This window comes from Periplaneta americana, chromosome 5 (genome assembly GCF_040183065.1).
Source record: "Periplaneta americana isolate PAMFEO1 chromosome 5, P.americana_PAMFEO1_priV1, whole genome shotgun sequence".
Classification (NCBI taxonomy): domain Eukaryota; kingdom Metazoa; phylum Arthropoda; class Insecta; order Blattodea; family Blattidae; genus Periplaneta; species Periplaneta americana.
In genome coordinates, this window is record NC_091121.1 from 56,868,832 (window position 1) to 56,940,920 (window position 72,089).

At 36.3% G+C, this 72,089-nt stretch overlaps 3 protein-coding genes across 6 annotated transcripts in view; 2 read left to right on the forward strand and 1 right to left on the reverse strand.

Annotated features, from left to right (window-relative positions):
• The first annotated feature begins 2,642 nt into the window (after positions 1 to 2,642).
• LOC138699652 (uncharacterized) lies at positions 2,643 to 17,042 on the forward strand. 4 transcript variants are annotated; one of them, XM_069825691.1, is made up of 5 exons: positions 2,643 to 4,063; positions 6,950 to 7,095; positions 10,713 to 10,787; positions 13,496 to 13,591; positions 16,761 to 17,042. In XM_069825691.1, the coding sequence occupies exons 2-5, from the start codon at positions 6,951 to 6,953 to the stop codon at positions 16,862 to 16,864; spliced, it is 420 nt and encodes a 139-aa protein (XP_069681792.1). In that variant the 5' UTR covers positions 2,643 to 4,063; position 6,950; the 3' UTR covers positions 16,865 to 17,042. The 4 variants fall into 4 exon arrangements, with proteins under 4 accessions (XP_069681792.1, XP_069681793.1, XP_069681794.1 ...); XM_069825692.1 differs by having other exon boundaries at positions 2,895 to 4,063; positions 13,499 to 13,591; XM_069825693.1 differs by lacking the exon at positions 10,713 to 10,787 and having other exon boundaries at positions 2,946 to 4,063.
• Positions 17,043 to 32,659: 15,617 nt separating this feature from the next.
• On the forward strand, positions 32,660 to 56,975 carry LOC138699653 (uncharacterized). Its single transcript, XM_069825695.1, has 6 exons — positions 32,660 to 32,793; positions 41,546 to 41,656; positions 43,973 to 44,062; positions 46,966 to 47,058; positions 49,783 to 49,933; positions 52,949 to 56,975. Exons 1-5 carry the CDS (start codon positions 32,706 to 32,708, stop codon positions 49,893 to 49,895), a joined length of 495 nt encoding a protein of 164 aa, XP_069681796.1. The 5' UTR covers positions 32,660 to 32,705; the 3' UTR covers positions 49,896 to 49,933; positions 52,949 to 56,975.
• Positions 56,976 to 71,147: 14,172 nt separating this feature from the next.
• LOC138699654 (uncharacterized) overlaps positions 71,148 to 72,089 on the reverse strand; it is a 13,885-nt gene continuing 12,943 nt past the window's right edge. The window contains exon 2 of the mRNA XM_069825696.1: positions 71,148 to 72,089. This exon is cut by the window's right edge and continues 1,125 nt beyond it. Within this exon, the coding sequence (XP_069681797.1) occupies positions 71,361 to 72,089 (729 nt within the window). The 3' untranslated portion in view covers positions 71,148 to 71,360.

The window sequence follows — 72,089 nt, forward strand, 5'->3', positions numbered from 1 at the left end:
CAGACGTTTTTTCTTTTCTGTTTTCCTTTGTGGCATCTAAAATACTAACAAACAGAAATGACGTAGTTAGAATGTTTACAAACAACTGTTCGAAATTGTACTTTTAGCGTTCAGAATTGTACCTGAATAATGTTCGAAATTGTACTTCAGCTATCCTTGAGAAATGACTAAATAGTTTTCTAAACTGTTCATAGATAACACTGATGTGCCGGTGACATGTGTAACGAAGACCACAGAACAGGTTATAACACGATACAAACCAAAATTTATCATTGTAATACAATACCACAACGGGAAACTACGAGCCATTTTATAACAGAGCATATTCTGTAGCCAAAGTGCTTACATTTATTTGAAAAATGATTTATTTGTTATATATAGTAACACTTTACAACACAGCTTTTTAGGAGACAAACTTATAGAAGACTGATTATCGACGCTATGTAACTCAAGCAGAGTTACGAACATATTAAACTCGCAAATGTTAAAAAAATCTTAGTGCGTTCAGAATTGTACTATGTTCGAAAATGTACCCCCTTACCCTCTTATGCATAGAATATCTAAAAAAATTGTGAAAACCTATGAAAAAATTTAACTGCTTCCAATGGTAGAAGTTGGAGCACATAAAAAAAACATAAAATATGATGACCTACTGACATGCATTGAATTCTTACACACTAAAAATGTCACTATTCATGATTCTAAGCTATTTTATCAATTTTATTCTGCAATGTACAAAGATATGCCAATCAAGCGAATTTGAACAAAGATTTAACTTTAGATAAACAATGGTGCAAATTCTTCAATTGCAATAATTCTGCGAGCACTGAAACTTTCTCTGAACTTTTAAAAATGGCAATTCTATTTATTTATCCCAAGTCACAATGGAAGTGCTGAGAGAGTATTTTCCCTAATATCTGCTCAATGGACAAAAGAACGAAATCGCATGCTAAGGGAGACAGTCAGAGGTATCATCATGGTGAAATATAATTTCAAGGACATGTCCTGTGAACAGTTCCACCGTTATTTGTTACAAGATATAAGTTTGTCTCTTCAGGCTCTTGTGCACAAAGTGGGTTCCACTGATAAGTAGGGTACAGATGAAATACTGATCCAGCAACTAGTGAGAAAACTAAGGTGAGCCATTGTTTTTATCTTTCAGTTTGTTCATACCAATTTTTAAAAAGTCCTTCTGTGTTCAGCAATGTCCCCTTATTTTAGATTCTATGTCCTCCTATAGAATTTCTTCTCATGGTAACCCTATCAGAGGAGTGGAATAAATTGTTACATTGGGAACGACCTTGGGACTGGAAGTGAATCGAACGATATTCAAAAACTGGTGGACGATATTCAAGCTGATGGCTCTGCATTGAGAGCAACAGCAAGAGGAAAAGGAGGAAATTTCGACTGAGAAGGAAGAGGAGAAAAGAGCGGACGAATTCCTCGCTTCAAATAAGATTAAAGAGGTGTACAAAAAGTGGAAAGGAGTATAAAATTTTGTTCAAATTTACCACCCTGATAAAGTTGCAGTAGTATGTGCGATAAATCTGTTTAACGACAACGCACTGTCACAGTTCCGCAAAATCCTCAAAACGAGGCAAAAGCAGGTGTCATTGGATAGGTTCTTAGTCAAAGCAAAAGATTCCAGTCAGTGATTCCGTTAGTGATAGTGAAAACATTTTCTTTAATTGTTCAAGAAGTTTACTAAGCAGTGAAACAGGTGAAAGACATTCAAAAACAAAATAAAGTAAAGTAATTTTTGTTGCATTATTGTATTGAATTTTACCTAAATTATACTATATTTTATATGAATAAAAGGTTGTGAAACGAATTAATCTGAGTTCGCATTGTTTTTTTATGGAGAAAGTCACTTTGATATGAGAGTGTTTTGGATTAAGAGCACGTTTTCGAACGAATTATGCTCGTAATCCAAAGGTTTTACTGCAGGCCATATATAAAATGAATATCAAATAACAGAACTGATTTTACCTAAGACTCTTGTGTATTCTTCGACAGTACAATTTATTTCCATAAATAGAATACATTGATTTTATTTCTAACCATACGATCATAATGTTGGATCAAATACCATTAATTTTTTTCTACAGCCTAAATGGTTTTTCATTATTCAGATCGAAACTGAAATATGCATCAGTAAGTTCGATTCCAAATTGTTTTATTTTATTGCTAGTAAGTTTGAAATGAATACAATGAAAGATAAACTAGCCCAGTTCTGAATGAGTATGACTCGTGCTCAGGAGGGGATTCCAGTACAGTCAAAAATAAAATTAAAATTGAGAGTGAGTACACATTAAATAGTGTTTAATGTATTTAAACCCAAACTATAAATCCAATACAATTTTTTTAGTTTTCTTTTTTAATTTGGAGAGGATTCGTGGTTAAAATAATATTGGAATAAAATTTGTTTAATAATCTGGGACCTTGACTCATGGTATGATAAAAAGCTGCAGAGAATTCATATTTTTAGTCCTATATTTGTGTATATACCTTTCAAAGTTATTAAAATTTCTATGAAAATATTTTAATAAAATAAAATAATACATTTGTTTAATATTGAAAACTTTGAAGTGTTTAAACAACAATTCAGTTGGGTAATCTTTCTGCTTTTTTAAACAAATTTTTAATACTTTTTTCTGTAGTAAAATTAACAGATAAAGGTTGGATTTATAAGTTCCACCCCAACCTATGATACTATACATAAATATGGATTGAAATAATGCTAAATAAATTACACGTAAACAGTTAATTGACAAAATATTTCTTAGAACAACAAAGTAACATAATGTTGTACGTAATTTATTACAAATATAATTTATATAATTATTCCATTTTAAATGATTATCAATAATTATACCTAAGTATTTAACCTCATTAACTTCATTAATAATTGAACAATTGCAATTTATATCGGAACAATCAGAATTATGCATTTTAATTTGTAGTATAGATGAAATTGGTTTATTACCTTTATTATTTAAAGAAAATGGGATAGCTATTGTTTTATCTTTATTAATTACAAGTGAATTTAAATCGAACCTTTTTTTATTAATTTTAAGCTGCAATTTACATTGTAATAAGCATCAGTCCAAGTTTTTCCACTAAAAAGTAAAACAGCATCATCAGCATACGAATATAAATCACCTTCATATTCTTTAAGGTCTATCATTAAAAGGTCATTAATATATATTAAAAATAAAATCGGTCCAAGGACTGTTCCTTGGGGGAAGTATAAAACGCATAAGTTATGTGTCCGTACAGATTCCTCTGTAATGACACAATAACTAGGATGCTGTCTTTCTTTTCAATGCCTTTAAAGGAAATAAATTCTGTGAATCGTTTATTAACTTTACTGTATTATAGTTCACTTCTTTCTATGAAAGGCATGAGAAGTCGCATTCCTTTCTGCATCAAAATGTTTAAATCTCTTTTCCTGACGTCAGATGTATTAAAACTGCCAACTTACAATTTACATAGTATAAATTGTAATTCCTTTGTCAACAACGCCTTAAAAATAGGAATAGAATAAGTTCCTTAAGTAGGCTAATCGGTGACTTGTTCACCGTATTTTATTATAGCAACATATTACTGGCAACATGCTGTTGGTTACAACGTTACAATATTACGTAATGATGTTGATTCTTCTCGTGTTATTATTTGAAGTGAAATTTCCCACTTTCTGTTTTTCCCCATTCCATAAATTCCTGCCTGTGCAGCAGACCTTCCCAGAATCTCTCACTTCAGAGAAGTTCGTTAGATAAATTATGCTAAAGCTTTTCCTTGCGCCCAAACAATGTCTTTGTTGTGAATCAGACTCATATTTTTCTGGGACAATGAAGATGTCGGATGACTTACACGGGATTAAGGCAAGAGGAACGCAATATCAACATTCTGGATTTCAAGTACTGGGAATTTGGCACCAATCCCGTTATCTCTTGCTTGCACTGATAACAACTCCAGTACTTCAGCTCGAGCCAAGACAGAGCGAGGTACAGAATAACCTCAGGAGTTCAGCAGCGGACTCCGAGACGCAAAAGAATTGAAGGTGAGTGTGATAATAATATAGTGATGCTTGTTAGAAGTAAATTTATTATTATTATTATTATTATTATTATTATTATTATTATTATTATTATTATTATTATTACTATGAAGGCAATTTCAACTCTACGCCTATCTTAAAATGATTTCATACACAGTAGCTAACAAGCAAACGTTCTGATGGCGGCAGATAAAAAAGTTAATTTTTTTTTCTTCCACCATGTTAATAATGTCAAAAGGAGTGCTTATACAAATTTTGGCCACTCGACCGCAATTACGAGGGCCGTCAAAAAATAAGTTCGCGAGAGGCGCTAACAGAAAAAAAAACACAATTTCATTGGACAAATTTATTGGAACGGACACAGCAAATGTTGAGCTATTTTCAACATATTTTCCATCGGAATTGAGACATTTCTCATATCATGGGATCGACAGAGATAGGTGCACACGCAGTCAAACGCTGGTTCCGATCTGAGGCGGCTGACTTCTATGACACAAAAATTGATCCTATGGTATGACAAATGTCTCATTTCCAGTGGGGGATATGTTGACAAATAGCGCAACAATTGCTGTATCTGTTTCAATAAATATTTCTATGCAATTGTGCTTTTTTCTATAAACGGCCCCAGGGAAAATCACTTTCTGGACGGCCTCGTAGTTGCGGTCGAGCGGCCAAAATTTGTAAAAGCACTTCTTTTGACATTATTAACATGGTGGAAGAAACAATTTTAACTTTTTTATCTGCCCCCATCAGAACGTTTGCTTGTAAGTCCTTCATAGCAAACCCAACCACAAAACATGAGCATTTTGCATTAGAAATTTTAAAACAACTATTAACAACTGATAACAAGATAACAGACTACTGCCATCTAGCGTAATATTTGTAATGTTGAGATGGTACAATAATACATTTGAAGACAGTTATATTTTCGTAAGTCAATATTTTGTTGTATTGGTGTACTTCGTTACTTCTAATCTTTATATTTATATTTATTGTAATCGTGTAATAGTCAATTAAATCCCACTCGAGTTTTGATTTTCTGTAGATAAATCAAAATATCTAGTGAGATTACTGTTGAATAAAACTTAGCAATGATGCGCAATAAAGTTATAATATAATATTTCACTGAGCTCCATACACTAAAATAGAAAACCCTAACATACATTAAGGCCTGGTCTAGCTAGAAAAGGCATTGACTGTGCCGTATTTCGCATTGTTGTGAAAAGTTGTGTAGACTGTGATATGTTCGTTATCGGTTGTAATAACTGTAAATGACTAAAATACAATAATTTGAATAATAATATGGGACAAAGAGACGTTTGTAGTATTATAGAATGTAAGAAAAAGAGGTCAGAGTTATCTTTCTTCCGAAAGATCCAGGAAGATGGGTTTATAATACCAGTACATTATGCAACGAGCCTATAATGGTAGTAATTAAGACGCGAGTATGTTTATGAAACTCGCTTGCGCTCGTTTTATAATTTTCATACGAGCATCTTAATTACCATAATAGGCAAGTTTCATACGACTTTTTATGCTCGAACATATTTATAACTTGCAATTATTCATAAGTATTCATGTTATTCCTATCTGACTGGGGAGCGTAACTGATCTTGTGCAATATCTCGTAAATTGTGAGATGTGCGCATTCGCGAAAGTATTGATTTTTTCCGAGAAACAAATGTCATTGACCTTCATATAATCTAGAGAGTAAAATAAACATTAATCTTGATATAACCTGGAAATTGATTTAGACATTGAAAAACGAGATGACAAATTGAATTTATTTGAATATTATTTACAATTAACGCTAATTATTATAGTAACAGAACATAACCTTCTGCGACAGTATTGGATTTCCAGCCTCCGTGACGTTTCGCTAGTTGTTTTTCGATTGCATATCCGAGAATAATCGATACTTGCGCTTTCATATTGCTACAATGGTGTTTTCTGATTGGTGGAACACCTGAACTTTAATGAATAGGTGTAGTTTAATGAGGTCCATTAAAGGGCTGCTACCAGGTGTATAATTACTACATTTCGGCATGGTCGAGCATAAAATATATTATTATATACTTTATGAAAATAATATATAAACCTTATGTATTTCATATTTCAATAGTGGAAGGTGTTAATTTTTTCAAAAGCACACGATATCGAAAGTACAATACATTTCATCGTCCGCTAGGGAAAGGGTCTGTGATGAGGCGATAGTAGCGATCCTGGTGGCTAGCAACTATCTATGGATGCATATTTATTAAGTATTGAGCTTCGTGACTGTATATACTAGACTGTGGTAATACATTCGGTTTGTAAATTGATGTTGTATGGTTTACATCACTTTATTAATTCTGGTCAGTGTATAGATTATGTGAAGCAGGAAGAGACAGTGAGACTTACTCAAACTTAAGGCCCATTTACAATGAAAATTAAACATAACCGTAACATAAACACAGAAGTTTGCGCCCAGGCTACCAAATGGGATCATTCACAATGATTCACATAAGCATTGACATAAACATTACCGTAAGACGTTAGCATGAAAGTTTGCAAACTCCAAACTTTCATGCTTATGCTTACGTGATTTGCAAACAGAACACATTCGTGGAGCGCTGAAGTATACGACCTGTATACGACAGAATATGAGGAAATGTCGTCGTTGTTATGTTTCCGTGGTTACCAAGTATGTTTGCGGTTATGTTTATGTTCCCATCGTGAATGATGGTATGAATTCTTGATTTTACCGTAAGGTTTATATTCTTAAGTTAACGCTTACGTTATGTTTAATTTTCATTGTGAATGAGCCTTTACACGTCACTACAACAAAATTTAGACAGAGAACAAGAACATCATCTTCTGGCCTGATATATCGAAGGTTTCGTGTTGCAGCATGTCTGTCCTGGAGGACCACAGCAGGACGGTGAGTCAGATGATGCCTGCGGTTTCCGCGAGCGCGATCGTCCCTGTCGTCATCGCGGGCACCGTGGCCCTGTTCATCCTGCTGCTCACTATCAGGACCTGCTGCATCACCAAGGGTCAGTTGCTCTTATCTTCCTTCTCTTCACCTATCCTTAATATACGTATTATCCTCTTCCTCGTACAACACTCTTCCAACTTGTCTTTATTCTTCTTTTCCTCCTCGTTACGTTATCGCTCAACCATTTTTTATTTCATCCAATTTTCTTTTTCTTCGCTACTTCTTCACCCCCCTTTCCCTTTTCCGGTCTTTAAACTTCAGTATTACAGAGCTACCTTATCTGTTTTCGGATGTATCACACGCTCACTTTCTCCACATTCAGAAGTCTTTGTCCGATTTTCTTGTCTCAGTTGATAAAATAAGTTTCCCTATACAGGGTGTTTCCGGGCTGGTGTTACAAACTTTCAGGGATGATGGAGAAGGGCACATGTATCAATTTGAGATAAGGAACCCTGGTCCGGAAATGTCTGAGACGAAAGTTATAAGCAAAAATAGTTGTGTGGAAATGGAATTGTAATTTCGCACCACGTGCCCTCCTTCCCATAATCTTTGGAACAGTCGTGGAAAGACGGTATGGGCCATATGTCTCCTACGTGGGTACTTGCCCGATACAATCTGTGAGCTTGTCTACTGTTCCCATTGGCTCATCCATATTCGAAAATCAGGTCTGCATATTCCCGCTCTCGTGTACTCCTCCATTTCACTAGGACTGATCGACTGGACACTGCAACTTGTATACATACACTGCTGTCTACAGACGTGCATATCAGGACCGACCATGTCCATTACACATTACGCTATCTGCATTGCTTTAGTGTAGTTTCCTGTCCCCACCCCTCAGACAGCGCACTGAATGGAATACTGTAAGTAGACAACGTAAACAACGTCAGATGAATACAGTATGTGTAAGATGTACAGATAAATACACATCAATAAGGTGTACAGAGGAATAAAATTACAGAACTGTTTTTGCTTGTAACTTTCGACTGTCCTTTCCGGACCAGGGTTCCTTATCTCAAATTGATACATGTGCCCTTCCCCATCATCCCTGAAAATTTGTAACACTAGCCCGGAAACATCCTGTATAGTCAGGAGAAATTTCAATCTGAATTACTTCCCTCAGTGAACGAACTCTTAACTCCCTAATTCAAGTCCTGCGTATGATACACATCGCAATTTAACCCTCAAATTACCATTTGCATGTGAAGTTATAATACTTTTCATAAAAGAAGTCATCACTGTTCTATACAAATATTTAAGATTTAGAACAAAATTATATAATACACAGAGTGGAAGTGAAATAATCCTACAGATTTTCAGAGCATGTAACAAAGAACTATAATAGCCTATCATATTGGTGGAAAGTTCGGTTTTTTTTCTTTCCAAATGTTTAACACCCTCTTATTCAGTAACTATTGCGAGTAAGATCGTGATTTGTGTCAAATCGATAGAAAATGTCATTAAGAATCATTTATCCCTCTGGCGTATTTCAATAGCGTGGACGATTTTCGTGTAACTTTAATTTAAAACCCACTAATTTGAAGCCACTTACCGATGCGACGAGCTTGCAACATTGTAGCCAGAAACAGAGATGAGGGGTAGTTCACTAAGGCAGACAGATCTGAGTTCGTTGACCTCTTACGTCTGTATTACGAGAAAAAAAATTGGTCGCAGAGTTCTAATTAAGATCTCGAAATGCATGTCGCTTATTATTAAAAGGCACAGAAATTAGTTCGTTTTAAAGCAGTCTAGACGTAGATTCGAAAAATGTGCAATAGGAAGGAAAGAAGGTAAACATAAGATATCTGAGTTCTAAAGTCTGCTGCCAACATGAGCACAAATGTATGCTATAGGAGAGACTCCAATTTTTGATTCAGGATTATATTAACCTTTAATAAGAGGGATCGGTAGGTATGGTGTGTACTGCTGCAAATAAATACGGGATCGCTGATAGAAGATTTGTAATTACAGTTGCTCCTCAAAATGATAATTAAATCATTAACAGAAAAAAAAAATTAATATAAAAATTATACATTGAAAATGATAAGTAATTTATTTTATTTTTTTTGTTTTGTTTTATATTAAAATTAATTAATTGTTTTATCCGTAGAATAGTCTGTTTTATGGTGTGACCAAAACTACTTCCGACTTGATAGCTTACAGAAAAGAGGGAGCAATGTTGTAATGTTATCCATCTTACGTGCAAGCAAGAGTGATGCTGATAGAGTGCAGCAACGAACAGCTGACATGAACGTATTCATTGCTAACTAATTTGTTGAATACTATGCATTAAAATTAGTGTACATTATTATTTTATTAGCCTATCATTATTATTATTATTATTATTATTATTATTATTATTATTATTATTGTTGTTGTTGTTGTAGTAGTAGTAGTAGTAGTAGTAGTAGTAGTAGTAGTAGTAGTAGTAGTAGTAGTACCGGTGTTCTTCAATGTGATGTAATATTGCTAGAAAAGCGTTGAAAGAACTGCAAACTGTAAAAACAAGTTTAAATTTACTTTTATGAATGCCAGTATTCGTCCATGTAATATTGTTAGAAAAGCATCTTCCTGGAAAGCATTTATATTTGTTACACTTTTCTCTACTTTTCCCTTTTCCCCGGAGTTTCAAGTATTGAGGACTCTGCGTCATCTTCATCTAGACAGCATTTTTCTTTTCTAATATCAATATTAGTGCTCTTATTAATTTTAACACAAGCAGCAGTTCCCATTACGACGTGCGCCAAAGATAAAAGAAGCCCGCCATCAAATTTTCTCCCTCTCAAAATCCACACCATGTCTCGCGCTTGACTCTTTACTGTGCTCCAACCACGAGAAAGTCTCCGCCGGATGAGACGAAGGGGGGTAATGCTATGAATGAATGTTGATGTCATAAGGACACACACGTGGGTACTCTTATCTCTATTGGCTAGCTCTCACAGCACAAACCATAACATTGATACAGACATATTGATACTACCCTAGTTACAAAATTAGATCACAATTAATCTCTGGTCTTTTAATCTCTTAATGCAGGAGAGCACATGGTTTTTAAACTGGCGTTATAACGGTAATATTATTTATCTACTTCCTTCCAATAGATCAGGCAATAGTAAGCACATTCCTTTCACGGTTGATCTCCTGGTTGGAGAACAGTAACTCTGTACAACATTCTTTGTTCTCCGCCTGCCTTTTCTTCCTTCCTACATTGCACAAATCACCTGTTTAGAAACCCTCGCAGAACTAGAAAACACACACCACCAATGAGAAGGAAGATAATACGTGTAATATAATTTAAACATAATAATTATCGATACACTAAAACAATTATAAAACTAAACAATATATTTAATTCACACAAAGCACGAGCTAACCAGCCAACTCAAGTCATCCTGGCATTGCATTCACGTGCAACTTGTAAACATAGACACGGCAACACCGTCCCGTTACCATGGTTACGCGTCTCTCATGATTGGTTGATTTGAATGGTTGCCATGGTAACATGCTAATGGAAGTAATTTTGGACACATCATAATACTACTGCATCAGAGCCATGCCATGTTGGACAGTCATAGCACTACATCCCAAGTTTTAAATAATTTAATGACGTTTGTTTCACGATACGGTTCAGATAACCAGCAAAATCTTTTAAATAAAATTAAATGTAATTTGCAGAGATAAGACGTGTGCGGCGACTTCATGGAGACTATTCCGTAAGACTCCTGCAGAACTGCCCGACAAGTTCTTCAGGTGAGTTCTGCAACTATAAATTAGTTCGGAGCTTTCATCTGCTCCTTGATTTTTATCCACTATTATTTTTGTCATTTCGAATCAATAACTTAAAGAGTCTTCAGCCAGTGCTAACAACATGCGGCACAATTAAAAGACAAGGAATCGACGAGTGCTCTCGATTGAACTATTACTTTACTCTGTTTCTAGTGCAGTGATATCAATTCAGGCTCGTAATGGTTTGTGTACACAGCAAGAACGTTAAGCGGCACGCGTGCTAATTTTTTTCTTCCTCAAGCAAGAATGCAAGAAAGACAGGAGCAGTGCATATAATATTCCTCCCAACCAATGGTAGAGTGTGATTTGAAAACCAGTGACTTTGTAGCTTTGATACGTTTGTGGCTAGTTCCGGTTGTGATTATAGGCTAGAAAATCATAGCTCCGAGAAATCGCCATCTCCGCACAATATGGTGACTGATGTAGACAGTACTTCAAAGAGTCTTTACTACACACGTGATATTCTTTTTATCTCTACAAATCTTGTTGAGTATGCTATAATTTTCGTTTTGTTTACGTTCAGTATTAAAGAATTAAGAGTAGAATCAGTGTTCAGCACATCGTAACAAAGTACCCAGTAATAATAGGGATTTTACACTAGATAGAAGAGATGTTTACTGATCTTGAACTATACCATGTTGCAGTACTATCTTTTAGGTTATAAAAAATCAGAGTCCTGAATTTCAAAGAAAATATAGAATATTACAATTATTATTCTCATGTTCACATGTCCAAACACAATAATCAGGCTCTCAACTAAAATACATTTTTCCAAATAATAATAACAATAATAATAATAATAATAATAATAATATAAACAATAATAATAATAATAATAATAATAATAATAATAGTAACAATAATAATAATAATAATAATAATAATAATAATATCAACAACAACAATAATAATAATAATAATAATAATAGTAATAATAATAATAATAATAACAATAATTATGATTATATCATTACGTTTGATCTGTGAAAGTCCAGGGTTAGTGTACAATCTTGTAAAGTACAGTGTAATTCTAGGGAATTACACAGATCTAGAAAGTATTATGTATAGCTATAGGTGAGGTTGAAAAATCTTGATGCATTTGTATTGAAATGATCGTGACAAGAAGCTTGGATCTCGGCTGCGAATAGCTCTTAGAATTCACATATAAATAAATAAGTAAATAAATAAATAAATATGTAAGTAAGTAAATAAGTACATAAATAAATAAGTAAATTAATAAATATAAATAAATAAATAAATAAGGAAGTAAGTAAATGTAAATGAATAAAAATAAGTAAGCAAATAAATAAGTACATAAATGAATAAATAAATAAGTAAATAAATAAATGAGTAAATAAATAAATGTATCTGTATAAATAAATAAATAATAAGTAATAAATAAGTAAATAAGTAAATAAATAAATAAGCAAGTAAATAAATATATATATATATATATATGACACAGTTCCAGTTATCAATTTCCTCACAGAAAATGTTTACGTAACCGCGTAACCTGCAAATGAGTTCCTATTTTTAAATCTCAATATACTATCGATTTTATAATATACCATACTACTTCCCTTTATATTACGAAGAAAGTGGTAAATTATTATTATTATTATTATTATTATTATTATTATTATTATTATTATTATTATTATTACCTACTGTAAGTTTAACTGTACAGTACTCGGTATGCTCAGTCGTTCTCGGATATAAATTTTGTAGTTAACTTAGCCTATAGATAGTGATTTACGATTCTACATAGGCACTCACAGTGCTTATTCTTATCACCATTTTGAATGAAGAAAAATACTTAGAAGTAACTATAGGCCTACAGTTTTATTAAATCACAACAACACGCTTAAAATGCAGAAGATCGAGAGTCCTTTCCATATAGTCGCACATTTTTGTGTATTTAAGTCTGAACAAAGAATTAATTGCCTATATTTCATTTCACATAGCGATTTTGAATTTATTCCATTCCATGGAGTGGAAATTAATATTCAGTGCTCTATAAATAACATGCTTATTCCTCGTAAATTTTCTCTCCCAGTCCGGTATGGTTCGTCCCAGGGATCTGTGGGGTAGAAAGACGAAACAAGACCTCTGCGCAAGTGGTATGCGGAAGAGCTAGGGTCTGGTGGGAGGCATTGCTTGAACGAAGCGAGCAATCGCTTGCAGGAAGGGGATAATTTATCTGTATTCTAACCTAGATCATATATTATAGCCTATGTGATCTGGGATTCTAATCTACCTTCTACCACGAGCATCTTACCCCTTAGCGGACTCGAGCTGATGCTGCCCGCAACACACTCCGGCAAAGATAGTCTCCGCCCCCATATGCGCAAAGTTACTCTACAGATTCCCGGGACGGACCATAGATATTCAAGAATTCCACTTCCCTCTTAGATGCACAAGGCGCACTCTTCTGAATCGCAGAGTAATTAGTAATCACTTATCGTAGAGGCCCGCGTAATATTTGGCACAAGTACTAACTCGCAATAATATATTTCTCAATATAACTGCGTAACTATTCAAAATTGGACTCGTGTTCATATGACCTTCCTTACTGATGTATAATATCAGAGTAGCCTCCCCTAGCATAGCTGAATATGCTTTCTATAATTGTGGACAAAAACCACAATAAATTAAGTTTAACATTTCTCCAGCAGGTGGTGTTCGCGGATCGGCTATTCTTCCCCAAGGACCACCTTACATCATATCCACACCAACAACTCCGCAGGACGCTTCGCAGGATCCACCAGGTTCGTACAAGCATCTTTATAGTCTGTTAATAGATCCCGACACTTGTGTACATAAGTGCACAGACCCCTTTCTGTCTGCCAAGTGCATAACTTATGAGCAGAGACAGGAAGTTTAGGAATTATGAATCATTAAAATAGGCAGGGAAAAAGGCAACATAAATAACTAAAATAGGCAGGCGAAAAGGCATTATAAATAGCTAAATTACGCAATAAAAGGCAATTACAAAAACCTTGTACTAGACCTATAACCTTGCATTTTCCACAAAGGGATTTCGGTAGCAAGAAAAGCTTTACGTAAGTCGAATGCAAATTGAGATTTTCGACTCGATGTTGCAATTACTGTTGGAAGCAAAGAAATCTTCTTCCCAGTAACCTTGGAAAGTGCATTTTTATGTTTGGTTGTACTGATATGTTGCGATATGAAATACTGTATTTAGCTAACTACAACAACGTCGCAATGAAAATTGAAAGAAAAATAACCTTTAAAAATAACGTTAGACCCGCACTCATTGTTGCTTTGCCAAATAAACACAAGCGATAATTAAAAAGCTTACTGTTATACATTTTTGCACGGCAGAACTCATTGTTGCAAAGAAAATATGAACTGACTGAAAGACAATAATATTACATTCGGTGAAGTCACTTTCGTTGTAACGGTTACAGAAATAAATTAAAACATACCTGTAGGCAATTTTTAATAATAAATTAATAAATAATAGATAAATAATCAAATAAAGGCAAGAAAAGGCATTCATTTTGTAAATTAGGCATCTATATTAAAAAAGCAGAAAAGGGCAACATAAAACTGTGACGATTCAATCACAAAGGTACAATTCGTACAAACTTACTTTCAAAATGAAGATGGATTTAACACATTTAAAAAGGCATTCTGCCAAAGTTCCGGTCTCTTCTTATAAGTTATGACATATCCCGACTAGTCCTCTGAGAAGGAAAATTTTCCGTAATCATAGTCTGAAACTGAATATTTTGCGGAAAATTTTCCCTCTTCATTTTACGAAAAAATGTTTGCTGTCTTCGCTCCCTTGCTACAGGTTTAAGAGCTGCATACGTATCGCTAATTCAGTATTCTCAATAACTTATTGAACATTTTTTGGGAAATTTTCTGTTTGACCAAATGTGATCTTGGTCTGCATGGGATCTGTTGTTTCCTCACCCTGCTAGAACAAATATCTTTTTGAGGCAGTGGTGTATGTAGGAAATATTTCTGAATTACGTCAGCCCAGTACTGGATCAAAGTTAGCCTCATCGCTCATATTATCAGCCAGTGAACTGAGTTCTCGGTATTGCTTCATCAAGTCTAGAATTTCATAGCCAGCAATTGAGAAAGGCGCAAGAGTTTGTCACGATTGCTCAATTCCTGCATTACCTGAATTCTGTAGAATGGAATTAAAGGTGTATATGCAAAATACTTCTTATATTACGACTGGAGATGCGACGGAACTGAGCCTGTCTCCGCGCGGATCGAGTCGGACTCCCTTCTCAGCCCTTACTGTCCCACTGTTCTCTGACGTCCGTAGCATTCTTTTCGGTCCAATAATGTTACAACACTTTTGTCTCGCGCCATTGCTTCACTAGAGAAATCAATGTATTTCCAATATTTATTCGTAAACTAAATTCCGTACCTACGAAAACCGGACTGAATTAAAAATTAATGTATATAAATTAGTGTTGTGGGATTTAATCGATTAATCGATCACTTTCTGTTTTAAGATTAATCGATCAAAAATATTTAATCGAATGATCGAGTCGATTAAAATTAATCGGTTGTAGTTGACATTAATTATTATTTTGTTAATACAACCTCACATTAAAATTCCGACAATATTCCTCTCTCGGAAATTACTTACTTAAAAGTACAAGAGTACTGTTACTTTCTAACTGTAAACCAGGTAGAGAAGGGAAAATCTTTGCACAAACACTTCAGAAAGAAGTGGAAATATGAGGACAGTGACCTAGTCTACCTCTATTGAAATTTGAAACACAATGCGAAACCCTTATTAAGTTTTATGGTTTACCAAGAAAACTTCCACCTTGTTGTCAGCTCATCTTCCTAGCATATGAAATGCATACTTTTCTGGGATTCGTCCCCCTCATCCCTTTTAAAATAGCCATGTCTACACTGTGTGCAAGTGAGAGCGTAACTACCTTCTTCTCTTTTTAAAACCTGGTAATTCGATTACAGTAGGGGCCAGTCTTCTGTTTAGACCGCTGTAGTTTTGCAGTTGCAGTTTCTATACTGAGTTTGTATATGAAGGTTGTGTGATTAGTTTGATAAAGAAAAAAAAATCAGTTTTCTGTGGTTTGTGAAAAGTGTAAACTCCATTATGTCGTATGAGAATTGGAGAGGTAAACTCTGTGAAACGTTTGGATTTAAATTCAACGATCGTGGAGAAGTGCTTGACAGAAAAAAGTTTTTTCGTGTTTAGTGATGTAGGAAACATTGCTACTAAACGTAGAGCAGCACTTAATTCGGAGCATGTGAATGCATTCACATGTTTAAAATCTTGGATGAAGCAGTATTAACTAGATGAGTCTTCATACTTTTTCTTATTTATGTTTGTCTAAAAAATTCCCGGAGAAATTGACACAATAAATTATAAGCCTCATAATAAATATGTTAGTAAGTAATTAAAATAGTTAAGTGTTCGCGTAGACTTCCGCGGCTGGTGTACATGGTTTGTGGATAAGCTTCAGGGCTTCTACCGCGTTGTCTTGGTGTTTGTGGCTGACGTTTCGACCGCTGTGTTGTGGTCATCCAACAACTGCTCTGAAGATGACAACAACACAGCGGTCGAAACGTCAGCCACCAACACCAAGACAACGCGGTAGAAGCCCTGAAGCTTATCCACAAACCAATTAAAATAGTTGTTTTGTAATATAACGATACAATATATACAGATATATAACATTTAATACTTATGCTTATCACCGAACACAAGTTAAATTTAACAATAATTGTGTATTACAGTATATGAAAACATTTTTTCAACTCGATCAAATTAATCGATTAAATTCAAATAGTTAATCGATTAAATATTTTGATCGATCAACAGCACTAATATAAATGTATTTTATTTTGAGTGTTTCCGAACACAATCAGTATGCCGTTCCGTCCTTCCTAACTCATTTCGTGTCTTGTCTCTTACAGCGTATCCCAGCGACGACCCGCCACCTTACTGGAGCGTTGTAAAGATCGCGCCACAACAACAAATGGACGACGGAGGAAAAATTGAGATTAGCGTAGTGAGGTAATGGTCTGCAGGGAGCTTCCAACTGCCCCCGTGTCTCGAGTCGACGTGCTTCTAGCGTGTTGCTTAATCTTGGAATTTAGTTTTATGAATTCCGTCCTATTTATTTATTTGTAAATTGTATTGTCGCTACTTATGTATTTTAATACAATAACAGTTCCAAGTTTTTATATAAAAATAAACCAATATTATTTGTCACCTCCACAAAAAAAATTCCAGCATAGTAATAGTTTAGTACACAAAATTTCATATTTCGCCTGCCTCTATTAATAATTCTCAGAGACATCTCTGTATGAAGAGTTCATCAACCGTCCTTCATCATCATCGGGACCATAAACGCCTTCCCGATAACGTTTGCCTAGAACTCCCTCCATCACAGACAGAGTACATAGTGATGTACAAATTTATCACAAAGGAAGTCACGATAACAATTTTTATCATTGTCGGCCGGATCCAGTGAGAAAAGTAAACACTTATTTCTCCAAATTTTACTGTCAACTCTGACTGCAGATAGGACGCTCTTGTCGACAATAACAATCTCCAACTATCTGGTGTGTATTAACTTTTACGACTCACTAATGCACTTAATCGCTTTTGTTGACGCAATGCAATCCATATATAATGGTAAAAATAAGTTCTGTAAATTCGGTTTTTAATTTCCTATCCAATGTACTGGAAAATTACTCAATGCCGATTGCGTATTCTTAGACAATTACGTCACGTTTGGAACAATCTAACTGTGACGCAATTGCACACAAGTGAATGACTTTTGCAAACCAGCCTACCAAATAACTGTCCATCACAGAAGAACTCAAATTGTGGAGCATTATGGTGATTGGATCAGACTAGATTTTTTTAAATTAGTACAGACAGAAAATAGGCCTAATTCGAGTATTTGTATGAAAATGGCTTCTCAGAACTTATGAGTTCACAAGGAAAGAATTGAGTGAATTTAGGTCCGGAAAATTACATTTAGTTGGTCACGAATATTTAGCTTAATCTACGTTGAGGCTCCATCGTGTAAGAACCATATAGCCTAGTACTGTACTTTTGGTTTCTAGGAGGGCATTTTATAGTAAACCTGAACTGCGTGTTGCAGAAATGCCAGATAATCTGTTAGCCGCTAGGGAAGAATGTGTATTTAATCCATCGTTGCGATGTCCAAACATACAGTAGGTACACTGACGTTCAAAGGTATCTAACCTACGATTTTATGATCGTGTAAGTGAACTTTCTACCCACGGGATAAGTCTGAACCAAAGATATAAGAAATTGATAAATTTTGAAATAGTGTCGCTGTTTCTCAATAGGTGATCCAATTTTTTGGACGGATAAAAAAGTATTTGGGAGAATGTCGATGTAGATTAAGTATAAATTATTCTCATAATTGACATTATCAGCGGTTTCCCGCTAAATCTAATGTTTTTACTCAATGATTAGAGGGAGATGAAATTTTGAATTTTATAATCCAGGTATATTTATGTACTATTGGCGACACTGACTGTTACCTTCTCCATCTATTCATAGAAGTAATAACTAAAGAAGCGACACTTACATGAACAAATTATCGAACACTATCGACTGGTGAGGTCAGATACCTTTGAACGTCAGTGTACCTTCTAGTGGAGATTTCAGTATCTACATGGAAGTTAATACATTTGCCGACAGGGACAGAGAGACAAGTGGTAAGCTTAACGCCTCAAACGCCACCTAGTATGGAACTAAGGTATTAGTAGGGCGCGAGAGACGATAAATTTGGTCCAGAGGTCTTTAACATGTGGGAAAACTGCGACACTGGGCACACGACTTTAAGTCCCTCCCGGAGGACTTGCGCTCTGGGTGTACGGACCACTTAAATAATGACTAAAAATTCATTCAATACATTTCCTGCAAATCACTGCGGAAAATGAAAATGGTGAGTTTTATGGGATTTACTTTGACTTACATGTGGGTGTTGTGGAAGCTCACAATGTCATTCTTTGTGAAATTAGTTCGTCGGTTGCCAACATTATTTTCGGAACATCTCGTACCTGTTCTAGATAGGAAAATGTTTGCCTAGGATCGTAATCTGTTTCTGAGAGGCACTGCGCCGCTGGTACCGTCGCAACAGCACTTCTTTCGAAATCCTGCGGACGGCCGGTAAGCCATTCCACGACTACTCTCTCTGGAATCTGAAGTGACAAGATTTAAATTTGTTCTTCGGCTTCGGTTCTGTTTCTTGGTACCTTGAATTCTCTCTCTGCCTTATTAACACAAAGGTTCCGGAATTTGATGGTCGTCTATAAAGAGATCTAAGCTCGTAGGCTATAACCAGGTGGCTGCAGTAGCATTTTGAGCAGTTTCATCACAAATTAATAACCTATTTAGATAAAACTTGAAAAAATATGTCATCTCATCTTATTCAAATTATCTTCATGTACAGTAAAACAGTAAATTGCTCTAGAATTAATTAAGAATAAACATGTGTGTACATTACAGTTCCAATCAAGCTAGGCCAGTAGTCAGTTCTATCATTAACGAGAAGACATGGGGTATCATGGCTGCAGTGTTACCGGCTTTCCACAGCCACACTAATAGGCTTACATTTGGCGATTGAAATTTGCAATTTCTTAATCGAAACCTGTAATTTTTATGGCTAAATTACAACTAAAACATGGTTATAAATAACTTACTCTACACTATCCTACAAAAAGCCTTCACAATTTCAACACAAAATAGCATTTTTTTTTCACCGTTTGCTAAGAATCAATGATAGGTCTAGGCCTATACATTTTTGCTCTTCGTACTTTTGTGAATCATACATATCTGAAAGGGAATGTAATTACGCTCTCTTGTAACCTATAGGTACTGGAAAAGTATTGGTAAAATCGGTCTTGAAGATACCTCAACATATTGAATGTTTTTAACACTCTGTTTATGAGAAATGCTTCCGCGTATTCTCGAAACATATGAAAGTGGTTACTTGTGCGATTGTTATTTCCTTGTGAACTTAAATTTTGATTATTAATAGATTTTATTTGGATATAGCCACTTCTTTTTGATGTCGATATTTATCATACTAGCCTATATCTTTCGACAAATTTATTTGTCTGTGTTTCTGCTTGTAATTCGGCTTCTATTTTTGCCATAAATATTTACACATATAAATAAAATATTTATTTATTTATCTAATGGCTAGTACATGATATTTACTATCATTCACTAAGGGAAAAACAAGAAAGTGGTGAACAAAACTACGGATTAAGTAATTAAAAACATTCGGGCTCTGGCTTGCCAGTAGCGGTCGACTTCCTTGGAGGATTTAAGAGCAGGGCATTTTGCAAGATGTTGTCTATCCATGTCTTCCTGTTGATGGCACAAAATGCAGGATGCTCATGGAAGGATGCCAAGACGATTGAGGTGTTTACCCAGGATGTCATGTTCAATGTTAAGACGAAAGCTTGCAACTGCCAGTCTTCTGGGTTCAGGAGGTATATCCTTCAGTAATTTCCTACGTTGTTGCGAAATGTTTATGTCCAATTCTTGTTGGTGATTATTTTTTGTAGTCGCTTGATATATTGTTTTTTGAGCTAAATGACAAAGGTTTCCGTGGGTTTATTTTGAGATTGGCATCCTTCTTAGCTAATGTGTCAGCCTGTTCATTCCCATGTAGATTACAATGTCCTGGGATCCATTGTAACACAACTGTTTTGCCATGTTCTTTTAAAGTTGCAAGTATTTTTTGACAATTATTGATTTGTTCTGTGTAGGGGTGGTCAGTTTTATTTAGGGACAAAATGGCTGCTTTTGAGTCCGAGAGGATGACGGCGTTTGTGAATTTATCCATATGGAATAAAAGTTGATTTAAGGCAACATGTATAGCTTCAATTTCTCCATCATATGCAGATAGATTATAACCAACTGGGAGATAGAAGCAAAAAAGATTACTAAAAATACCAGATCCTACATTTCCTTGAGGGTCTGTTTTTGAGCTGTCGGTATAAATTCTTATCCAATAGTCTTCCGGATATCTGATGTTGACGGTTTCAAGGGCCAATTGTTTTAAATTTTCTTTACTGTGTTGATTTTTGGTGATTTGTTATAGGGGGTCTATTATAAATAAAATATTTTCATAATATTATCTTCACTAAAATCTGACTTCTTTTGTTTCTGATTTCCATTTTTATATAAGGTCTTAGTCTTGCCACATTTCTTTTTTACCTTTGCTTTCGAATTACATCTTTCTATCGACATTATCGTAACAACAGAATAATAGCTACAATAGCATTCCTGCAGGCTCCCTTTTTCTGTTTGAGCACAATATTGTGATATACTCATCTAATTCATTTCCCATATATATATATATATATATATATATATATATATATATATATATATATATATATGTATATATATATACATACATACATACATACATACAGATTTGAAGATTTGGAAAATAGTGCACAGTATTTCTAACGTTTTTATTTCATGTTTGAAAAGTTCCATATTTAAATTTAATAATTCTAAAATCCTCCTTCTTCCCCCCCCCCCTTAATATTTCATTAAGTTATTTTTCTATCATGAAATAAATTGTAAGAAAGAATGATCCCTGATCTTCAACCACAGCGAGCTTGTCGGCTAAGAAGAGGGTGGAAAGTCAGCCTCAAAATGGGATCTAGTATTACCACATCAACGTTATTAAACATAGTGAAAAGAGCATTCCATAAAGGTTGTTCACTGACCAATCTTTTTTGATATTAAATGGCATTGCACTCTCTATTCAATCTCGTGTATATATGGATGAGGACCGTCTTAACATTGATAGCCTAGGAGACTCTATGATAGCCCAAATTCAAGCGCTCCTCTTTTCGGAAAACACAGAATCGCCATTGTCGGCAATAGTCGCTCTGAATTTCAATAACTTGTCCTTTACATTTAACAAACTCAAACAATGACGTCACACAGAACATTCAGCTCATCAATTTAAAATATTTTCCAGTTATCACTTATCTTTTAGAAAACGGTTTTTACATCAGTATAATGTGGAGTACGTTCAAATAAAACTATGTTAAGGTTACAATAACGCACAGACTGGCATAAGAAAGTATGAGTATAAAACATATCAATGTTTCGTCTACTCACCAACGACATCTGGCAGGCTCCGTGAGGTCACCTGTAACAAAAATTTAACAATTACTCTCACAAAGTTTACCAGGTAGGTTCCAATTCGAATTCAAGCTATTGAAGATACTGTAGTTGTAAAAACACGTAATTATATATTTTTTTACAGTTAAGGCTCATAAAGTAGCAAAACAAACACAAAACCAAAGATGGAAAATTCCTAACATAGCATTCTGAGAGGTGTTCTAGAGCTATCTCTGTTCATGGTTTCAATAATTTTGGGAGCTGTTATTCAGATTTATGACTTCCTGAATCAAATTCTCTCCAAAATGATGTTTCCTTCTGAAACTAATGGTACACAAAAGACTACAAAACCCCTAAGCATAAAGAGGAAGGGAAAAGGAAAGGAGATACCCTCGCCCATGACCTTTTCGCTTACACTGCCTTATAAACAGACACACAGGAAGGCACAGTGCATCAGTTGTGGATTTTAATCGACCAATAAGAGTCGAAAGCTATGACGCCTGCCTTATACAATCCGTCACTGAGCAATGCTTTTCTTCCTGTCTACTCATATCGGTCCGAAACATAACTTTCTCTCCCAGGAAGGTGGAGTGGGGAGTTAAGGGGTAATCTGCAGTGACTCTATTGAGGTATTAGCGCCCAGGCCTGGAGTACATAGATGTTCGCAGCAGCGCACTCAATTCGATCCAGTAAATGTCTTAGCCATACTATAAGCTTTTTCTCATTATGAGGGTGACCAGCCCTAGAGAGAAAAGATAACATCGTTAATGACTGGGGCGTGTCCCCCATGAGTCCGTGACGTCAGAGTCGGCCAGACAGTGCGTCGCGACGCGCGGTGGAGGAATGATACTATTGCTGCTGCTCCTGCTGCTGGCCGCATCGGTGGTGGTTCTGTTGTGCTGGTTTTGCTTCACCGCCACCAACGCCTGCCAGGGTGAGTCTGAGCAATTCCATCAACTACTTATTACAACCAAGACAGGATATAAAGTGTAGAACTTAATTACGTGGAGGTAAACCATGGTCACTGAACAATAGTGCCGTAATCAGAACCAGGGTATTTTGGTGATACATATTTTTTTTAACTTTCATGGAGAATAAATAAAATAGCATACTTATGGTTTAAAATATGACAGTTATTGCATAAAAATTGCGTGCTTATTATTTTCTCCATGTAATGACATACATTCATACAAAGTCTTCATTAACAATTAGCAATAATCTTACACACGGTAAACTGAGTGCCAGCAAGTTCTACTAACTACTAATTGGTCCTCCGAGTTAGCTCGTGGTAACGCGTCTGTCTCCAGCCTAGCCGGCCCGGGTTCGATTCCTGCTAGGGTCAGAGATTTTCATGTAAAATCTGTACCTCGGGACAACTTCTAATCACTAAATTGTGCACCAATGTAACTCTGCGCAGTGCATATGAAGAGAAGGCATATGTCACTGTTGATAGTGATTAGGATAGGAACGTTAAGTCTAGCAGCCCACTTGATGTTATTCGACAGGAGTAGGCTACGTGCCGGCACCGGGTTTCCCCTTTTCCCTTCCTCATAATCATCATCCTCGCCCATTCCCTACACTATACGTACACATACACTCACCCTAGTACATGACATAACTCTTCACAGATACACATCATGTATAACGTGGCCCGCTGAAGTCGTGTGCAACTCGAAAATGAGTAACAGTCCTGCCATCTATCCGCAGTATGCGGAACCCGAATCACGTAAAGTGAAGTGGATAGGAATTAGACACACAAACTACTAATTGCAAGCAAGTACAGGATATGAAGTGTCGAACTTAGTTGCATTGTACACCATAATCTCTGAAAAATAGTCCGATAATCAGGGTCAGGTTTTTTTGGTAATATTTTTCTTAATTTTTCGTAAAGAAAATAAATGAAATATTGTACGCTACTTGTGGTTAAAAATGTGACAATAATTTCGTAAAAATTTCGAGATTATTTATTTCGACATGTAATATCATACACTCACATAATCTTAATTAGCAATAATCTTATACACGGTATTGTTATTTAGTCAACTGTCCGGAGACAGGTTTGAACCTCATAAGTGACACAAATAAAGGATCACTCATAAAGCAACTAAGCCAGGAGATAATGAGGTAGGATGGCCAGTTTCTTTCCCCCTCCATTGTATACATCACTGATTAGTAACATATTACACTAATCAGACTTCAGATGTATGCAAAAAATTTTCTTCCTTTGACACATAGTCAAGTGAGATGTAGGCCTACTGCCTGATAATAGCCTAGATGTAGACTATAGGCCTACTTATCAGCCAGAACTTCATTCATTCTTTCATTCATTCATTCATTCATTCATTCATTCATTCATTCATTCATCATTTTCTGTCCAAGGGCAGGTCTTTCACTGCAAACCCAACAAAAAAATTTTCTTTTGGATGACGTGTCCTACCTTTTTCTCCGAAATCCCTCATTCAATTTCAATTACAATTAGCCTACGCGTACTTTTGAAAAACTCTGTAAGTTATATAATTAATATATATTGTGGTAATTCATGAATTATTCACGCAGAGTATGCAACTAGACAATACTAAGTCATTTCTCATGAAAAATATGAGTCCAATATTGTTTTCTCTTATCTTCTAGTAGACACGCAAACACAGATAATTTCTATAGGTTCATCATGACCATCTTCTAGCAAAAATTAATTAGAATTGAATGTGTGTCGAGTGAGTTAGTAATGTGGCGCCAAAGTACATAAGTAAAGTGAAAGTACACAACGTAATTTACGCTACGCAACTTTTATGACTCAGTGAAGCGCTCTACTTAAGGTGTGTACACACGTAGCGAAAGTGAACCGTCGCTTGTCGATACATCAAAGGAAGTTCGCATTCGATGTAAACGGGATTTGTCACTTGTTCGTAGTTTGTTGTAGCAGCAGAGGGCAGCGGTTAATATAATTCCACCAAACGGTACTAGTATGTCAAAACTGAAGTGGACTGAAGAAATTATCATCAACCCAGGATCATATTTACGCTGTGTTCGTTGCACTTGTCTTTCGAGTCTCGCTCATTATTTTTTTTTTATTTTAGTAATTATTTTACGACTCTTTATCAACATCTTAGGTTATTTAGCTTCTGAATGAGATGAAGGTGATAATGCTGGTGAAATGAGTCCGAGGTCCAGCATCGAAAGTTACCCAGCATTTGCTCACATTAGGTTGAGAGAAAACCCCGGAAAAAACCTCAACCAGGTAACTTGCCCTGACCGGGAATCGAACCCGGGACGCGCTAACCGTTACTCCACAGGTGTGGACTCTCATCATTTTCGAAATAGCACTTGGTCGACGTGGAAAGATTTCGTACATACATAATTGAAATAAATAACATTAAAGATGTTTAATTGATACAAAAAGACAAAAAAAAAACAGTATCACAGTTATCAAAATATTCTGGTTCTACTAACAGATATTACCTATGGTTATATAAATTAAACAAAAAAAAAATTCAAATAAATTTGAATTTCTAAGAAACATAAAACATAGCGTTAAATAAAGCGTTTTTTTTTTATTTTTTATACTTGATCTCAAACATACGAAAAAAAATGGCCTAGTCTTTTAATAAGGGACTAGTAATTAAATAAAGATTGGGAAACGGATTACTACACTAAAAGGTAGAGATGATGTTTAAAATAGCTACAGTACTTGATTGTTTATACATATAGGCCTATAACAGTTGCCAAAACAGATTAAAATTCAGTCTGGTATAAACAACTGTGACTATTCAAGGCTGCTTGACGTTCGAGAATTGATCACTCCCGAAGTCCCGATGTCTTGAACGTTTGTTTACAAGTAGTCAACGACAGGCAATACTGTCGTGCGGGTTTTCGGCTTTTCGGGCGCTGTTAGTCTTGCATTCTCGCTCGTTATTCGTATCTAATATCTACACATGGGCTGTGGCCCTGGGCGGCAAATTTTTTGAGAATAATACCGTACTCGAGTTATGAAAGTGTGAGAAATTTTATACACGCGCGCATTTATGACAAACATTTTACTTTAATGTTTAGGCCTATAGATTCAAACAATAGGATTTTATACTATATCCGAACAATATGTAATTAATTATCCATAATAAGTAAGAGGAAGTACAATTTTATTGTCTGATTATAATATGCCAGTCAAGGCTTTATTTCACACGTGCGTCGCATAATTAAAGCTCGTAAGTCGCTTAATTTTTACATGGCAGCTCATGACATCTAAAAGCAAAATAATACCTGTCCTATGCAAAAATTGGCAACTTATTGGTTAAATACCTGAAATTTAAAGAGTCCCTTTGGTTATAAAAATTAATTGTACGACTTTAACGAAATTATTTATCTCCAACATTTTTCTTCTTCCCTTGTAGATATTATATTCTTTACAATAATTTCAAAACCATTCCATTCAGGAGCGGAAAAAATTATAAATAAGCCCTGCATCAACCTTATTTAATTGTATCGGGACCAGGAAATTTTTATAAAAAAGAACTGGAACTCAGTTGTTTCAACTTAGAATAAATAATATCAAACTTGTATACGAATCTTCTGTTGCCAGATATTGAAGTGTTAGTGCTAGTCTTTCATGAACAGGTATAGCTTCTCGCCAGTCTTTGTCTTTCTTACAAATTTTTGGCCTATTTTGCACAGTAGCCTAACATTTCAAGGTCTGTTGTTGAAATTCGACAGAAGCCCTAAAAGTATCCCATTGAATTTAACGTAAATCATTAAACAAGTCAATACCTCTACTGTATTCTATACCGATTGCGACTTTCGTATAGTGGCATCTGTCACCATCGCCTTTTATTTCCCAACTTTATTTTTGTTAGACTGCCTGTAACAACTGCTGCACTTGCTATGATATTCTTCGTCTGCCATTATTGCGAGTAACCAGCAAATGCGAATGTTCTCTGATCATCTGCTGGTTATTTGCTCCAAACAGCAAAGATTTTTCTTCGTCATTCGTTCGTTCGCTACGTGTGTACGCACATTTGGACGCACTAAGCTCGACTGATTTTGCATGGAAGGCATAGGACAGGAGCCAACATTCCTAATGTAACTGAGAATAGAGAAAATGAGGAAAAAGATTATAGAACCTCCAAGGAAGAGATGAATGGCCACCGGCGTAGCTCGATCGGTTAAGGCGCTTGCCTGTCGCTCACAAGTTGCATTCGGGCGCGGGTTCGATTCCCGCTTGGGCCGATTACCGGTTGAGTTTTATCCGAGGTTTTCCACAACTGTAAGGCAAATTTCAGGTAATCTATGGCGATTCCTCGGCCTCATCTAGCCAAATATCTCGCTATCACCAATTCCATCGACGCTAAATAACCTCGTTGTTGATACAGCGTCGTCATATAACCAAGTAAAAATAAAAATAAATGGTGAGAAATTAAAACAGGTCAAGACAGTTCCGAGATTGCCGGGTGCGTGCAGCCGCCTGGCTATAACAAACACCGGAATAAAATAATGACGGATTTATGCGCAACCTATGACTAGATTCTCGCCACACGCAATGGGAAGAAAGTGTAGCGACACTACAGAAAATCAATGTTGTGGCTTGAAGGGCAATAATGCACTCTTCAGCTTCACTAATTCAGGACAAAAGTTTTCCTTTCAATATCAGTTCATTTTTGTCTACCACGTAAGCCTAAGTACTCGTACATTTCCTACGAAACGAAGGCGATTTACTGGACATATTACACAAAAATCTTGGACTTATACCGCAGTTGACCGCCCCTATGAAATAACATCACAGAGCTAAATTCCCCGAATTTTCAAGAAATATTTTTAAATTATAATAAATTTAAACGGGAATTTTACTGGAAGCAAGTAAAGAGATAGGTTTGGAAGTAAATCCCGAAAAGACAAAGTATATGATTATATCTCGTGACGAGAATATTGTAGGAAATGGAAATATAAAAATTGGAAATTTATCTTTTGTAGAGGTTGAGAAGTTCAAATAACTGGGAGCAACAGTAACAAAAATATAAATGATACTCGGGAGGAAATTAAACGCAGAATAAATATGGGAAATGCCTGTTATTATTCGGTTGAGAAACTTTTATCATCCAGTCTGCTGTCGAAAAATCTTACTTACTTACTTACAAATGGCTTTTAAGGAACCCGAAGGTTCATTGCCGCCCTCACATAAGCCCGCCAGCGGTCCCTATCCTGTGCAAGATTAATCCAGTCTCTATCATCATACCCCACCTCCCTCAAATCCATTTTAATATTATCCTCCCATCTACGTCTCGGCCTCCCTAAAGGTCTTTTTCCTTCCGGTCTCCCAAATAACACTCTATATGCATTTCTGGATTCGCCCATACGTGCTACATGCCCTGCCCATCTCAAACATCTCGATTTTATGTTCCTAATTATGTCAGGTGAAGAATACAATGCGTGCAGTTCTGTGTTGTGTAACTTTCTCCATTCTCCTGTAACTTCATCCCGCTTAGCCCCAAATATTTTCCTTAGCACCTTATTCTCAAACACCCTGAACCTATGTTCCTCTCTCAGAGTGAGAGTCCAGGTTTCACAACCATACAGAAGAACCGGTAATATAACTGTTTTATAAATTCTAACTTTCAGATTTTTGGACAGCAGACTGGATGATAAGAGCTTCTCAACCGAATAATAACACGCATTTCCCATATTTATTCTGCGTTTAATTTCCTCCCGAGTGTCATTTATATTTGTTACTGTTGCTCCAAGATATTTGAATTTTTCCACCTCTTCGAAGGATAAATCTCCAATTTTTATATTTCCATTTCGTACAATATTCTGGTCACGAGACATAATCATATACTTTGTCTTTTCGGGATTTACTTCCAAACCGATCGCTCTACTTGCTTCAAGTAAAATTTCCGTGTTTTCCCTAATCGTTTGTGTATTTTCTCCTAACATATTCACGTCATCCGCATAGACAAGAAGCTGATGTAACCCGTTCAATTCCAAACCCTGCCTGTTATCCTGAACTTTCCTAATGGCATATTCTAGAGCGAAGTTAAAAAGTAAAGGTGATAGTGCATCTCCCTGCTTTAGCCCGTAGTGAATTGGAAAAGCATCAGATAGAAACTGACCTATACGGACTCTGCTGTATGTTTCACTGAGACACATTTTAATTAATCGAACTAGTGTCGAAAAATCTGAAAGTTAGAATTTATAAAACAGTTATATTACCGGTTGTTCTGTATGGTTGTGAAACTTGGACTCTCACTTTGAGAGAGGAACAGAGATTAAGGGTGTTTGAGAATAAGGTGCTTAGGAAAATATTTGAGGCTAAGAGGGATGAAGTTACAGGAGAATGGAGAAAGTTACACAACACAGAACTGCACGCATTATATTCTTCACATAACATAATTAGGAACATAAATCCAGACGTTTGGGATGGGCAGGGCATGCAGCACGTATAGGCGAATCCAGAAATGCATGTAGAGTGTTAATTGGGAGGCCGGAGGGAAAAAGACCTTTAGGGAGGCCGAGACGTAGATGGGAAGATAATATTAAAATGGATTTGAGGGAGGTGGGATATGATGATAGAGAATGGATTAATCTTGCTCAGGATAGGGACCAAGGCGGGCTTATGTGAGGGCGGCAATGAACCTCCGGGTTCCTTAAAAGCCAGTAAGTAAGTAAGTAAGTAAGTACGCCTAAGTAAAAGCCCAAGTTATGGGCAAATTTGCTAAATGATGTTCCTAAAATTTGCCCCCACACGTATCATCTTAAATTCCTGGCTGCGCTACTGTCCAGGTAAGATTATTAACTTAAGTTTATTCGATTGCACAACAAAAAGTATTTCTTACAATTACAAAATTAAAATACCAACTTCATTTAAGGCCTATACCACAGTCTAGTATATACAGTCACGAAGCTTGAGTTGTTGAGGGTACTAGGAACAATAGACTGTGCCGGTACTATTTTGCATTGGCTGTGATGAGGCGATAGTAGCGATCCTAGTGGTTAGCAACTATCTATGGATGCATATTCCCTACGTATTGAGCTTCGTGATATTAGACTGTGCCTGCACTAAGTTATACTCAGTAGCGGTAGCAGTGGTAGTCGCATATTTATCGACGCTTTTTACAGCAGAGACTATTCAGCATCTCGAAATTCAAAGTAGGCAAGAAATGACTGACAAATTTTGCCTGTAGTCTCTGTCAGGGACTGTGTTCTTTTACTTGCCGAAAATCTACGATAAGGTACTCCCAGCTCTACTTCCCTAATGGAGGAATACATGCTAAGGATTTATTGTCCTTTAAGGGGGACTATATATTCAAGAAAATTAAATTTCCTACATTTTTTAGATACATTTCATTCCATTCTATAGTTTTCTGCTAAAGGACAGGTCTTTCAGTGCAAACCCAGCATTCTTCAATCTTTCCTATTTTCTGCTTTCCTCTTAGGCTCCTCTTAGGTTGTTGGACAATAACTTCATTTAAAATTACATAAATTCTTACTTAACAAATTAATTGCTGATTAATATTTATTACATATAATGAAACTAACATATGTCCATTCTTATTATTATCATTAATTTCTCTAAATATATTTACAAAACCTCTAATGGTAATTATATTAATATTCTCATTATAGAAATATATTTTAGATTTATATATTTTTTTTTTCTCCCTGTAAAATAGTTCTAGTAAGCTTATATTAAATTAATTTTCATCATTTTACTAGCTATCTCAAATTAATTATAATTGATTGAATTAAATTAGCTCATAAATTAAGTTACTACTTTACCTTATAGGTTTATCTAAATTTAAATAAATATGTAGTCTGCTAGTCGTTAAAACTTAACTGAAGAATATTGCTGGAGAACCTTTTAAGTGTAGTGTAAATATTCGTAATTTAAATATGTATTGTATTGATTAAGGCTGGTTGAGTGGAAGAGAAGGCCTTATGGCCTTAACTATGCCAGCGAAAATAAAACATTATTATTATTATTATTATTATTATTATTATTATTATTATTATTATTATTATAACATAATATCTTAATGTCGTCTAACATCTGATATCTTCTTCTATCCGAACTTTTCTCCCGTTCATCATTCCTTCCAATGCATCCTTCAGTAGGCAATTTCTTCTCAGCCACTGACCTAAAAAATTCCTTTTTCTCTTCCTGATCAGTTTCAGTAGTCTATCATTCTTTCTTCGCTCACTCTTTCCAACACAGCTTCATTTCTTATTCTGTCTGTCCATTTCACACGCTCCATTCTTCTCCATATCCACATTTCAAATGCTTCTACGGTCCGTCCGAGGAATCTGTAGAGGGACTTTGCGCATATGGGGACGGACTCTATCTGTGCCGGAGTGTAATGCGGGCAGCATCATCTCCGGGCCGCTAAGGGGTAAGATGCTCGTGGTAGTGTGTTCAGATAGAAATAATCCCCTTCCTGCAAGCGATTGGTAGTTCGTTCAACCAAGTACCTCCGCCCAGAGCGACCATTGGTCCTGCCCTCCCATATACCACTTGCGCAGAGGTCTTATTTCGTATTTCTACTCTATAGATTTCTGAGACGGACCATAGTCGCTTCTCTTCACTTCGTCATAATGTCCATATCTCTGGCCCATACAATGCCACACTCTACACGAAGTACTTCACTGGTCTCTTCCTTAGTTCTTTCTCCAGAGATCCCCAGAAGTTGCTCCTTTTCCTATTAAAAGCTTCCTTTGCCATTGCTATCCTCTTTTTGACTTCTTGGCAGCAACTCATGTTATTGCTTATAGTACACTCCAAGTATTTGAAGCCGTCCACTTGTTTTGAGATACAGCTTTCATTTTTGTTACACATATTATGTATTTTAGCAATCTAAGAGAGCTATCAAAATTTAACTTTCATCATACACTTATTTTTTCAATTATTCAATTTTTATACAAGAAAGAGGAAAATTTTCGAAATTATACTTCTTATACAAATTTCATTCAATTTGAATATTTTTATACAGCACCACTACTTTCTTAGGAAGAGAAGTATGTATGCATTTTGAAATAATCCCAGATTACGGAGAAAAAATTATTTATGAGATAAGCACTTGTTTTTAATTGTTTTGTTTATGCCACATATGTTTTTCTTTTAAAAGTTGGAGAGTTATAAAAAATACATTTACAAAATTCTTAAATGTTATGTAGTGAATATATACAAAAAAAAAAAAAAAAACTCTGTAGAAGCCTTAAGTGATTTGGATGAAGAGGATTGCACAAAGTATTATAGCGGATAATAAAGAATGAATTTAAAATTAATACTTCAAGAACGCGGGCCTTCACGGAGCTTTAGTTATGACGTCATTAGGAGAATTTCCAATCATCTTCCGCACTTGAAACTTCGGAAACGTGTAAAGTAGGGTATTAGGAACATTTACAGGAAAAAAAAATCCATTTTCGCCCAAAAATGACATTTTCTCTATAGGTCTTCAAAAATCCATCGTCCTCGGCCAGATTTGAACACGCGAACCTGGGATCCAGCGGCGTCGCTAGACATTTTCTATTTTCCTCACCCACTCCACGTCAAGGTCGTTGCGTACACATTGCGTGCGTCATATTTGTAAATATTTGCTTCCTGGAGTCTGGAGAGGGGAAAAGAGCGAGGGCGGGACGTTCGAGGCCAGCCGGCGAGCCATTCGTTTGACGTCACATGAGACGCGAGTGTTGGGCGTGGCTGGCAAGAGTTGCACAACAGCGAGAAACAGTTGAGTATGAATCCGTACTTGTACATGTTCCTGATCCCATTCATCGGAGCAGCCTTAGTCTACATATTGTGCAAGCTGTGCAGTGATAAGTACGGTGAGTCATCTGAACTTCTTAACACGTGACTTCCTTCTACAGTTGGAACATATTTCTTCTCTCCCAAAATCAACTGCCAAACCAGGTGGGAAAATACAGCAACACCAAAGCATGAACATATGAATACATTATTCGAAGTTAACCGCATGCAGATGGCCAACATTACAGATATCCAGACCAAGCTTTATGGTACAATGTTGGTACGACTGGCGTTGTACCCCCCACTCCGGAACCAACACATGAATTCAGCCTTGTGCCTCCAAATAAAAAGTATATTTTCCTCATCACTCGATATTCCATTATTTTTAATGCCCTACAAAACGGAAAATCGTTTAAAACGAACATGTTTCTTCAATTTTACTCCGACGAGAATACAGGAAGAACATTTTTGCAATTCAAACGCGAAATTTTTATTTCGTTAATCTAGTTTTAGTAGACCTACAGTTTGGCCAAAAGTTTAGGATCTAATAAGTTAATGTTTTATTTGATTTGCCTTTTTTTATAGCACGCGACGCTGAAACTTTCAACTTGTATTTTTTCTCATTCTATGGTGCGGGAATCTGTGACAGTTTAGGTTAGATTAGGCTTTTCGTATGCCTTGCGTATACAGATCTGTGACAGGTTAGGTTAGGTCAGTTTACACTTTTGGTAGGTATGTCTTGCATATACTAAGTGAAGTGTAATGTGTGTTACATGTTCATTTTGAAGTGTTCTACCTCTTTATTGCACGTGTTAAACAGGCCTAATCACTTCTAGGTTACCTATACCGATAAATTCTTTCCAGTTTTTAGCCATTTTCTAATTAATATATTTTAAAGTCAGCTGACGTCCTATATGAATTCTTCACATTCCAAACTAGGCCTACCTTCCCTCTGAAAATTAGACCATTATTCGCTTAGAAAACCCTTTGGTTTCAAAGTGTGAACGTGTTATATAATTCAAATGTGTTATATAATTAGTATATAGAATCTTCGATCTCGCTACACACCACACATGGGATTAACAAATGATTTGTGTTGCATTATTTCATGAAGAAATGAACCTGGGACATGGTATAACTTTACAAATATATGGAAAAGTAATTACAGTAAGCGTGTTTTCGTAAGATCGAGGATTGTGACAGATTAGGTTTTTTTTTTCAGACTTTCGGTATGCCTTGCATATATACACTTTTTTCGTACATAGATTTACCCTGGATCGAATAAAGGGGTGCTTTCCAGCGTAATGTAACATAATGGTGGTAGGCCTACCACTTAGTTACGTGATCATTTGTGTGAAAATGTCTGAGAAAATCATCGGTCGGTAAATAAGAAACTAAGGTATTTGAGGCGGGTTGTATGGGTTTGTAGTTTTCGTAGTGGTCACATCGTATCTTTAGAGTGGTGTGCTACAATTTTGGGGTTATTTTCAATTATTTTTTGGTAGATTTTCTCTCCCGTGTATTGTGTGTAGCAGGTTCGAAGTTTCACCGAATTGTGTTTTCCCATTGTTTTACATTAAGTTATCAATTACCGAAATTATGTATGACTTCAGGTTTTCTCGGCGTTGATTCATAATTTAAAGTTGTTGAATACTCCATGCTTTCCGCTACTGACTCTATAGCCGAAAGCTTGGAGTATTCCACAACTTTAATTCAGCTGATAGCCCATGAATCCATCATTACCGAAATTATAATTAACGAAATGTTTGAAAATGTCACGTTTGTGTTTATTTAATAATGATAATAATAATAATAATAATAATAATAATAATAATAATAATAATAATGGCTTTATTTAACCTGGCAGAGTTAAGGCCGTAAGGCCTTCTCTTACACTCAACCAGGATTAAAACTTGCTTACACAGTTGAACATAAAACTGGATCGGAATTAAGTAATTACATACTGATACAATTTAGGTACGTAATGAGATCAAAAGAGCTAGTTACATAAAATTTACCTCATAAAATAAAAATAAACATAGTGAAATACATATTAATGTTGTTAGAATCAAATACGAATCACATAAAAACAGAAGCCGATAATTCAATAAAAAAAATGTACACAGTAAAAATAAAAATAAACAGATTAGTATACATATTAGTATTAGATTACAATTAAGTAGGATTTACATAATTAAACCAGAAACCGACAATTGAATAAAATGTACACAAAAATAGATAAATAAAAAAACGCAACACAGTGGGATACATATTGGCGTTAAGTGATAAATAAACACGATTTAGATAAAAATAAGAAACAAAAAAAAATAAAAATAAATACAGTGGAACACATTCCATTTAATATTTGCAACGCGTTAGGTCTGGCAACTCATCATAAGATATTTTTCTAATTTACATTTAAAGGAAATTAAAGTTCGGCAGCCCTTGACTTCAGGCGGCAGAGAATTCCAGTGACGAGAAGTAGCAACAGTGAAAGATGAAGAATAAAGAGATGATGTGTGCAGTGGTATTTCTAGCGTGTTATCATATTGTGACCGAGTATTTAAGTTATGAAACCGAGAAAGACTGTGGAATCGGACAGATAAGTAAGAGTTATTCTACTATGTAAGGGCATAAAAGAGGAGACTTTAACATTGAAAGCGAATTTACATCACCTTCCTGAAACCACAAGGAAGTAAGTTAAAGCAACTTTCATTACCCCCAATTGTCTCTTCTTAGGACTTGTTTTATAAGGGCTTACCATTGTGGCAAGTCTGTTATTGTGATCTATTTTTTTTTGCATCTTTTTATAGACTGTTAATGTGATTACTCAGAGTAGGCCTATTTTCTTGTGTAATGGAATTTTTACTTTGAAGACAATTTTCAATAGGCCTATTTTAAGTGTTCTTGAAATTTCGTAATAGTACGAGGTAAAAGTGAAGTTTCCATAGTAGGGAAGGAAAGCGTGTCATAGGCAGTGAAATGGTAAATTGTAGGAATGCACGAGTAGGAGTCAAACGTAGATATCTGAATTTACGTTCGAACCACAATTGAAACGTTCAAGAAAATCTACAGTGTAGCAGAGAAGTGTCGGAATGACATCCGCATGTGACGGCTTCATGGGTGGATAGAAGGACTGTGAAAATTTACAGGAGAAAAGACCAACTGCGAGAGAGATATTGGTAGTGCACTTTGAGATCTGTTAAATCCAAGAATATAAAAATAGGTAGGCCTACACGGTGTCCAGCACAAAAAATAATAGATCTCCAGCACACTCTTTATACATGAAAAACATAGTTATTGAACAGATGTTCAAAATATTTCTTTTTTTCACCCACTTCAACTTTTGAAAACTTTCATAGGAAACGTTTTTATTAATTTCTATTCTTTCAATGACAAAATGTACGAAAAGGCAATGGGTGATAGGGACCACACGTAAGTCATTCATTTCGGAAAGTAGTGCATTGAGATTTTTCGAGAAAAAAAATTTAACCAAACCACATGTGAACTTACACTTCAGCTTGATTTCATTAATCAGCTCTAACAGGAAGTAGGGTCAGTGGTGTATTACTTTAAAATTTCAAATGAGAGTCCTGGTCAAATAGGGTACCATTTGATAGAGGTCTTCAAAACAAACAACTTTCATAGGAAACGTTTTCACCAATTCCTAATCTTTCAATGAGAAAACGCACGAAAAAGGTAATGCCAACAATATTGAGATACGTTACAAGACGAAAATGTAAACAAGACAATCAATTTTGACATTTTACTGAAAGACTGGACAATTCCATTAATTTTTATAAATGTTCAAACTGTCTGCCGTTCTGAGCAGCACACACCCGTACTCTTCTTCTAACACTGTCAGTGACTCGTAACACTTCGGAGTGGTCAAGTGACTGGCAGATTCGCTGTTTTATGTCATCTTATTGTGGGACAGTCTGGATAAACGATGTTTTTTTAACCGTCCCCGAAAATAGAATGAATTGTCAGGTAAAATCCGTCGGTTTCATCGCTGTATTCTTTGCACACATGAAGCGACATTCAAGAGCAATGGCGATGTCAATATCCATAATGGTCACTAATGGTCTCAAGTCACTTCTCTCTGGCTGAGAGAAATGGACAACCAGCATAGGTGGAGTGTCAATGTCTGGTGTGGCATCTTCGGACACCGAATGATTGGACCTCATTTCTTTGAAGGTGCTCTGAATAGTATCATGTATGCTGACTTCCTGAAAAACGTCCTCAACTAAGACGAGTAGTAATGTGGCTTCAGCAGGATTGTTTCCCAGCTCATTTCTCTTTGGTGGCACGTGATACAGACAATCAGGGCGATGGATTGGGAGATTCGGTTCTGTGGCATGGCCACCACTATCTCCTGACTTGTATCCTTTGGATTTCTATTCTTGGGGACGGTTAAAAAACATAGTCTATCAAGATTGTCCCACAATAAGAGATGATTCAGCGGCGTCGCTAGATATTTCTATTTTCCTCACCCACTCCACGTCAAGATCGTTGCGTACACATTGCGTGCGTTATATTTGTAAATATTGTAATCTATGCACAGTGTGCGCTATCCCAAACTATTATATTTGTAAATATTTGCTTCCTGGAGACTGGAGAGGAGAAAAGGGCGAGGGCGGGACGTTCGAGGCCAGCCGGCGAGCCATTCGTGTGACGTCACACGAGACACGAGTGTTGGACGTGGCTGGAAGAGTTACAAAACAGCGAGAAAGAGAAACAGTAGAGTATGAATCCGTACTTGTGCTTGTTGCTGATCCCATTCATCGGAGCAGGACTCTACATATTGCGCAAGTTTTGCAGTGAAAAAAATTACGGTGAGTCCTCTGAACTTTTTAACATGTGACTTCCTTCTACAATTGGAACGTATTTCTCCTCTCTCAAAATCAATTACCAAACCAGGTGGGAAAATACAGCAACACCAAAGCACAAACATACGAATACATACAATTTTTCTCCGTTCCATCACTCTTTCATCATGTGATGACGCAGAATATCTGCATGGAAATATCATATGTACTTCGGTACATCAAAATAAATACATTATTCGAAGTTAACCGCATGCAGTTGCCCAACATTACAGATATCCAGACCAAGTTTAATGGTACAATGTTGGTACGACTGGCGTTGCACCCCCACTCCGGAACCAACACATGAATTCAGCGTTGATTCAGCCTTGTGCCTCCAAATAAAAAATACACCTCGATTACACAACTTTTAACACTGTATCACTTCGGAATATTATGATAAGACTTTCCTGTGTTAAACTTCAACGTACCTCGTTTACATGTTTCGACCTATTTATGGGTCATCCTCAGAACTGGTCGTTGTTGGTCTTGGTGCCCAACGACCAGTTCTGAGGATGACCCATAAATAGGTCGAAACGTGTAAACGAGGTACGTTGAAGTTTAACACAGGAAAGTCTTATCATACATATTCCGAAGTAAAAATTACATTTAAGATTTATATACTTTCCTCATCAGTCGATATTCCATTATTTTTAATGCTCTACAAAACTCAAAATCATTTAAAACGTAGCTACAAGTTTCTTCAATTTTACTGCGACGAGAATACAAGAAGAACATTTTTGCAATTCAAACGCAATTTTTTCTTCGTTAATATAGTTTTAGCAGGCCTACAGCAGTGGCCAAAATTTTAGGATCTAATAAAGGGATAAACTCCAGAACAAGGATTGCACCCTTCCCCTCTACCCCCACCGCACCTACCTTGCAACTAGCTACTGTCCGTTACTCAGGAGAAGACGAGCGGAAAGAATGTGACCTTCTTGACTATCGCTGTAGATTATTATAAACATCGCTCAGATAAGCATCTCAGTAGCCAGGTTATTACTCGTGCAGGAAACATGAGTAACAATACGTATGGAAATTAAAGCTAAGTTGAACAGAAGGAGACCTAATGTTTCCGTTTACTGCAGTATAAATATTGCACGTGTTATACGTTATCTGTTCACATCATTTCCTCCTCAGTCCGCTCTCGTCTTCTCCTGAGTCACCGACAGTACTTTCCTAGCAGACTCCTCTGTCTCTCTCGCGTTCTCACGCTTCATCTCGCTCCATTCGAGACACGCGCCACCTTGATCTGCCTTTTCTATTGCACGCGACGCTGAAACTTTCAACTTGTATTTTTTCTCATTTCTATGGTGCGGGAATCTGTGACAGTTTAGGTTATATTAGGCTTTTCGTATGCCTTGCGTATACATATCTGTGACAGGTTAGGTTAGATTAGTTTAAGCTTTTGCTATGTCTTGCATATAGGCTACATCTGTGACAGGTTAGGTTAGGTTAGGTTAGTTTACACGTTTGGTAGTTATGCCTTGCATATACTAAGTGAAGTGAAATATGTTCATTTTGAAGTGTTATACCTCTTTGTTTCACGTGTTAAATAGGTCTAATTAATTTTAGGTTACCTATACCGATCAATTCTTTCCAATTTTTAGCCATTTTATAATTAATAAGTTTTCAAGTCAGCTGACGTCCTATATGAATTCTTCACTTTCCAAACTACCTTCCTTCTGAAAATTAGACCATTTTCCACTTAAAAACCCTTTGATTTCAAAGTGTGAACGTGTAAACCAATTCAAATTATTATATAATCAGTATATAGAATCTTCGATCTCGCTACACACCACACACGGGGTTAAGGAATGATTTGTGTTGCATTATTTCATGAAGAAATGAAACTGAGACATGGTGTGTGTGTGTGTGTGTGTGTGTGTGTGTGTGTGTGTGTGTGTGTGTGTATGTGTATGTGTGTGTGTGTGTGTGTGTGTGTGTGTGTGTATATATATGTACCTACCATATCTATTAATAATAATAATAATAATAATAATAATAATAATAATAATAATAATAATGGATATTTTATTTGCAGAATCTGTCACTCGTATATTTCAAACAGAAAAGAAATAACTGAACATATCATCTAATTTAATCGAAGAAATTTCTTCAGTCAAAGTTGACTTTAGTTTGAGACTTTATACAACACAAAATTCCAAGTTTAGCTAGAACGAGGATCAATTTAACCTCTGATCTAAGATTAAATGGTTTATACAATCGTCCCTTAAACACTTGTAGTATGAACTTGCGGTAATTTGAAATGGGTAGACGATCTACTGAAATAGAATACCGTTATTGTACATACGTACATACATACATGCCCATGGGTAGGTCTTTCACTGCAAACCCAGCATTCTCCAATCTTTCCTATTTTCTGCCTTCCTTTTAGTCTCCGCTTATGATTCATATACCTTAATGTCGTCTATCATCTGATATCGTCTTCTGCCCCGAACTCTTCTCCCGTTCACCATTCCTTCCAATGCATCCTTCAGTAGGCAGTCTCTTCTCAGCCAGTGACCCAGCCAATTCCTTTTTCTCTTTCTGATCAGTTCCAGCATCATTCACCCACTCTTTCCAACACAACTTTATTTATTATTCTGTCTGTCCACTTCAGAGTACGATATACCTTTTCGGTACACTGTGATTTCAGTAAATTTGTTATGAAATCAATATTATGAATTCATTATTACAGAATTGCAATAACGTACCGGTAGTGAATTTTTTATTAGCATCAGAACAAAAACATAGATCAACCCTTCAAAAAAATACGCGTATTTTACGCACCCCAATTTTTCTGTGGTCGAAGGAGTAAAAAGTGCGCACAAATACGGTATATTGTTTCCCAAATACTATATAGGTATATGGAATAAAATTGCTGTCAGTAATTTTTTTCCTTCGTTATCTTTGTATTATTTCTTTTTTCCCCATCGAATTTTAAGTGTGCGTCTTATATCCGAGTGCGGCTTATTTTCCGACCAATACGGTAAAGTTTCTTCATAAAAATTAAAAATAGAAAAATTACAAACATTGTTTCATATTTTTTATTCATTCTGTACATAAATCACCTTTTAAATACCGATTGTCATAAATAAAAATATTTATCTCCTTGGTTGAGTAAAAAGTAGGTATATGATTTCACTTCCTATATATATCTTCTAAAATTGTATTCCGAAATGCGTTAAGATATGAGCAGGGGCAGATATTTATGAAGATAAATTTTATCATTTGTGTTTTTTAATATTGGTGTCGACGGAGATTCTTGGAGATTGATTTGTACTCTTGGCGCAGATTATTGGAAATTTTGTAATACAATTCTTTTGGAATTGAAGTATTAACTCAGTATGAATATTACTTTTCAAATAATTAACATTAAAGGTTGATTGGATTCTGTTAAAGATGCGGTATGGCCAATAGACAATATTTGTTGGAATGAGACTGTATTTAACACACATTCATTAAAAACGAAAAAATAAATAAATAAATAAAAATAAAACTTGCAGTTCTCAAATTAACACTTTCAAATTATTAGTGAAATGTTAAATTCTCCGTCTTTTGAGTTCACTAATGTAATTACCACACCTGGAATACCATGTAATGTAGCCTATTTGGATATTTAACAAATTCAAGAAAAAAAATCAGAAAAAACTCAGAATATGATATTCGCTTTAAAACGACGCAATAGTAATAATTAGCGAATGTGTTCACTTTTCGCTATTAGAAGTCTATTTCGCGATTTGTCGCGATTGTTTTATCCGCATATTATTAATCAATATCACTTAACTTGTAAAGATTAGTAAGAAATCTATTGTATAAGCTATTATGTCGTGATTTTCGCGATCTCCATAAATACCCGGCCCTGAGTATGAGGAAGTATACGTCATCTCTGTGACATCAATTTGTGTGTGTTATTGTTAGCTTAAGATTCAAATTTGTATAGTGTCATGATGAAATGTCGCAGGACTCTCGCCTGTGCAGGAGAACTATCCCAGGTCCGATGAAGCGGCGAGGCAGCCGTACGTGATCACCACGTCCACGAGGCAAGTGTTCCAGCCTTCGGACCCCAGACAAGGCAAGTGCAGAGTGGCAGTTGTCTCGTATCTCCTCAGTCATTTGTTCTTTTACGACCTCTTTGGAGAGTAAGACAACGTTAATTTTTAGCATTCCAAGAGGATCCATTTTCATCGAAGTGGCTATTCAAACGCTCCACATACTAGTATTACGTAACTGATTCACTAGACCATGTCATAGCTCATGACCAAAGCTCGGAACTTGGGGACTTGTGTGTCGTGTGCATGAGTAAGGTTGCAGGTACAAAAACGTACACAAAGCTCACGCTGCAAGTGCTCAGGGACAGTCGTATGTACTAAGAAAGTGATCACATCTAATTACAGGAAGACAAACGAGGGAACTGTGTCGTGTCGAAGCCAATGACATTCAGAGAATTACAGGTAAACGGTCTGTTTGAGGAATTAGAAAATATGTGTTATTCGAACGAGTATTGTAGACGTTTGAAAATACATTTTTTAAACTTTAGGTACAGAATTTCGTGGAGAAATTCGGAGGAAATACATTATTTTCTTCGAATGGAGAGTTTATATTTTGTAAGTTGTGCCACACAAACTAGGGGCTGGAAACCGGCATTCATTGAAAGACATTGCAGTCTCTTAAATTGGTGGAAAATTTGCCCATAGCCAAGGATCAAGTAGCAGAGGAACCTACCCTAAAAGTGACACACAAATTGAAAACTATTTTCGACAAAAATTTAGGATATACTTATCTTTCTCAGATACGAGATCAGCTAGCAACTGCTGAAAATCGAACAGGAAACAGTGACAGTGAAAACATTCAGTATTTTAAGTTTGCTCCCGTCACTTCATGCGACGTGGAATTAGGTTTTCCTCGTTTCAAATCATGTTTAACTAACAGGCGAAGAAGTTATGGGTTTTAAAATATTCGAATGTACGTATTCATACACTGTAATAAAATGTACAGAGAAAAACAGTAAATTTGATATATTTCTCATGTTTATTTTTATTATGTATGTATATATATATATGCTATAAATTTACGTGTTTAAACCTACCATAATCTACTATCAATATGTTTTTCCAGACAGAAACCAGTTTCCTAGCAGACCAGACAGTACCTCCGTGCTGGAAGAGGGAGTTTGTTGACATTGAAGTCCGGTTGCTTAGCCACATGCAAAGACACAAGTCCCGAAGTTCCGTGCTTTGCTCATGACATAAGCGGTCATTGAAACATTTACATAGAGTTTAAAAATTTTCCCTAAAAGAGATGCTTTTAAAATCATTTTCTTATTTCATCGTAATATGATCTCTCTCTTTCCGTAGTTTTCTTATTGCCTAGAATATCGGTCTTACTAATAAAAACTCTATCTACAGACATTTAACTATCTTATACAATGATAGCTCGTTTATAAGTCGTGTGTAAATACCTTACTAATAATCACTACGTATATCGTGTATAACAATATAACTGTTACACAGCTACATCATAGTTTCGTCATTACTTCATTACGAAAGGTAATAAAATATCTGAGGTTCTCTATTGCATCCGGTAGAGCGCTCTAGTGTGCCTTGTTATGTATTGGTGTGCAGAAAACCCGGAATACTGCTTCAAATCTCACATTATGTTCAGAAAATTGACATCTAGTGCTAGAAGAATAATGGGACTCATACTTCAGTCATTTCATTAATGTATCAATCTAATCCACATATTATATCGTCGGTTTCTTGGTAAAAGTGACCAAGTCCAAAATGCAAAATTGTAGGGAAAAGGTATTTAAAAGTTTAATGATCAGTCAAAAGATAACTGTACTTCTTTAGATGTTAGTAATAAGTTATTTTGAAGGTAAATGTGCTATATTACTAGTTTTTAATATAAAATTATGTCTCAAATTTCCATAATACTTGGAAGCCTTGGAATGTGACTTGGTCACTTTTACCAAGAAACCGACGATATGTACTTGGAACTGAAAGATAACATTGAATTAGAAATTACAAGAATTTCTTTGAAGAATTGAGTACAGTGAACGATAACATATTTACTCGATATTCCACATGTTTGGGTCGTCATTTTCATCTTCTATTATAGGGTAAGTGTCTTATAGTTTAATTGCGCTGTCACAGTACTAACACTGACGGTCGAAACCGCAGTCCTCGCCGAGGATCCGCGAGCCGATACATCGGTAAACCAAACCGATAACAACTCCCCTTATCACCGCACGAAGTTAAGGCATGAACTATATGCATAGTGGCAAAAGTACTAGAGGCTAGCTTATGTACAGTAGGCTGTATTATGGTAGATGTATTTTAATGCCATAACTATTCAAGAATAATTTTAATTTTAACGTTTATTTTCACAGGTGAACAGCCGCCAAGGACAAGACCAGCACAAGACATTCTCTATGTGGACCTGCCAGTTGCTGTCTCTAGCACACAAGTCAATTCCCGAGGTATGCTGTAGTTGAAAGGTTCGATGATATTATGATTATTATAATGGTGATAGTAGCAACGAACACGACAATTCTGCTACGTAAAAACCATATTGTCCCGGCTGTAGAGTAACGGTTAATATGCCTGACCGTGAAATGAGCGGGCCCGTGTTCAAATCTTGGTTGGGACAAGTTACCTAGTTGAATTTTCCTCCAGAGGTTTCCCTCAACTCACTAATAGCAAATGCTGGGTAACTTTCGGCGTTGGACCCTGGACTCATTTCGCTGGTAGCCTATTATCGCCTTCTTTTCATTCAGACGCTAGATAACCACAGCAGTTAATAAAGCCTTGTTTATTCTGCTTGTTAATGATCATTTCATTTAAGTTGTCTGCCTTTAATTTTGGTCACAGCCTCAGGTTCTTGCAATAAACCATGTCTCCTTCCTCCATGTTCCATCGATTATTAGACTCTTCGTGCTCCAAAATTTTTGCTTCAGAATTTTGCCTGCAAGATTTTAAGATTTATTTAACTTCTGGTGATATTTCAAGTTTTACATAGTGTCAAGTAACCTTTTTATTCTTACTTAACTCTTGCTAATAATTTAAATCCTATCCAATCCCTGGCGCGAACAGCTCATAAAGGGCCAAAGCCGACTAGCCTCACGTCCATACGCCTTAACAGAGGTGGACGATCATCAAACCAGTACGGAGGTATCGTGTGATGAGCACGATGATCCCATCCAGCCGTTATAGCTGGATTTTAAAACCGAATTTCGCTATCTACAGTACCTAACCAAATTTATCACGGTACTGGGTGGGCATCGGTTCCATACACTGGCCGAAATTTCATGAGAAAATTCCTTCCTCATGAGGACTCGAACCCTCGCGTATTCCGCCTAGGCATGATGGCTAGAGATAATTTCTCACTTAGACTCTTTTTAGAAACAAAGCTGAGAAACAGATGGAAGTATTAAGAAACATCAGTTTGCCGTCAAACTTGAGAAAATCCCATTTTTCCCGTTCGGGATACTCTGCTACCGTAGCAATCACTCAGTAAAATGGCCACATTTTGAAGCTATGAAATCCTTTGTCTTTTAGGATAATTATTATGTAGGTATTATCGATATGTTTTCCAGTGGCGTAGCATGAAATTTTGAGCAGGGGAAGCTAATTCAAGTTATCTTTCATGCAATATGAGAAAATGTATTACAAAAATACAGTCTTAAAATAAATAGTAGTCAATGTCAAGTCAGCAGTCGAAGATTGGTTGGAACCTCGTTAGTAACACCAATGAGCCATGACCTCAAATGGTGCGTAGTAAAATATGATTTCACGGTTTACACATCAAATTGACACGTATAGTATAACACTAGCTCACTCCCTGTCATAGAGGAATCAACAATATTAACGGTCAATAGATACAGTACGTAAGTAAGCGTCTGTCTTTTGGTTGTGTCCTTCATTGACAGCAAGGGGTCGGTCATTTGTTTTTTAGATCACACTTTTGTTCGTAAGTCAATCTTGATAATAGAATTGTCCTAAAAATTCAAGTAAATTGGTGTCAGGAACTGTTATTTCACTCATTATTTATTACATCAGCCCCAATGCACACTAACACTTCAACTGAACACATCTGACGAAAAGGGATAACTCGGAAACTACTTATTTTCAATGTCAAAGCTAGCTTCCTGCGAGCCTTGCGATCAGGGTAGTTTAGTTAGAAAGGGATGGAAAATCTGCGGGTGGGTTACACAGAAGAATGAGTGTAAGAAACCAGTCTGCTTGGAAGCTGGTGTGTGGAGGCTTCTTGTTTACTGCTGCATCACAAATCATCCTGAACTGCCGCATCACAATATTTAACGCGTAAATATAAATTCTATTAAAATTAATAAATAATTTTGTCCATAGACTGCAGGTTTACTATGAAATTATTATTAACTGGGGAAGCTGAGCTTTTTAGCTTACATTGACGCTAAGTCACTGGTGTTTTCTCTCTTTCTAATTGTGTATTCATTAACACAGCAATTTGGTATGCACCCGGTAGGATTAACGAATATAGCACTATATCTCGAGCGTCTGTGGCTCAACTAGTGCGTTGGTCTTCCATACAGGCAGCCCGGCTTCGATTGTCGGTCAGGTCGTTATACAATTTGTGATGGATAAAGCAGATATTGCATATTTTTTTTTTTCGCGGTATTCTCGTTTCCGTCTATCATTCCACCAATACTCTCCACTTCACCTACTTCCCCTCTTTCATTATCATCACTGTTTCTTTCCCCAATTTCGGGTTTGCGACCGAAGCAGACTTGGCTGCGGGCCACCAACGAACTTGAACACCGTGGTAAATGGTTATTAGTTGCTGGTGGTAGTGCTATTCTTATGGGCTCTCCCCTAAGCTCATGGCACCTCGTGGAGCTGGGGTTGAGGGACCGCTGTGGTACCTAGATGGAAAGGTAAAGGAATTGTGGAGGCGGGGACGACGCGTGGAGGAACCTGTAGAGCAGAAGGGCAATCTATGGAGTAAATCGACGCATTTGGGTGGAGCCTATGACAAGCGAATGGGCGGAGCCTATCAGTGCAGGAGTGTATTACGGGCTGCATCGGCTCACGGCCACTAAGGGGTAAGATGCGCGTGACAGAAGGTGATAGGTAGAGGTGGCATTTCAGACGCTTGTCTTCAATCAATGCTTTCCCCTAGTGCGGTCATCGAATTGGCCCCCTCCACTTGCACAAAGGACATGTTTCAGTTCCTATACTCTACAGATTCCAGAAACGGAGTAAAGGATATGCACATCATTCCATCTCGGTTAGCACAATGGGCCCATCCAAGCGGTCTACGTGTGAGAGCAGTCCCACCTCCATGCCTCTCCCTTTAAGGAGGACTAATATGTCACTAACACAACTATGAATATTTTACTTCCAGCGGCCATGGGCGGCAGGAGAGGGACGTCATCTGCAGACGACAATGCACGAGTTTCGAGACAGCACCCGCCTGCCATAGCAGAATCGCCTCCACGTAAGTAAGCCAGTCTATGGTGCTGGACTTGTTATATCTGGCTACTCCAGAGGTAACTGGTGATAACAAAGTGAATGAAATTTAAGTTTTCCTTGTAATAAAACTGTGATTAGAAAAAGAAAAAAGTTCTGAGTTTCAGCCGTACATTTGTATGTTTAATATCTTTAACGTTTTAGATATCAGACTATAGTGGACTTGTTTTATTTCTTTATAATAAGAACGCTTACCTCCACAGCTGTGTTACGAGTTTCCCTCAGTCTACTCGCCTCACGCTGTTAACGCTAAGATAAAGGCCCGAGATAATAAGATAGCAAAAGTTAATAATTAGATTCAACCAGTTCCTGCTGAGTCTGGCAGTTGGTATGACTGAGAATGAAAATGGATATATATCTATTCATTGTACACTACATAGTAGATTTCTCGTGTACTAACTCCGTCCAACAAGTGTAAAGAAGGTTTTCAGAAGATTTTCCAGGCATCAGGATTTCTCGTCGTCCTACAGTGCATAATTTTGTTCAAAAAATTACATAGACTGAAATTGTAAAGACAAAAAGCGTTGGAGAATATGTTTTACTCAGAAGTAGGGTTGCCGGATTTGTTTTAATAAAAAATAAAGGAAGAATTTCACAAAAAAAGAAGATGTATGCAAATTGCCTGGAGATATATTTGCATATAATTTTATTGATTCTTTATTGTTTAAGACAGACCTGCAGAACTGTAGCTCTCAGGAGCGACTGCTTTCCTCCCCTTTCTTACCCCACCCACATTTTCTACCTGTGCGGTCATGGAGTTCTAGTTACGCTCGGCTGCGTCAACATTCATTCTCGCGGCGGAAGTCGATCATCCCCAATAGAAGTGGAGTGAGGCTGACATCATATTTCCCCTACTTGCGAGTTCTGCAGGCCTGGTTTAAGATATTAGGACATTAGCATTTTAAACTCTGTTTCAGACATTTAATATTATAAAATACATTTACAGAACCTGTATGTTGGCATACATACAGGATGAACCTTAAGTAATGTCATTAATATCAGAGGGTTATTCTTTGAGTTATTTCAAACAAAAAAGTTCAATACAATTTGACAAGTGTTTGCTTCATTTTCGAGATAAAAACTGTTTTATATGAAACATTTCATAGCGTGTTTGGAAAAGTCATTGATTTAATTCCCAACATGCTCAGTCAATTTAAGAGGTCAGTGCATTATGATGATAAATGATTGAAAGAATTGTGGTGTTGTCCTTAAGTGTGCAGAAATTTGATCCGAACAAATGTAACTTTTCGTTCTGCAAAGGAATTTTACAATCGCTTTCAATACGATTCAACCTGACAAACAATTTATTCTTTTGCCCTCTGTGCACTGTTTTCTTGGAATCTGTAGAAACTGAGCCTCTCAGACGAAGGAAACAAACTGATTCAGGGTATTAGATGCAGTAAATGGTCCCACCAACCCTTTCGGCAGACTGATTCTTTTAGGGCTGGTTTGTAGGTATGCATTCACAAATAATTTACTGTTCTCCAACCAGGAGATTAACCGTGAAAGGAATGTGCTTACTATTGCGTCATCTATTGGAGCGAAGTAGATAGATAACCTTAGTTTAAAAAACATGCGTTCTCCTGCATATGTTATTTCCTCTATGGAGGGATTAAAAGACCAGGGGCCGTATTCATAGACATTTTTGGCGCGGGTTTCCGGTGGATGATCAGCGTTTTTCGTATTCATGAACCAGTGTTAGCGATAGGATATGATTTGAATTCTGTACAAGTAACCAGTCGATAGCCGGGGCTAGCTTAGTACGCTCGTAGCGCGTGCTGCGAAATGTCTATGAATAGCACCCCAGGAGATTAACCGTGATCTAATTTTGTAACTAGGGTAGTATAAGTATGTGTGTATAAGTGTTATCGTTTGTGCTTTGAGAATTAGCCAATGGAGATGAGTGTACCCACGTGTGTGACCTTATAACATCAACATTCATTCCCAACATTACCCCGCTGCGTCTCATTCCCCTGAGTCCTGGTTGGAGTACAGTAAATGTATGTATGTGGAGTGAGATTCTCAATAGAGATCCCCGTTACGCAAAACATTGTTTAATTTTTTGTAACAAGTGCTACATTTGAGCCGTTCAGAGCAAAAATGGTGTAAGTCAAAATTGGGTAATGACGTTTAAAGTAAAAATTCTGTAAAATACAGCGGAAAGTAGCAATTAATATGTCCTTCATGCTATCCACTGACTACTAATAGTTTAAATAAATTGAATATTAATTGCTACTTTGCGCTGTATTTTACAGAATGTTTACTTTAACCCTCTTATTCATTTTTGACTTTCACCACTTCTGCTTTCAACGGCTCATTTATAAAATAGCTTTCATTTTATATTGTTAATATATTCGAAATTTGTACTGACTATTTAATATACTACATAGTAGCAGAAAATATCCAAGAAATTAAAAAAAAAAAAAGGTCAAATAAGGCATTAGCCTTTAAAATAGGCAACGAAAGCTAAAATAGGTGAAAAAGAAAGAAGAAAAACTGGCTCTACTGTCCCAAAAAGTGCGGAAACATGTTTTTCTCTATTAAATTCTTTCGTATAACTACGCAGTTAAAAAAGCATTTCTCCAAGTTTCGGGCTCTAATTATTACGTATTATTATCATTATTATTATTATTATTATTATTATTATTATTATTATTATAGCAATGTGAATTGTTGCATTTATAATCCACAGCATATCCAAATGAAGACCCGCCTCCATACTGGGCCACGCTGCAGAATGAAGTTCAGAGGCTGCTCGTGGAGACAAGGACGGCGAACCAGCCGCTGGAGAGCGCCTCGAGATAACGTAAGATCACGTGACTGGAAGACTACAACCAGCTCCGGTAAGGCAACAACATGTGAGTGAAGCACTGCACTGAAAGAAAGACACTGCCTTACTCCTTCTGTCCTTTCTTCCATTTCTGATATTTCTTCTTGTTCCACTTCTGCTTTATTTTTCTCTTGTTCCGTTTCCCTCTGCTATTCATTTACATAGGCCTACTCGTTTTTTTTATCTTTATGTGATGTATTAGATAGAGGCCGTAATACTGCCCTATGTTTTAAAAATAGTTTTTAGAGGACGTTCCTTTTTCTGTTTCCTTCACATTATTTTCAGTCTTCCTGTATTTATAAGTTTCAAATATTCATTTCGTTTGATTTTGAACTTCCCCCCTCAACGAGATACATGAAACAAAAGTCACTTGCCAAATGGGGGAAAAAATATTATTTTGGCCGAGCGAGGTGGCTCAGTGGTAACGCACTGGACTCGCATATGGGAGGTCGTGGGTTCAAAATCTATATTCGGCCAATCTGACTGGGGTTTTTCATGGTTTCCCTCAGTCACAAAGCCAAATGTCGGACTGAAATTTACATATGATTCATCATCTCCTTAATCACAATTATCATAATCATTAATTAAAATCAGTTAATATATGAAGAATCCACTGCAAGAATGATGGCTGTCATTTGGAACACATTTTTCAGGAGAAGCAATTGAAAGTTTGAAATGCTTAGCGCTCAAAGCTAAACTGTGATTTTCCGATCATTACTGGACAATGACTATCAGTGTTAATGCCATATAACTCTCTATGTACATTCTATATGTCTTAAGCTATGCATTGACAGTCTTGGTTCATTTTCGACAAGAAAGTGACATCCATCATTCTTGCAGTGGACTCTTCATATACAGTATCTTCGAAATGATCAATATTGACAAAACAAATCTCTCGTGTCTGATGATCTTGGTACATATCACAACATAAATAAATTATTCACATGGTTTAGAGATGCATTCGAAGGTGAAATCAAACGTAATTTCTTGGCAATTGATTTATCATTAAATTACTTAGTTAATTTTAGACATACGTTTTATCTAAATGGTACCAAGATAAACAAGACATTTAATATTATGTAACAAAGAGAGACAGTAGAGACAGAGGAATTTAAAAGAAGAATGTGTCAGTAGTAGCTATAGTCTGCATGTGAAAAGGAAGATGGATAAACAGTGACTGCATGTGCAATCACTTTCGCATGATGATGATGATGATCATCATCATCATCATCATCATCAGTGCATTTGCAAGTAGTAAGTTAATGTATCATTTGAGCTGGATTCCTGTTTTCATAGACTCCTTCAATTCCATTATGTCTGTTGACGAAGGTTATAGGTACATATGTTGAAATAGCTTGGGACATATAACAGCCTTTCAATTACTTTATTATTTGAATATTTATCAGAAGTCTCTTCTTCTGTTTGTATTCATTCATTCATACGTTCATTCATTCTTGGGTTCATTCATTCATGTGTTCATTTACTCACTCATTCACTTAGTTACTTAGCTCTTACTTAGTTATTCATTCATTTCATTCATTCACTTAGTTACTTTGTTACTTAACTACTTACTTAGTTACCTACGTACTTAGTTACTTTTTCATTCATGCATTCATTCACTTAGTTACATTGTTACTTAGCTGCTTAGTTACTTATTCATTTATGCATTCATTCACTCACTTATTATTTAGTTACTTGGCTACTTAGTTGGTCCCTACTTACGTAGCCTACTTATTTACTCATGCAATTATTCACTCCCTCATTTACTTTGCTACTTAGCTACTTAGTTAGGCCCTAGTTACGTACTTAGTTACTTATTCATTCATGCATTCATTCACTTACTTTGTTACTTAACTACTTAGTTACTTATTCATTTATGCATTCATTCACTCATTTATTACTTAGCTACTTAATTAGTCCCTACTTACATAGTTTACTTAGTTACTTATTCATTCATGCATTCATTCACTTAGTTACTTTGTTACTTATTCATTTATGCATTCTTTCACTCACTTATTATTGGGTTATTTTACGACGCTGTATTAACATCTAGGTTATTTAGCGTCTGAATGATATGAAGGTGATAATGCCGGTGAAATAAGTCCGGGGTTCAGCACCGAAAGTTACCCAGCATTTGCTCGTATTCTCACTTATTATTTAGTTACTTAGCTACTTAGTTCCTACTTACATAGTCTACTTAGTTACTTATTCATTCATGCATTCATTAACTTAGTTACTTTGTTACTTATTCATTTATGCATTCATTCACTCACTTATTATTTAGTTACTTAGCTACTTAGTTGGTCCCTACTTACGTAGCCTACTTAGTTATTTATTCATTCATGCATTCATTCACTCCCTCATTTACTTTGTTACTTAACTACTTAATTAGGCCCTAGTTACGTACTTAGTTACTTATTCATTCATGCATTCATTCACTTAGTTACTTTGTTACTTAGTTACTTACGTACTTATTTACTTATTCATTTATGCATTCATTCACTCACTTATTACTTAGCTACTTAGTCCTTACTTACGTAGCCTACTTAGTTACTTATTCATTCACTTAGTGACTTTGTTACTTAGCTACTCAGTTACTTATTCATTTATGCATTCATTCACTCACTTATTAGTTCGTTACTTAGCTACTTAGTCGCTACTTAGTCTCTACTTACGTAGCCTACTTAGTTATTTATTCATTCATGCATTCATTCACTTAATCATTTACTTTGTTACTTATCTACTTAGTTAGGCCCTAGTTACGTACTTAGTTACTTATTTATGCATTCATTCACTTACTCATTCACTTAGTTACTTTGTTACTTAGCTACTTGCTTAGGCCCTACTTACGTACTTAGTTACTTATTCATTCATTCTCCCATTCTGAACGTAATCCATTTGTGTACTACTTTTCATTTATTCGTCGTTTATTTAATTTATTACACATTTATTATTTACATATATGAAGTTTTTTTGTGTGGCCTACATTTAATCACTTTCTCTCACTCTAACAAATAATGTTGTTCAGCTTTCAGTACTTAACAAGATATTCTGCGCTGTGAAGATGAGAACAGCTTTGGTGTTATTTTGCTGTTCCATAAGGGACCACGTCGTGCCTACAATAAAACCGTTTGCTCTCGCTTTCCCTGTCCAGCAGAGGGTGAGAGAAAGGAAAACGTCCCCCTGCAAGATTTCATATCGTCAATGAGTGCTATTACTGACATGAAAATTAAGACTGCAGAGTTGGAATGTGTTAGCTCTCCGAGGAAATCAGTGTGACAAACAGGGAGTGAGTACGAGAGTGATTGCCTCGCGGCACTATGATTTTTCATTTAATTTTAACTTTCTCAGTTCCGTAGCTTTGAGACACCGCTAACAATAACGAGATGGTGGACGACAGTAGCGGAAATGGATGATTCCAACACAGTCTGTCCACTTGAACGCTATTGTTAAGACACTATATTAATTTTCTTAAGAATATTTCCTTGCGATTGTTAGTTTAACGGATTATTACAATGAAATCTTGTTTTGTTGAGCAACCAATTCTTATTCCGATCAAGTGAAAATTTTTCTCAAATACCACTCAGAGTGTGAGTGAAGGTTAGGGCCTAATCGGATATAGATCGTCCTGTATTGCTTATTTTTATCCCAATTAATAATAGCAAATTTTGCGAAATTCCATGATGGAATGATGGAAATCTTAGGCATACAAACAGTAATTTTGACAGGAATAAAATAATAAGGGCCATAGCGAACACTTCATTAGAAAAGAAGGAAACGTATTTTATAAAAAAGGTGAAATTTTTCTTTTGAAACACTTAAAATGTTTACAGTCACTCGTTGTAATGTATAGACACACGTGAAGCAAGTAGTCAGTGTAAATAATTTTGTTTTTACTGTGATCTATTGTATTATTGTAATTTCCACCATTTATTTATATATTTATTTATAGATGTGTACATACATAGGCTGTGTCCAGTTAGGCCTACGACGTTCACGTGTAAAACAAGTAGGCTATTCATAATTAATTTCTATAATCTGGCATTAGAGACAGTAATAGGCCTACATGGATACAAAAACAACTAACAAACATTTCTAAATGAACAAAAGTTGAAACATAAGAGCCGAAATATTATATATATATATATATATATATATATATATATATATATATATATATGTATATTTCAATATTAACTTATTTTTAATTGTGAATATTCCTTCTAATAAATTATCATATTATTTACATCTAAATTAATTTCGCTTTGATAGAATATATCTATTTGTTTTAAACAGTGCAATTTAAATATTCAAAACTCTGTAAATAGACGAAAAATAATGAGCATTGACTTTTACTTTTTAGATGAAAAATATATTGTTAAACAAAATAGTAGGCCTATCTAGAATCTAGATGCGTTTTACTTATTGTGAGAACAATCTGTTGTCCATAAGATTGCTTTAAATAAATATTTTGTTTGATATTAAGTACACATGAGCAGTGGCGGTTCGTGAACTTGTGGATTGGGGACGCTGCAGTAGATTTTGGTATATACAAATTTCACTTCAATCTTCTCCGCAAGGGAAAGTTGAGAAAAATTAATATTTTGTAATTCACATACACTCATGCTTGCACATTTGCACTGGTTAAGTTACGGTACTAAAATGTCACACTAAAGCAACACTCGGATATACTGGTGGTCAACAATTTTCTAAATCTGGAAAGAGGTCTCTTTAGTATTTTACATGCTATATCAAAAGGATTCTACTCGCGCAAACATTTTGAGTTAAGGAGGCTGGATATATAATAATAAGGCAAAAGAGGATATTAATTTCGTTATATTAACTCGATAAGATTCTACAACAATAAGTATGTGAAGAGAAAATAAAAATGTTGTCATTAAGTTTCAAGGGAATAGAGAATCCATTTGACGCAGCATTACAATAGCTGTGTGGGAGGGGAGGAAATATCTTCCCTTGTAGCCTGGCTCTGCAAGCCACTGCAGCGAAATATGGGTTTTAAACAGCGGCAGTTTCCCTTTGCTTCCCTTCACCTCTCTACCCCCTGACCTAGCAAGACACACTCTGTATGAGTTGTCCCACCCTGAAGATCCCAGGACGACTTTGAATGCAGTGTCAATTCCAATACAGTCGACGCGCAAAAAGATTATGCATCAGATAATAGTACATATTCCCGGCCAGATGAAATATAAAGCAATTTACTTACGAAAAGCTATAAAAAAATTATTCTACAAATTAAAATTAAAATTATTTTTATTTTATTGACAAAACAGGGAGTGCTGCAGCTCCGCAGCTCTTATGGGAGAGCCTCCCCTGCACATGCGTAAAGTCCGGATTTCTAAGCACAATCAAACAGTAAAATAAGCAAGCAAATAAGCACGAAAAATAGTGAAAATAAGCACCAAAATAAGCAAAAACGAATACACGGAAACAGTAAAATAAGCACGAAAAATGGTGAAAATAAGCACCAAAATAAGCAAAAACGAATACACGGAAATACGATAAATTATTTGTTTCGTAGAACTCTTACCAAATTGAATGTTGCAGTATACAAGGAAGGTCATCCTGAGATTTTCCTGTGTGAAGCTCCTGCGTTGTCAGTGAAGAATGATTTGTACAGTGAAAATGTTTTTTCGACGTCGCATTACGTCACAGGCACATGTGAAAAAGCACTACAGTTCTTTTTCGATAAATTCCTCTTCAATATCTGTTTCTTCACCAGAAGATTTTTAGAAATTTGACACAGTGTTTCGTAACCGGAATATTTCTGTAATATCTGACTGAGTTCGTCGAACGCAATTTTTGCAACCCCATGTGTTTCTGAAGATAATGTTACCGAAGTTTCGTCTATCGGAGAAAGTGAATGTTACAAGGAATTATTTCGAGCTTCCAACTGCTTTAAAATTTCGGGTATTTTGGAGAAACGGTTATGGATGTACTGAATCTTTTCTTGAATGCCGTTCTTAGCAAAATATTCGTGGGCTGTGGCAATGCTGACTGCATCTTCTGCATTTAGGGAATTCAAAATATTTTTCAGTCCACTGAAATGTTCCGCGTAGTATGACACAGCCTGTAACCAGGTACCCCATCGAGTTAGACTGGCTGAGGGGGTAAAGACAAATTTGGAAGTTCACGAAATTTTTGAATTCTAATCGGTGACTTTATAAACACTTTCTTCACGCTGAAAACAAGAAGATCCACGTCTTTATACTGCCTAGTCGCAGAAGCTAGGCGGGGAATCCCAAGGTTCTCTCCTAATTAGAACTACACAGTACTTCACAACATCCTGGGTCATACCCTAGCATTGCTTTCTTACGCATTCCACTGAAGTTAACTTTTATTAGCCAATAAAAAAGGGAATCAATGATAAATGATGGCTAGGAGTGGAATATGCACTCTTAAAATTACAGTTTTGAATAAAATATGCTGTTTTAATTAAAAATCGTAAAATAAGTAAGCAAAAACGTTTTCCTGCGAAATAAGCATTTATAATCACTAACAAACATAGTTAAAACTGCTTATCTAGGTGTGTCTTACGAAGTATAACCTTTCTGCTTACCTTTAAAAGTGTGGAAAAGAATATGCATTTTGCTTAGAAATCCAGGCTTTATCCATGACAGTATATTTGGTACGTGAGTAGCATTCTCATTGTTCAGTTTCTATACTGCCCTATACGAATAAGCAGAAGTAAACACATGAAACGGAGCGGGGAGACGACAGAGTCCTCCTTTGCAAGCCACGCTAGTATGATCCATGTGCATCTAACTTGTACTCAAAGTAGCCAAACGCAGGACACTAGGTATCAGTAATCAGGCTCCTCTGAAGGCGTGAAGGCATTGTAATATAAACTGTAATCCTATTTCGCTTTACTATTGATTTATGGGTATCAAATTGTAATAATTACTTTAATAATCTGTACCATAGATATTTTAAATCGGTGACCATGGCTTTCCTATCTCAAACTACCGGTTCAAGATCAATCTGCTCCCGGTGGAAACATTTCTTTGTTGTTCATTAATATCTTGTATGAACGTTTCCTTCTTATTGCAATTGTTCACTATACCAGTTCTCCGCAAGGGACTATTCTTAATATAGTGTCGAAATATTGGTTCGCTAAGAGGTCAAGGAAATAACCACATAGCGGCAGCTCACTTATTGTACACCAAACGCTCTACAAGATTACATTAACCACAAAACTACACCAACTACTTGAAGCGCTAATGTATACATTCGTTCACTCGTTCGTTGACAGCCCATACGTATGTACAATCAGTGACTTGACCTCACCCCGACCAATAATATTTGCAGTAATTTGACAAAACTAACGGTTAAGACCGTAGAAGAATGACATGCAATTTAAAATCACCAATTTTTGAGACATTAGTGAATGGTAAGGAGATAATACAGCTACAAGTCTTGTTTCATGTAACTGCAGCTACAAGTCTGGCTTCAGATAATTGTAGCTACAAGTCTGGCTTCAGATAATTGTAGCTACAAGTCTGGTTTCATATAATTGTAGCTACAAGTCTGGCTTCAGATAATTTTATTGTAGCCACAAGTCTGGCTTCAGATAATTGTAGCTACAAGTCTGGCTTCAGATAATTGTAGCTACAAGTCTGTTTTCATATAATTGCAGCTACAAGTCTGGCTTCAGATAATTTTATTGTAGCCATAAGCCTGGCTTCAGATAATTGCAGCTAAACGTCTGGCTTTTGATAATTGCAGCTACAAGTCTGGCTTCAGATAATTGCAGCTACAAGTCTGGCTTTAGATAACTGTAGCTACAAGTCTGGTTTCATATAATTGCAGCTACAGATAATTTTATTGTAGCCCCAAGTCTGGCTTTAGATAATTGTAGCTACAAGTCTGGCTTCAGTTAATTGTAGCTACAAGTCTGGCTTCAGTTAATTGTAGCTACAAGTCTGGTTTCATATAATTGCAGCTACAAGTCTGGCTTCATATAATTGCAGCTAAAAGTCTGATTTTATAGAATTGCAGCTACAAGCCTGGTTTCATATAATTGCAGCTTCAAGTCTGGTTTCAGATTGAAGCTGTAAGTCTGGTTTCAAATAATTGTAATATTGAATTGCGGCCTCCTCGTTCTCCCGATCATAGACAGTGAGATTTTTGTGTGGGGGTCATCTCACACATAAAAACTACAAAACAATATGAGAACAGAAATATCTCTGATTTTTTGTCGACAAGTTCAAATGTCAAACGACAACTTCTAAAGATTATATCAGGAATGTCTCACCGACAGCATTTTGAGCTGTGATGAAGGTAAATTACGTTTTATGTTTATTCTTTGTTTGGTGTTTTTGTGAAGTTAATAATAACGAAAAAACACCTCGATTTCATTATCTGTGACTGTCCAGAAGCAATGGATAGGCACTAATAAGACGTAATAAACACACTTGGTACTTATGAATCTCGTGCTGGATACTCATTATTTTATTTATAGATGTGGAGATTGATATTTGTGTTTACTGGGTCAAGATCTGTACTAGGACCACGTCAATTACTGTATTTGCTTGTGGGTAAGAGAACTATTTTGTATTTGATTCTTAATGTCTTTTCCTTATATTTGAAGTAAATAACATCCCTTGCAAAAATAATATTGAAGTCTTTGAAATATGAAAGTAAAAAAGGAAACAAGTAGTTGTCATAATAATTATATTGTTGCAATTACTGTCATCCTTCACGTAGGGGAGAGTCGGGTATTATCGGACATCGGGTAATATCGGACAGTGCGTTTCTTTCATCTACCACCATATGGTAGTACCTGAATGACATGGTTACGTTTCTCTATGCGACATCACAGAAACGTAACCATGTCAATCAGGTACTATCATCGTGTGGTAGATGAAAGAAACTCACTGTCCGATATTACCCGATGTCCGATACTACCCGACTCTCCCTACAACAACATCAATAATCGTAATCACCATTTTGGTCATCGTCATCATTTGTGGCGATGCGGTTCATGATACGAAGCAAACTAGAATAAGATTTCACTACCTTTATTTTGCATGTGTAGGGCCGGAACGGCATCCCATATAAATGCAGGTAGAAAAGGACAACAAATAACCTGTGAGTAAAGCCCTGGCCAATCTACCGCTGTACAGTAACTGTTAGCATGCCTACCGAAACGAGTGGACCCGGGTTCAAATCCTGGTTGGGACAATTTACCTGGTTGGGATTTTTTCAGAGATCTCCCCTCTTAACCACTTGAAGCAGAATTGCTGGGTAACTTTGGTCGCAGTTGGCCTCGGGCGCGGGTTCGATTCCTGCTTGCTGATTACCTGGTTGGGTTTTTCCGAGGTTTTCCCCAACCGTCAGGCAAATGTCAGGTAATCTATGGCGAATCCTCAGCCTCATCTCGCCAAATAACATCTCGCTATCACCAATTTCATCGACGCTAAATAATCTCGTAGTTGATAGAGCGTCGTTAAATAACCAAGTAAAAAAAAACTTTGGACGTTGGACCTCGGACTCATTCCGCCTTCATTAACTTCAACTTCATTTACCACCATCTTCAATAGTTTCAGATCGACCAGGAGATCTAGCAGACGTGGTATCGTGATTCACCTACAAACATCATGTCTGGGGGAGCTGCATAGATCCCAGGGAAAAGTAGAAGCTTTCACAGCGGACTACGCGCAAACCAGGGAGCCACCAATTTCTGTAGCTCCCTCGGACAGATGGCACTATGGTGAATCGCGATATCTACGGTGCTCCAATTTTGAGGTCAATATAGAATGCAACAGGACGTAGTACGCGATTTCGAACAGATACCATGGATCTGAGAAGGCTGCGGAAAATCAACAAGGAGACTCCGTCAGAAACGGATGCAGTAGGCTGAATCGATAAAATAGTACCAAGAAGTGAATCGCGTACTCAAAGGCATGCGGTCCTAAGGACTTCAATAATTATTCATCCCACAATAAGGAGGTCGGCACAGTAAGCCTCAGGCTGTGGTAAAAGCTTTCTGACCGTCTTTACAAAGAAAAAAAAATAAAAGCCCTGGCCAGGGCATTAGATCCTCAAAACATACAATGTCAATTACAATTAGCGCTGACTAGGCCGATTACTTAGTCATGGGAATATTGTCTAGTAATAAACAATTTCCATACGTATTTATGTGTTAGTACTACTTTCCTATGTATCAGGCACACAGAATAATTTATATCAACAAGATGGAAGATAGATGAATAGATGAACTAGCTTACAACTACAGTCCTATAGTTCTGCTGCCTATGCTGATGGATAATGATGATGACGATGATTATTTCTCTTCATTAAGTACCGATTGTATTTGAATGGGATTAATTGTGAACTGAGAATTGGCAAGTAGGCCTATACATTTTGTTAAAAATATAATCGAATTTTAATGATTATGTAAAATTCTTCTAAAATTCCTAAGTACAATTCCTGCCTTTAAAAGTTCCATATTCACATGTGAATACAGCGAGTAGACTGAATTTGAACCGAGTGTCTATCATTGGATTTCCTTCTTAAGCACACAAGAAATCTCATGTCTGAGCTATCACATAGGCCTACATCCTACATCTCATGTGTACCAGGCCCAAAAACCGACTGGAATACTTGTTATATTTATTTCCTATGGCCCATGAACTTATTACCTAGGCTAAGAATGTGTGACGCTCTCTATATCTGCATTTGCCTTCTACTCAAGATTACGACTTTGCCTTCCATGTAAAATTAATTCTAGTTTTGATATGCATATTTCCACGATTATCTTGCTAAAGCAATACAACTCGAGCTGTATTTAACCCTTCACAAGGACAATCACATTACTTTTAAATCCTTTCAATTGTATTTCCCATTCTGACAACTGAACATCATGCGATCTATTCTGATAACTTCAGATCATGGGTATTTTTGCCACATGTAAGAGAAGTAAAACAAAATGCCTAACGTTGAATAAAATTTTTCATATGGATATCTAAGAAGTAACCTAGCAACGGAACAAAGTACAGATTCCATGTTTATATTGCGCGAAACGTTTTAATTAGAGATTAGTGTGTTTTTACAATTTTATTACTGTAAACTACGTCACGTGACCGAATACGGTAAGTACAATAGCGGGGTTTGCCATAAAATAGATTTTGCCCAGCCATATGCAAATGAATACGACAAATACAATAAAAACGGAAGAAACATATTTCACATTTTGTATTCAATTTTATCGCGGATTAAAAACTACACTAATATATTTAAAATTATTATAAATATAAAATTACTTACTTTGGCAGCATTTGGGCACACTTCGCATTTATCGTGACTGCGAAAATCTATCATCTCTAATAATTATGCATGTTTATTCATGTTGTAATAAAATTATAGGCCTATTACTCCTAATGTACTAAATAAGATAAACTAAGACCAATGTTTAATATTGCTGTGAAGCTGTTTCGTTTCTTGCTTTGTACATTACATTAATTTTGTCTTCAATGATTTTATATTTTGCATTTATATTTAGCCTACTTTCGTAGATTTGCAGTGTCCGAATTCCGCCATAGTTTGATAAGATGATCTGTATGCTCTTTTATGGCTCGCAATGAGAGAGGTTTTTCAGTTGCAGTCACTGTTTTCTCATAAATATCTTTCCACAGCGATTAGTTGCAATTACTCCTCGCATTAACATTAAGTCATCATTAATATCGAAACGTAGCGTTTTCTGCGCCATTCTGCTCACGATAAATCTTCACGATAAACGAATGGGATTGTCGTATCACTGTATCACTATTTCTGGTAATGATAATGTGACGCATGCGTAGAACTTCGATCATGTGACTTTACAGTTTACCGTAAATGAAAACCAGTCTGGCAAAAACTCTCTATTACCATAGTCTGGTATATACAGTCACGAAGCTCGAGTTGTGAGGGTACTAGGAACAATAGACTGTGCAGGTACTATTTCGCATGGTCTGTAATGTGGCGATAGTAGCGATCCTAGTGGTTAGCAACTATCTAGGGATGCATATTTACTACGTATAGAGCTTCGTGACTGTATATAGGCCTACTAGACTGTGCTATTACTACAAGAACTACACTGTAACTTACAAGTGCAGTTCGCCTCATTCTGACCTGTGTCTTTCAAATTTGATAGATCTGTCGCAAGAACATTATGGGGGGTTAGGAAATGAAAGCGCTCAGAGTTTCTTAGTCTGAAGAAGAATAATCTAGACATAATATGTAACAGACAGTGGAAGAATGGAATATAAATATTAATCAAATGTACTCTCAATAGTTTCGAACTCACTCAGGGAAAGACGTACTTAGAATAGGTAGAACGAGTAATTGGGTTTAACAGGCTGTCAGCATTAACATAAGAGAATACAAGATTTCCTCAGGGTACTCCATTTTCTCTCTTTCATTCCACTCTCCACTTACCCCTTTTATCTATCTTGTGCAAAACGTAAAAATAGGCTGGATAGGGGTTTTCGATGCTGAAGGGCTTAGGGCTCTGGGCCCTGAGGCTTATCAAATACTCGTATGAGAATGGGACCTAGCTCTGTTAAGGATGAGGAAAGATGGTGAGGATGACCCATCTGTCACCGTCGGATTTCCGAATACCACCTAGTCACCTGTAGGACTTCGACGATCATCTCGTATATAAGGCTCACAGTGGGCCAAATGATGCCTAAATGCAATGATCTGTCAAGGGCCCGGAAATGCAATTAACTTATTTTCAGATTACGGAATCATGTTTCAAGATTAATTCATTCAAATCCATTCCACTTCGTGCACAATGTAGAATAAAGTTTAATACATTATACATATTCTGTCCGTATAAGAGTTTAACTTTGAAATATGATAGCAACATACCACATCAATAGGTTTGTTCCAGCAAGCAATTCAGAACGGATTACGAACTAATACCTAACATCTTTCAACGCATGCTCTAGTTGAGTACGTTCTCAGAACTAGTACGGGATTTTACCACAGTCTAGTATTATACAGTCACGAAGCTTGAGTTGTGAGGATGCTAGGAACAATAGACTGTGCTGGTACTATTTCGCATTGTCTGTAATGAGGCGATAATAGCGATCCTAGTGTTGAGCAACTATCTAAGGATGCATATTTACTACGTATTGAGCTTCGTGACAGTATATACTAGACTGTGATTTTACGTTGTTGGAACGTTTCTTGAACGACATTCGGAGTTTCTTCTCGTATTAAAATTATATTCATCTTCAGAACTCAATTCGTCATTAAAATATATCACTATCACCTTCCAAATCACTCATAATCGACCATTTTTTTATTTTAATCTGCCCAGTCTCGAAGCATTTTAACCTCAACTTCAGATTTAGCCATCTGCGCATGCGCCAGTAGTTCAGAATTTCCAGTTCCTTCTCTTAATTGAGAACCAATTCCACTCGTTGGAAAAGGAAACTGGGAGTTCAGAGTCAATTCAAGGCTTGTTGAAACACATATTGGGATCCTGCGCATGAGCAGGTAGTTCAGAATCGATTCTGAACCGTGTTGGAACAAATCTATTGTTACTTTCCATTCAGTGCCTTGCATATATACGGGTGAACACTTGTGAAGGGTTACACGCAAGATCATAGGGATGCTGCATTACTATTTTTTGACAAATGAGAAATGTGATATTGCATTATTTTTTTGTTTTGTATTTGTATTATGACATATCAAATTAATGTCTATGTATGTGTATTGTACTCGTAAGAGAGAGTTTATGTACTTGCGATGTATAATTTATCTTGTGTTTTATACATTGTAATAAAATATGATGTGAAATTGTGTTGTTCAAAATCATTTCATCCAACGTAGAATTTTACACACAGCAGATATGCATTTTCCATTTTAATGTAAACAGAGTTGAAGATTTGTACTTCAAAATATACTGTATAATATACAGAGTGGAAGTGATATAAATGTATAGATTTTAATAGCTTATTCCTTAGATGAAGTAAAACAAAAAATTCCAATACCATATTAGACCCAAATTTATATTTCCTTATTTACTTACAAATGACTTTTAAGGAACGCCCAAGTTCATTGCCGCTCTCACATAAGACCGCCATCGGTCTCTATCCTGTGCAAGATTAATCCATTCTCTATCATCATATCCCATCTCCCTCAAATCCATTTTAATATTATCCTCCCATCTACGTCTCGGCCTCTCCAAAGGTCTTTTTCCCTCCGGTCTCCCAACTAACATTTTATATGCATTTCTGGATTCGTCCATACGTGCTGCATGCCCTGCCTATCTCAAACGTCTGGATTTAATATTCCTAATTATGTCAGGTGAAGAATACAATGCAGTTCTGCGTTGTGTAACTTTCTCCGTTCTCCTGTAACTTCATCCCTCTTAGCCGCAAATATTTTCCTAAGAATCTTATTCTCAAACACCCTTAATCTCTGTTCCTCTCTCAAAGTGAGAGTTCAAGTTTCACAACCATACAGAACAACCGGTAATATAACTGTTTTATAAATTCTAACTTTCAGATTTTTTGACAGGAGACTAGATGAAAAAAGCTCCTCAACCGAATAATAACAGGCATTTCCCATATTTATTCTGCGTTTAATTTCCTCCCGAGTGTCATTTATATTTGTTACTGTTGCTCCAAGATATTTGAATTTTTCCACCTCTTCGAAAGATAAATCTCCAATTTTTATGTTTGCATTTCGTACAATATTCTGGTCACGAGACAATCATATATTGGAACAAACCGAATTTTTTTTCCTCATGCAAATTAAATAAAAATATTAACACTTATAATTATTTCCTGTCATTAGGAAAACTGGCAACCCTACTGAGGTGACCAAGGGATGGAACTCAGGTGTTCAGACCGAGTGCGTGCGAATTTTCGAACGTGAACCGGCGACGCACTGTTGCCAAACTACGCAGTCGTTCAGTCTAATTTTCTAATTAATCACGTACTTAATTACAAAACTCATAATAGGTTTTTTATTTATTTTAATGTATTCCATTGTCCCCTACAATCTGTACAATTATAATACCACTCTGTACAGGCTATATTAATTGTTGAGACATATCATTATTCAATTTGAAAACATAGTGTTTCAAATGAGTTGTACCAGACTTAAAAATAAACAATGCACTGCAAGTTTCACAAGACACTTAATTACTAATCTGTTGGTTGTCTGTTCTGACTACGAGTAGTAATTTTTCAAACATCAGAACACAAACCTTCTCATCTGATTAACTTCTGTTCAATTTTAACTTTCACACTATAACTCGATTCTAGTGACTTAGTTAAAAATTATTCAGCACTACTGAGTAACTAAATTCCATTCTCCTCACGAAGGATGAATGGCTAGACTTTCGGCCTGTCATACAGCGGTTCGGGTTCAAGTCCCGGTCTGGCCCATATTAGACATCTATGTAATTTCGATCTCCATTCCGTTATCATTCCATAGCATTCCCTGCACGCGACTGGTGACGCAGGGAGGGGACTGGCCTAGAAACGTGCGGGGTTGCTGCTTGACCAGGGTACACAGCAGTCAGCTGGTGTGGGTTGGGAAAGTGCCTAGTTCGAGGGGTAATCCCTATTTCAGTTTCGTTGATAGGCCTTCTCCTCTACTCACACTCTCAACCATCAGTGAAGGGGAAGATGCTACTGTCCATCTTACTAACGTTCGACTAATTGACTTTCAACATAGCGAAAAATTATATTATTGTAAATGTTTACTGATAGTCTATATTTCGGAAGTCTATACCAAGCGTTTATATTTCATTTTATTGCTGTTTATATCAACTGGCACATTGTAAAGCTACTGAGAGCAGACGATAAATGTTTTCTCCACCGCTAGTTGCTACTCTACAACACACACAATGAGACAATCTGCACTGTGGCACTCCCCCTGACTTTATAATATAAACTAACATTCCTTACTATAATTATTAGTTGAAAATATTGTAAGAACGACACTAAAATATACTCAGCCGTGTAATTGTCAAACATCTGTCACTGTATTTTATATTCACTTATGTACTTTATTTAAAACTTTATTTTCTTGTGTATACAACTTGGGGGGTGCAGGTATAAGAGGTAACAGCTACTGCCCTGTTACTGACGAACTCAGGGCAAGTAGAAGGGGAAAGAAATGCTTTCACATCCTCTCAACTTGTACTGTATGAAATGTCGTTTAGAATAATAGGACGCAGTATTCGGTTGTAGTGTTCCCCTTCCGATATTCAATTCAACTAATTCTCACCACCTCTTTTACTCCCAAACTACCACCTATTGCTGCTCGGATTTTTATAAACAAGCATTTTTTGCACTGAAAATCTATGGTCCGTCCCAGGAATCTGTAGAGTAGAAAGACGAAACAAGATCTCTGCGCAAGTGGTATGTGGGAGGGCTAGGGGCAATAATCGCTCTGGAGGGAGGTGTTGGTTGAACGAAGCTAGCAATCGTTTATAGGGATTGAATCATTTCTATCTCAACCTTCTACCATGAGCATCTTACCCCTTAGCGGCCTCGAGCTGATGCTGCCCGCAATACACTCCGACACAGTCTCCTCCCCCATATGCATGAAGTTACTCTACAGATGCCTGGAACGGACCATAAATGGTGTGGAATTCGTTTCTCATTTTAAAAAACTGCAGCAAGGGGGGTGGGAAGTTACTAACTCCAGTCAAGAAGGTTTTCTTTTTCATATTAGACTCACAATGGTTCCCAAAGTGTGGGTCACGATCCTCTGCGGGGTTTATAAAAAGAGCTGAGAGGAGTCGCGAAATAGTTTACAAAATAAAGGACAAAATGTCTTATTAACATTCATTTATGTATTTAGAGACATAAGCATAAACAATGTTGAACATAAAAATAAATAATTTATTAGTTTCAAAGTAGAATTTATTTTACTTAACAATAGTAGTCTAGTAATACAGCTCCTACATCACATTTTATAATTGAATATAACACTGCAACAAGATTCATCTTATTGCAGTTGGTTTTCTTAACAGTGTTATCTAGAAGAAAAACAACTGTCGTAAGTAAGGACGTAAAACATATGAATTGTCTCAAACTTCTCATGCAAAACATAAAAATGCCACACATAGGGAATGAACTCAAGAAATTGTATCGAGCTATAACTATTTCTATTAAATATAATATTCACAAAATAATATAATAATACAAATGTAGGTCAAAACTGAGTGCTGTAACAATTTCTAACAAAACTGTTTTGAAGGTACTTATCAGTTCTTGATAAATCAATAAATAAGACTAAGAGTGTCCATTGTCAGTCACACTGCATCATTATCATATTATTTGATGCCGCAGAGTCTTTACTGAAGAATGTGTGCGGAAGGGTGGGAAATCATTTCCAGCATTTATTACTCGTATAATTTTGGTAAGCTTCCTTTTTTTAAACCTAGCTCATCCGCCAAACTATTAGGCTACCCTTACGTATGTCGCAAATCACTGAGTTCTCCCTCGCTAGACGAGAAAGTGAATTTACCCACGGGTAGGGAAAAAACCTCCTTGTATAAAGCAGGTTACTCTTAAAAGTAAATATTCAAATACAGGTACGTAGCAAAATTGTAATCGCAAATCTAGCCCTATTTGCTGGTGACCAGATAATGACAGTTGCTACAAAAAATCTGTAGTCTGGAACGTTTTGTGTAAACTAAGACAATCCACCAAGCAGAATAAAATGTACACAATGGTTTAGTTATGTTTATCTTAATGATTATTTAATTTTTTTGTTCATTCGCAGTAATAAGTTTGACATTTCCTTTTTAAAATAATTTTTTTGTTATTATTTTGCTCCTGTTTTTAGATTGTTTTTGTCTTTGTTGGTTTGATTTGTAATTCCTTATTTTACTGGAGGGATATGACAATTATTTATTTATTTATTTATTTATTTATTTATTTATTTATTTATTTATTTAACTAGCTAGCTAGTGAGTACAAATTACATTTATAAAACAAATGTTTCTAGCTACTACCGTAAGAGCCAGACTCGTGTACGGTGTGATCTTAGTCAATAATAAATTAGATGTAATATTGTTTAAAGTAATACAGATATTCAGCGAGTTTCTTGGAATGTTATAAGAGGTTGCACACGTGCAAAGGCAAACTACGCGCATGCTCAAAGACGCTCTCATTAGAGGAATATAACAAGGGTTTGTATTTTATTGTTTCACATCACATTTGATACGGGATTATAGGTGGCATATGGAAGAAGGACAACTTCCCAGTTAAAATGTTATATTTGAATCAGTTTTATCACAGGTAAGAACAATTTTATCCCCAGACTTTGTATTTATTGTTCTGTACTATATTTTGGATAGACACTGTTTATCAATCAAGATAGAATTTCAATCTGTGACATTATTTTATAGATGACTGGAACGTTTAGTAGTATATTTACATTGAGGCGGATGAAACAGCCTATGAAAAGAAATTTTTAAAGTGTATTATTATTATTATTATTATTATTATTATTATTATTATTATTATTATTATTATTACTGAAAAAGTTAAAGCCATCTCCACTGCAGGCCATGGAGAGCCACAGAGTAGTGGAGGTTAAGGTTACCAGCTCTGAAGACAATCGGCACTAATGACAGTAGAAATATCAGTCCTACGTGCTCGCCGTCTGCACCCTCAAGGAAATGCCCCTGGTACTCATTTCTGTTAGAGACTGTCAGTGAGGCCTGACGGATTAGATCAATGGAGAAAATCCATGACCCCGTCGGAAATCGAACCCGCCACATTTCGTCTTGCAGCGTTACATCTTACAGACGACGCTATTGTGCTTCCCATTATTATTATTATTATTATTATTATTATTATTATTATTATTATTATTATTACCAATCTGTTAGACTACTATAAATTATAACATCGCAAAAAGAATAAAAAATTAATGAAATGTTTGAATATGCAAAACTAGGAAACATATATTCATTAATACTCAGGCAATAAGAAAATGTTCTAAAATATTTTTCCCAATTGACAACAGACCATTGCTTTCTCTAAAATTATCCTACATCCATGAGAAGAATCGAAAACATTGAACTTCCAATGTCAAAAATATGTACATGAATTCCATACAAAGATGCTTTAAACCTTACATTTGTGGATGTTGATTAGCAAATTTTAAATTCCAACAAGCAGATTTTTTCTGCCCAATGACAGAAGATCCAAACCTTCTAAACATCGCCTTTAAAACAGTTCAGTTTTATAAACAGAAGACGATGCACTACATCCCAACTAACAAGCAAACATTCTTTTTCTTCTACTATGTTAATAATGTCAAAAGAAGTGCTTATACAAATTTTGGCCACTCGACGGCAATTACGAGATCGTCCAGAAAGTGATTTTCCTGGACCGTTTACAGAAAAAAGCACAATTTCATGGAAAGATTTATTGAAACAGAACAGCAATTGTTGCGCAATTTGTTAACATCCCGTGCTAGAATTGAGACATTGATCATATCATAGGGGTCAATTTTTATATCCTTGTGTCGTAGAAGTCAGCAGTCTGGGATCGGAACCGGCGTTTAACAGCCGACTGCACCTCTCTGTCGATCTCAATTCCGGTGAGGAATATGTTAAAAAATAGCTCAATAATTGCTGTGTCTACTCCAATAAATTTTCTCCAATGGAATTGTGTTTTCTTTCTGTTAACGGCATCTGGCGAACTTATTTTTACGGCCCTCGTAATTGCGGTCGAGTGGCCAAAATTTGTATAAGCACTTCTTTTGACATGATTAACGCTGTGAAAGAAAAAAATTAACTTTTTTTTATCTGCCCCCATCAGAATGTTTGCTTGTAAGTGCTCTACAAAATATCTGAAGCTAGACAATATTCTGTGACACAAATCTAGCTTTCAGGTAAAGCTCCCTGTGAAGCAGACTTGAATAATTTCAGGGGAAAAATTGTTCCGAGGCCGGATATCGATCCCGGAACAACTTTTCCCTTGAAATTATTCAATATTCTGTGACATCAGACTTCCTTGATGAACAGCATAGGCTATAGGCCTAGCTAAGTTTCGATTATCGTCGTTAATTCCTTCCACAAATGTGCAACTATTATGAAAACGAAGTAATACTCGTAGAATCACTCAAACCCATATTATAGCGGCAGTTCGTTCTCAAAATTAAACCTAACTACACACACATATAAACATTTTTATTTTAGAGTTACACTTCGAACAGAAATATGCCACAACAAATGTCACCCCTTAACACTATTACATAGATTTAATTTAATACAAATATTAAATCTAGTACTTTAACAAAATATCTTAATAAACGCTGTAAAACTAAATAAACAATTGGTCCTATGTTTAAATGAAATTCCATATTTCTTTGACAATGAAATTGTCACGCTCTTACATGCCTACGTCACAAGGACTCTGGGTGTACAGAATGCCACGACTAGCCTAGGATAAAAAAAAAAGACTTGTAACCAAGCAAAACACACATATTACGGTAACTTTTAAGCAATAAAACTATACTGCAATAAACATTATTGGACTAATAACTACAGATGTAGCCATTCTAATTACAATAATGAGGAAGACATGTAGCCTACGTTTTTATTTAAGCATACAGAAGCCGTGATACGAAGTTAAATGAAAGTTGAAGTGAATTCCTCGTGATATCGAGATAATGAATCTATGGGGTAAATTATAACTGTGTTTCTGAAGTTGATGACTGGAGTTCTTAAATGTTGGGTTATATTGCCTCTTGAAATAACTAACATGACTTCTGTTGTTTCATAACCTTCTTTCTTTGATCGGCCGCATGACTAGATGTTCAAGATTATGATAATGTTAGTCATCCAGGAGAAATGTACCACTAATGACCCGACAAAAATGACGACTAATAGAATTTCGATTATAGTCTAAGACTACAACTGAAACTCCACTATACTAAGCAAATACGGCTTTCAGGTAAAGCTCCCTGTGAAGCAGACTTGAATAATTTCAAGGGAAAATTATTCCGGGCCGGGTATCGATCCCGGGGCACCTTCGCTTTGCGCACGAATGCTCTACCGACTGAGCTACCAAGGAACTACACCCGACAGCGTCTCAATTTTTCCCTTCTAGTAGTTGTTTCGATATAAAGGGAAAAATTGAGACGATGTCGGGTATAATTTCTTGGTAGCTCAGTCAGTAGAGCATTCGTGCGCTAAGCGAAAGGTCCCGGGACCGATATCCAGCCCCGGAACAATTTTTCACTTGAAATTATCCACTATACTAAGTTCTGCACCTATGTGAGACTAAATTTCTCTGACTTTCTATTCTCCAGTACACTGAAGTACTAATGGGGATGGCACACGTGTGTAGCCTCCAAGATATTAAGTCCTCTATAAAGCAATAGAAGCAGCTCAAAGGAAGATTACTTGGAAACGCAACAGGAAGTTCAAAAGAAGGTTCGGTGTAAGCTTACAGTCTGGTGTCTATTGAAGTGGAGGATTTGTTCATATTTTCAAAGGAAGAATCGACATTACCACTTAATTTTCGACATAAAATGTACTTGTTGAAGTAATGTCTGTATTTGTAGCTGATGACATAGAGCATAGTTATGCCCAGACAAAAATTTATAAACCTCAGGTCATAAGTAATCATGGAAGCATAGTAGCAAGTCACTGTTTTTACTTGCACGTTAACCCCAAAGCGAAGAAAATCAAAGAGATATGACGGCATGTAGCAGACTGTGAAGATGAAGCACAGGATGGCCATAGCGAGTGTAGAGAGAACGCTCACCGGCTTCAGCCTTTTCTTAACTTTCCTTCCTATAGACATGTGCTTCGGACCATTGTTTAGGTAAGCAGAGCTAAGCATGACAAAAACAGAAGTAAGGATCAATGGCACAACACAAATCCCTAAGAGACCGATCAGAGTAACCACAAGGAGGTCTCTGCCTTGTCCGTGGTAGCCTGTCAGGCAATGACCATCTACTGCTTCGCTATGCACCGTGTAAGGCGCTGCAAGGATGGCACCAACTGCCCACACTGCGACCAGCACCAGAAAGAGCGATCTCTTACGACCGATTTGATGTCCACAGCCTTCTAAAAGCTGCGCCAAAACCACGTATCTCTGGATGCTTATTGCTACCAAAGAATATGCGCTCACGCCTAGCCCCACAACACGGAAGAACGTGAACGCTTTGCA

Bases quoted from the DNA above. Each gene is read 5' to 3' on its own strand.
- LOC138699652 (XM_069825691.1), top strand. From the start codon at position 6,951: ATGTCTGTCCTGGAGGACCACAGCAGGACGGTGAGTCAGATGATGCCT. The intron at 10,788-13,495 runs GTGAGTTCTGCA...ACATTTCTCCAG, and splicing joins CTGCCCGACAAGTTCTTCAG to CAGGTGGTGTTCGCGGATCG. The intron at 13,592-16,760 runs GTTCGTACAAGC...TGTCTCTTACAG, and splicing joins CGCTTCGCAGGATCCACCAG to CGTATCCCAGCGACGACCCG.
- LOC138699653 (XM_069825695.1), top strand. From the start codon at position 32,706: ATGAATCCGTACTTGTACATGTTCCTGATCCCATTCATCGGAGCAGCC. The intron at 41,657-43,972 runs GCAAGTGCAGAG...TTATTTTCACAG, and splicing joins GCCTTCGGACCCCAGACAAG to GTGAACAGCCGCCAAGGACA. The intron at 44,063-46,965 runs GTATGCTGTAGT...TTTTACTTCCAG, and splicing joins CACACAAGTCAATTCCCGAG to CGGCCATGGGCGGCAGGAGA.